The sequence below is a fragment of the Agelaius phoeniceus genome, unplaced genomic scaffold (assembly GCF_051311805.1).
Source record: "Agelaius phoeniceus isolate bAgePho1 unplaced genomic scaffold, bAgePho1.hap1 Scaffold_398, whole genome shotgun sequence".
Lineage (NCBI taxonomy): Eukaryota > Metazoa > Chordata > Aves > Passeriformes > Icteridae > Agelaius > Agelaius phoeniceus.
In genome coordinates, this window is record NW_027509986.1 from 1 (window position 1) to 62,500 (window position 62,500).

Sequence of the window (62,500 nt, forward strand, 5' to 3'; positions counted from 1 at the left end):
AGAAAGAAGAAAGACAGAGAGAAAGACAGAAGAAAGAGAGAGAGAGAAAGAGAGAAAGAGAGACAGAGATAGAGACAGAGAGAGAGAGAGAAAGACAGAAAGAAAGAGAGAGAGAGAGAAAGAGAGAAAGAGAGACAGAGATAGAGACAGAGAGAGAGAGAGAGAGAGAGAAAGAAAGAAAGAGAGACAGAGAGAGAGACAGAGAGACAGACAGAAAGAAAGAAAGAGAGAGAGAGAAAGAAAGAGAGACAGAGAGAGAGACAGAGAGACAGACAGAAAGAAAGAAAGAGAGAGAGAGAAAGAAAGAGAGACAGAGAGAGAGACAGAGAGACAGACAGAAAGAAAGAAAGAGAGAGAGACAGAGAGACAGACAGAAAGAAAGAGAGCGAGAGAAAGAAAGAAATAGAGAAAGACAGACAGAAAGAAAGAAAGAGCGAAAGAAAGAAAGGGAAAAAGGAAAGGAAGAAAAAAAAAAAGGAGGAAGAGAAAGGAGGAAAAAAAATGAAAAAGGAAAAGGGTGAGAGTGAAAAAGAAAGAGCGAAAGTGGAAAAGGGGGTGAAAAACAGAGTGAAAAAAAGAAAAAAGAGTTGGAGTGGAAAAGAAAGGACATTCGGGAGGGGCGGTGCTGCCTAAGGTGCTTCCGCGCCCAGGAGCGAAGGAGCCGTTTGATCCCCTGGCGGGAGCGCAGCTCCCGGTGGCGGAGAACGGAGCGGTGGCTGTCAGTCCGAGACTCCAACTCCCGGCAGGCCCTGCGGCCGTAAAGCGCGGCGTCTGACGCAACGGCCGACGCGCCATATGAATGGCTGGCGGCCCGAGGCGGCCGCTCGCCGGGGGAGCGGGCTGGGCGCGGGGAGCTCCCGGCGCCTGTCCCGCGCGGGACGGAGCCGCGGCAGCGACGCTGGAGGGGCGAAGCCTCCGTCCGGCCGCCCGCACGGAGCCGAGCGGCGCGGAAGGGGCGTCCGCCCGGTGCCTCGGCCTCGCTCAGCGGTCCCGGTGGCGGGGGCTGAGCTCGGGCGGGGCGCGCTGCCGCCCGCCGATGGCGGAGCGCCAGGCGGTGCTTTGCTGCCGCGGGCCGGGAGCTGCAGGAGCCGCCCCGGGCGAGCGGCGCCGGGCGCTGCCGCGGTCACTGTGCGGCGGCTGCCCTCGGGCTGGCGGAGGCGCGGGAGCCGCCGAGCTGCAGCCGTCTCCCTCGGGCCGCTGCCGCTGCTGCGGGCGGGGGCGGACGAGCGGCTGCCGAGGCGGCTCCGCGGCGTGCTCAGCCTTGCAAGCAGAGAGCGCTCGACGTCGCTGGCATGACACGGCTGCTGAGTGCCTCAGTGCTCGTGGCTCTTCCTTCCACGCAAACAGATGGAGCGGCATCGCTGAGCAGTAAAACACAGCGATGGCCCGGAGAATGGCGAGCGCAAGGAGCGCCGGGCAGGATCCTTCTGATGGCACAGGTGCGATCGGCAAACTCAGCCCCTTGTGCCCCTGCCCTCCCGACCCCCAGGGGAAATGCTCTCCAGCCTCGAGCTGCTGAGAGACAAAACGTGTGATTTGACACTAGGGTCCGGAAAAGGTTTCCGTTTAGATTCGCAAATGCCTCCATTGTTCTCGGTTACATCCTAGGATCGGTTTTAGGCAGTGACTTTCTACCGCTTGTCGGATTTTCTTGTGCAATGGTAAGAAAATAGGCAGGTCTGATACTGGTTTCGCTTTTTTTCTACTTCATGTTCCATGAGCTGCTTTTATCCAAGCAATTGTTTTAAAGTTCTACTGTAGGCGTTTCTGGTTCACTTTTTTTTTTTTTTTTCCTCTAAATCGGCAGTAAATATAGCTGAGTAAAATTACCTTGGTTTTCTTCCTTCTTAAATGTTTTTATTGATAATCCTATTTGAATATGCAGAACACGTGGGTATGTCCTGTAATATATCCTAGCTTTTCTTGTTTACAGGGTACTCAGGAAATATTTTTCCCTTCGAGTCCCACTGAAACATTCTCCGTGCAATCTCCGTTAAGGTCTGTGTTTACAAATAAGCCACCATCAGCTGAGATATTTGCCTGTGTACCTTTTCCTGTCATTCAGAGCTTGCGTTCTGTGGTTTTTATGATAAACCTATCAAACTTGCGAAACTGTTTTGCAAGTCTTAACCGTTGAAGGCAGCAAGAAGTGGTTTTAAAGCCTGTTCTTGAGCAGACAAAGGGGAAAAGTGTGAATTTGCTGCTGAACTTGTCCTTTTTCATTTGACTTGCCTTGAATTATTTAGGAAGAGAGAGAACTAGAAAAAAGAGAGAAATAGAATTGGTTCTTGAGCCCTCCTAAAATGCTCCCTGTGATTCCGTGTGGAGCCAAAGTGAAGGGTGATGGAACAGAGCCCCTGTGCTTTAGAAGGAAATCAATTTCAACCTGATCTCCACCCTGAGTCTCCCTAATTTCTGTTTTTAAAATGCAAACTAAGTTTAGGAAGTGTTGGGAGTTAGTATTTTGCGGGAGAAATGGCAGTTGCACAAACCGTTCCATTTCCCAGAGGCTCTGGGAACGATTCATTTTGTAAGCGCTGTAACTGCCATCGGTTGGTGGTTCGGGGTTGGAATGTGCACTTGCCCTCCGATAAAGCACTCGTTCATTTGCATTTCAGTGCCAGGAGTCTGGAGAAACTGGAGAAGAGCCCAAGAGACATTTTTCATCCTGAGATACAAAAGGTAGGAAGTGACTTTTTTTGGTTTGGTTCTTTTTCTTTATGATTTCCTGGAAATAGAAGGAATTAAGTATAGATCCTACTGGTTTGTTTCTTCCAGTAGCTAATAAGAATAAGAATAATAATCTAATACTACTTAAACTGTCTCTTTATCCATTGAACTGGCCATTTCAAATCCAAACTTCTAAACACCAATAAAACCATCATCCTTGTAGAATCTTTAATAGGAGGGGGCTAAAGATGCTGTTTTTGTTGACAGGATTTATTGGTTCTTGAAGGGCAAGAGGTGAGTACAAGCCTAACTACTTCTTGCTCACAGACCCGTCCGGTGAATACGGCTTTGTATTTGGATGGGCTTTTGATGACTTCTAAATCAATTGCTCGTTACAGTAAAAAGAAGTCATGTTTTTTTGAACCTGACAGCAAAAATAACTTGAAGCACCAACTTAATAATAATTGATCACCCGTCTAAGTTAATGATTTTATGCTATACTATCAAAGTTTAAAGGTAAATTATTGTGTAGTAGGAGATGGTATAAAATGTATGTTCTAACGTGTAGGATGTAGGCAAAGATTAGAGGAAACAAATTTTTATGTCTTCTGTTTGACTGTTCACCAAATAATATTTGGTTTTATTTTCCTGGGATCGGTGAATTTTAAATTTGGAGTCCTCTATGCTAAGGATGGTCAGCTTACAGGTGATGAAATGTTCAGTCATGGTGAGGTTTTCACCTTCTCCTTAATTGTTTTGCTCATCTGAAAAAAAAAAAAAAAAGGCAAGTTAAAAAAAAAAAAGGTATGTTTATTATTTGTTACCCCGTTCTGTCCGTTTCCTCAGTATTTGCTGGAGCTCTGCTTACCCAAGCGTTGGGTAAAACAAGCTTTGGGTTCCTTCTGTCCCACTGGGTGTTGCCCAGTTTGGTTGCATCTGGTGAAATTCAGCCTGAGCCCTTACAGAACCAGCTCAAACCAGGTGAGAGCCATTCGCAGCTCTCTCAGGACACCCGGAGGAGGATGGGTGACGTTTCTGAGCATCTGGCAAGTGTACTTCTATCAAAACTCGGCCTGTGCAATTTCTGGGGAAAATCCTTCTGTATCCTGAAGGGTTCCTCAAAGTCTGTTGAGGATCCAGTTAGCAGTTGCTCACCTGGATGGTTCCAGCTCCACAAGCTAACACTTGTACTCTTGCCCTGTAGTTTAGATCTATTGTAGTTTTGTTATTTTGCAAGATTTTACGTCTTTGGACAGTAACGTGCATTTCACTCTTTGGAACCTCTCGGATCGTGCTTTGGTGCAGCACCACCTGATGGGACACTTGGCTGCTGTGCTGAAGGGCTTGGTTACGAGAATTGTAAATCCCGGAGAGTTTGTAAGTCTTCTGTCCCCAGGGAGGTGTCACGCTTTGTTCACCGTTGCTCTGTTTGTCGGGTGCTGCTTCTCGTCGGAGGTATTAACTTCAAACTGCCCTGTTCTTTTGTGAACTTTTTTTCCTGGTTCTCTCCGTAGGGCAGGGAAGGACTCTCGTATCCCGGTCGTCAGACTCAGCGCTGCCCGAGAAGATACAGAGACTGTAAAAATCATAAGAAGCAACTAGGACTGCAGAGGAAACAAACTGGAGAGAACAAAAGGTGATATTGTTCTCCTTAGCCTGGATTAGAAACATCCACTGCGCTTTGATGCCGGTGGCTGCCAGGGGCTCGTTAGGTCTCTTGAGGCAGGTGTAGGTGTTCACTTGTAGGTTCTATTTTTTGGCAAAGGACCACGAGAGAAGTTTATTTATAGATCCAAATAAACATTCATCTTATCTGAACATAACCTGTCATCCCCTTTCTGACATTAAGGACTCCTGTATAAATACTTGGGGGGGTTTTCTTTGTCGTTTCTGAATGGTTCCATTTTGCCGGCTACTTGAACAAATCTGAGGGGGTTTAATTGCATACTGCTTCCTTGAAATTCTGTTGGTCTCTGCTTGGAACCCTTCTTGTACTGCTTAATGAAAGACTTCGGATGGTGTTTTCTTGCCTGTTTGTGGTTAAGGTCGTGCTCTGATGCATTTACAGAAGCCATGGCAGGAGAGAGTCAGCTGCTGGAGAAGAGGAGACAGTACTATCCCTGTGCAGCACAGAACTGTGCTACTGCTGTGTCATCAGCTGTGTCTGCACTGAAAGTAGCCACCTTCACTTGTAGGTAGCTCCTTGGTGCTTTAGGACATGCTGAGGGATTTATTCCTTTTGGGATCCACGATGAGAATTCCCAAGAGAGGTAGTAGTAATAAGGTCTGAGATTGGAAAAAAGCCTGTGTCCTTGGAATGTTGTTGTTGTCGTCAAAAGTTAATTTTTCCTTCTTTCTTAGCCAGTAGTCAGCTTTTTGCTTTATTTTTTGTGGTATCAGTATTTGATTGTTTAAAAAATTGCTTCAAAAGAACTGCAGTGGCTGGCCACCAGGACCTTGTTCAGATTTGCCTATTTGCTTGTAGCTAAAACCTTTCCATATTGTTTATCATTCTATTGAAGAAACTGCTGCCCAGTCAACTAAGAACTGAACATCTATCTGTCTAGGACATGGGGAGAGGATTTAGGTCATGTCTTTGTTTCCAGAAAAAAGTTCCAGTGTAGTTTCTAACTAGAGGAAAAGGGGGGGGGGGGGGGGGTGAAGACTCGGGGCTCTGATGCCGTTGGGGGCACCCCGAGGTGCCCAGGAGAGGGAGCCCCACTGCGGTGCAGGAGCAGGTATGTTATCACGTACTAGAGAGCAAATTATAAATAGAAATATGAAAATTATAAGTATAAAAATATTTTTTAGATCGTTAAAGAAAGCGTTTTTTTTAACTTGTCAATAGGCAGGGTTTTGATGATAAAAATGATAAATACAAAGAATATGAAGGTAGAAATCTAAGTCTAGAAAGATATCATAAATACATACAGATAAAGTTTAAAACTAGAAGAAAAAATCAGTTGCAGCAGTAGATACGATACATAATATAAATAATACTTTAAATACATGTCTAGAATTTTATAGATATTATAGATAATTATTAATAGATTGCATCAAAAGAAACGATAAATATAAATGTGAGTATAATTACACAAAGTATAAAAATATTTCGATACCGTTTAAAAGAAGGTGTTTTCTTGTATTTATTTGGTTAGAGATGGGGTTTTTGTTTGGATTAATAGACGTATTCTAGAAATATAAATCTAACTGTAGAGAGATCCAATCGATAGAGGAGGCTATTTCTAAAACCACAACCGAACGCCGCCGCCTTCGGGGGAATCGCACGAGCTCGGCCGAAGCAAGGCGAGAGCGGCCGACCCTGACGGCCTCGAGCGAACCGAGGCGAGGCTTCCGAGGCTGCCTGAAGCGAAGCGAGCCGAGCTCAGGCGAAGCGAGCCTGCTGCTCTCGTGCGCGCTGCTTAGCGCCAGTGCGCTCCCAGCCTAATGAGCTCCTGCCCGAGCCCGCGCTCCCGGTCGTGTCCGCGCCGTGGCCGGGCCGCCCGCGGGACGCGGCAGCGGGAGAGCCCCGAGCCGGGCGAGCTGAACGGGAGGCGGCGGCGCTTGCCCGCCCGCCGTCGGGGAGCCGAGGCGAGGCGAGCGGAGCCGAGGCGCGCCGAAGGCACAGAGCGGCTGGGAGTTGGGCCGAAGCGAGGCGAGCTCGGCCGAAGAGGCGAATGCAGGCGCCAAGAGCCGAGTTGAGGCGCCAAGAGCCGACTGGAGCCGAGCGTCTCCGGAGCGAGCCGAGCTCCGCCGAGCGCCGCAGCATCCCGGGCAGGGCGAGGCGCCGGGCCGGGCTCGGGGTGCAGCCGGGGCTCTGGGAGGCTTCCCCGCCTGTCCCTCTCTCTAGCCCTCCTTCCTTCTCCCCGTCTTCGCCTTCTCTCGCTCCCTTTCCCCCATTCCCTCTCCCCCCGCAAAGCCGGCTCCTTCCTGTCCTGTCCCTAGCCCGCTACTCCCTTCTGTTCCCCCTCTCTCCTTCCTCTGCCCAGCCTCCGTGTACCCTCGTCCCGGGCTTTCCCTTCCCGTGCCGCTTTCCTGCGCAGCCCGAGCTCCCCCGCCGCCCTTTCTCGTGCCCTGCTCTCGCTCCTCTCTTCCCGTGCCCCCTTTCCTTCTTTGCCCCGCAGCCGCGGGGCTCGGGCTGCCGGAGAATAAAGCCCCGAGGGCCGGAGCCCGGCGCCCCTGGGCCCTTGCGGGAGTCCCCGCGCGGGGCCGGAGGCTCTCGGCGGATCCCCCCGTGCCGCTCAAGCAGCGCGGCCGACAGCGCCGGAGCTGCGGCTTTGCCGGCATCGCGCTGAGAGCGGCCCCCGCTCCGTGCCGGGCCGTCCCCGCCGTCTGTGCCGCTCCCTCTCTCGCTGCCCCTGGCCCGTGACAGCGAGGCTGGGCAGGAACCTCAAGCCTTCTGGGGGCTGCCCCCCCTTTCTTGTTGCAGCAGAATCCCTTGCTGGGGCCATGCACGTGTGGGAAGGGCTTGGGGGAAGCGCTGCGCTGCTGTCCGGGGCAGTCGGATTCGTTCGGAGCCTTCTTTGGGGGTCAGGGAAAGGCGGGGTGAAGACTCGGGGCTCTGATGCCGTTGGGGGCAGCCCAAGGTGCCCGGGAGAGGGAGCCCCACGGCGGTGCAGGAGCAGGTGGGGGGCGGGCGAGGGGCGGGGGTCACGCTGGGTGCCGTCCCCCAGAGGGACCCAAAGCTGCCACCAAATGCACAGGGAGGGGAGAGTGGGTGTAGGATGCTAAAACCTGGCAAGGCATTCGGTTTTCTAGGTATTGCTAAAGAATAGGAATTGGTCTCTAAACTCAGCTGGGGAGAAACCCTCTCTATGCACTCATTTGTTTACAGGAATGTAGAAGGTTCCGACTGGAGATGCGTAGTAGTTCTGAAGATATTGCCGTGAGGTTTTGATCTAGGAACGGACCGAGCTGTGCCCTGGAACCCTCAGAACAGCTGCAGGGGCTGAAGGCGATAGAAAGGGCTCTCTGGCACCTTTTGCCTCCGTTCTCTGCCAGCGCCCAAAGCGTGTCGCAGTCCCGGAAGAGGCGCTTGTCATCCCGAGAGCCAAAAGGAAGACGTGTCAAATCCCAGCTCTGCCTTGTGTTTCGTGTGGGTTTTTTACTTCGTATTGATGTCATTCCAGAGAGCAAGGAAAGAAGAAATGGGACCGGCTCCCACTATTACTGTGTGAAGGCTTTCTTGAAAGGCTGCTGTATTTCTATTGTCTTTTTCCACTCCAAGCTTGACTTTTGCCCTCGTTTTTCGAGCTCTGCTGCATTGGGGGTGTCCCAAGGAGGGCGGGGTTCCTCAGCAGGGCTCTTAGGAGGCGGCGCTGATTCTGCTTTTTCTGAAGGCGTCTCAAAGCGCGCTACCAGAATGACAGTTTTGTGCACTGGAAAGCTTTCCCTCAGTGCCATCAGCGCACGTCCGTGTCTGAATTGTGGAAGCAGACGGACTAAGAACAGCCAGCACCCGGAGCAGATTTCTGTTGGCTCTGTGTCTGTGAGAAGCGGGCTGTGTGCTGGACGGGGAGAGGCGCTGTTGGAGAGTGGCATCAGCGCCAGGTGTGAGCTGTGAGGATGATGAGGGGCCGGCTCCTGCCGGGGGGGGGGGGTGCGAGGCTGTTTTAGGGGGAGGCTTCGCCTCAGCTGCCTTTTGCATGGAGCTGCTGAGTAGAGGGGTTCATGGGGGGGCTCCCGGGGCTGTCTCATGGAAGGACTGCGAGAGCTTCTGGCAGCGTCTGGGCGAACACCTGGATACGCGCTTGGATCCGCGGAGCATCGCTTCAAGGAGGTGCCGAGGGACGAATCTTTGTGCCGGGAAGCAGCAGCCGAACGGGTGAGCGCGTGTGGATTTGGAGCGGGGACTTTGGTCCTTTCCCTTTTCAATTGGATCTTGGCAGTCCCCCCTCCCCGGTTCCCCAGGAACAAAAAGGGAGCTTGTGAAGACAAAAGAAATGAAGGAGAGGCAAGCAGCTACTCTCCTAATATTGTCTGTGTTGGAACTGGGGGGGATCCGCTTTCGCTTGCGGTTCCAAGGATGTCGGTTGAAGGAAAAGCTGCCTTTTCCCGGCTGTTAGGGGTATCCCAGGGGTGACAGGGAATCCCTGCGTTCCATTTGAACGGGAATGGGCAAAGTATTGTTGTCATCGGATGGCTTTGATTTGAAGGTAGCCAGCCCATTTTCATCATCCTAAGGTTTAAATGGAGGGGACAGCGCTGGTGTCCCTCCTTTGCAAGGGTTTGAATGGAGGTCAAAATCCCCCTTTGCACATGGCTTGAAGGATTTCATTGGAGGAAAGCCCCTTCTTTTCTGCGCTCCTAGGGGATGAATTTGAAGGGGAGAAGCCATTTCTTTGCCCTTGTTGAAGCGAGGTGAGCGCCGCCCGCGGCGTCAGTTTCGGGGTTGAGTTGCGGGAAGCCGCAGCTCTGGCGGCGTTTGCAGGGCTGCAGTCGGGCTGTGCCGCTGCATTTGAGGGCGCTTCTTGTGGCCGCGGCCCGGGCCGGAGCGTTGCCGCTCGGGAGCGCGGCCGGCCCGGGCCGGGCGGGTGCCGAGGCGCACGGGGAATTTGGCGCGGCAGCGGCGGAGCCGCTTTGCCGGTGCGAGCCGCCGTGCGGAGCCGAGGGCAGCTGGCGCCGGGCCGGCCAAGGGCGGCAGAGGCGGCGCGGGCGCTGCTGCGCCGGCCCGGCCGGTGCCGGCCGCTCTGTCCGCTCCGGGCGCGGGGCTCGGGCGCCGCCGGGGCCCCCCGGGCAGGGGGAGCGGGCGGGGGTGGGGGGGGGGTCTCCGGGGCGGCGCCGCCCCTGCGCGCCGGAGCAGCCGCCGGAGGAGCCGCTTTGCCGCCGGGAGCCGCGCTCCGTCCGGGGCCGGCAGCGCGGGGTTGGGCTGCCGCAAGTTCTTGGGTGTCGTGGTTCGGAGGTGGCTTTGTAGGGATCGATCGCACGGGTTTGTTCTGGTCGCAGTGGGTGTGCGCTAAGGGCTATGGCGTTCTTCCTGACCGGTACGGTTCTCGGTTCGGGTGGTGACGATCAAGGTTTGGTTTGAATCGAGTTCTGTAGTCGGATATTTTTTTTTGCCGGGCTATTCTGCTTTTAAAGGCGTGCAATGGTTTCTACGGGTCGTTGCGTGAAGCGGCGGCTCGGATTTTAACTCTGTCGCCGTGGCTTTTATTAGCGTGGGCGTGTAGCGTTTGTTTCGGTGGGTTCGAGGTGGCGTCGTGTCGTTAATAGCAGCGGGGTTTTTAAAATCTCTCTAATTGCGTTTGTGTTTCTCGTCTTCCAGGGCTTTTATTTCTTTGGTTTGCTTGATTGTAGTGTACGTTTTATTGTGACGGATCCTTTGGGAGATCTTGTCAATGGTTACGTTTCTCTTTCGGCTTTGTGTTTATTTCTGGGTGGTATTTTTATTTTGATCGAATGAGGCTCTATGCGTTTATTCTTCAGTTGGGAATAATTTTTTTGATGTAAATTAAAGTTGCTTTGGTTTGGGGGACTTTTGTTTTACAAATGTATTTTCTTTTGGTTTTTTTTTTTTTCTTTTTTTCTTTTTTTTCTCTTCGTTTCTTGTTGTCCTTTGACGTATTTGGTGGTTATTGATCAGTTTTATTTTTGGGAACGTGGGTATTTATATGGTGGGTCTTTTTAAGTAGGGTTTTTTTGTTTTTTTTTTTTTGGGTAGTTATTTTCTTATTTTTTAGTGGTTGAGATTTTTTGGTTTTTTTCTATTTCGTTCATTAGTTCGCTTTCTAAAGTTCTTTTGACAGAGTATTGCTTATTCTTTGAGTTAGTGTAGATGTAGAACTTCGGTTAGTTTTTAAAATAACGTTCAGGGTCAGTGGCACTGATTGGAGTTGAGCGAGTTGGTTTGGGTTTTTTTAGAGGTTTTTGTGATTTGCTGCGTGTGTTTCTCCAGGGTTTTCTTTTCGTTTGGTTCCATTTTTCTGATGTGATGAGAACTGTTAGTGAAAAGAGTGTTGTGTGTTTTTTTCGCTGGCAGTTGTTTGGCTGGTGGAGGTATCTTGATGGTTTTGGAAGACATTGGTGGGAATTCGATGCTGTTTGTTTTGTCATTGCATTTAGGAATTGGATTTTAAATGTAAAATTCTAAGGATAGCTATCTTTAAACAAAACGAGTAGATGTGTAGAAATGGGAATAAACTTTTTTTTTTATCTATTCGATCTCTATTTAAAATTTAACAGGTAACTTAAGTCATGATCTATTCCAATAAGATATTGTATTTTTCAAAGAGCATTGTGTATGTTGATAGATATATCAATAGAGATGCTAAATATAAACACAGCTCAAAGGAAATTTTAAATCTAGAAATGTGTTGCGAATCTATGCAGATATATAGATCAAATTATTAAAGGATTGTAAATGTAAGGTGACATAAATCCATACAACACGTAATACAAGCGATACCGTATAGATCTTATGATGGTATATTATAGGAAACAGCTATCAATCTAGTACATCGCTATGATATAATATGTAAAACATTATAGATATGGTAACTGTAAATACAACAACATTATTAAAAGTAGTTTAAAAGAAAGGATGGTTTTGTTTTTTACTTGGCAAAAGCAGGGGTTTTATTATAAAAACTACAAATACAAATGATAGAAAGGTAGAAATCTACTTGTAAAAAGATCTCATGAATACATCAAGATGGATATAAAAATTGAAACTATTAGAAAAAAGAAGTTGTAGCAGTAGATTTGGTACATGATAAAAATAATGATTTATCTCTATGATGTGAATAATAGATATGTGCTATGTAATGATGAATGGAATGCATCAGTATAAACAGTGACTATAAAAGTGAATATAATTATGCAAGCTCTAAATATAAAACTATTTCAATAGAGTTGAAAAGAAGGGTTTTTTGGTATTTGTTTGGTTAGAGATGGGATTTTTTTTGGAAGAATAAAAGTATGATAGAAATCTAAATGGAAGTCGAGAAATATACAATCAATATATAATGATATTGCTACAACCACAAAGTATGAATAAATACAGATAATAGGAATAGGCATAATAGATGGTATAAAGGACGTAACACATCACTGTCCGGTCTAAATATGGGTGTGAATAGAACTAGGAAAACTAGAACTATCAAATTTATTTCAAGACGGCATGAAAGAAAGGGGGCTTATTTGGTTCTTGTTTGGTAAGAGGCAGGTTTTTGGCATTTATTTTTAGAGGAGTTTTTGGGGGGGATGGCCCCTGTTCTTTTTTGCCGCCTTGGCCGCCCGCAGGCCCAAGGCGCGCGGCGCCCCCGGCTAGGGTGGGCGGCAGTGCTGCCGCCTTGTGGGCAGAGCGCGGTACTGCAGCCCGCCGCTGCCAGGCAGCCCTCTTGGGCGTGGCGCGTGGCGGAGTTTGTTTGACCTTCTGAAAATGGCGGCCAAAAGGGCGGGAAAGCGGAGGACCCCAGTGTGTCTATCCGGACTGCCTGCACGGAACACCGACGCCGGCGCGGCCCCAGTGGGATTTTCTCTTGCGTTTCAGGTGTACCCGACACGGGCTGTGGGGTCAGTGGCGCCGCGGGCGGGCGTATTTTGGCGTGTTTCTGACCGGCATGTGAGTAACCACCTCTCTCGGCCGAGGGGTCCTCTCTGGGCCGCCATGTTGGGAGTGGCGCGTCGCCAATGTCGTGGGATTTTTTTTTTTGACCTTCTCAAAATGGCGGCCAAAAGGGCGGGGATATCGCGGACCCGGGAGTCTGCCACCCTGTGGCCAGAGTGCAGTACTGCAGCCCCCCGAGCCAGCGCCCTGCCCCTCGCCGCTGGCTGCCGGGGGCGGGGCAAGCATGCGGCTGCCGAGCGAGGCAAGGGCGAGGGGCGGGAGCGAGCGGCGGGCAGGGCGGGAGCCAGCGGCGGGCGGGGCGGGCTCGGTAAATGGCCGGGAGGGGTGAAAGACGTTCAGGAGTGCAAAAGGGACACGATGGCTGAGAAGAATGGCCGGGGGGGGGGGGCGCGGCCCGGCGGGGCCGCTTTCGGCGGGCGGCGGAGGCGCGGTCGCAGCGCTCCGCGGGCCGGGGGCAGCGAGCGGGGGCGGGCGAACGCCGTCGGAACGGGGCTGCACCCCGCCCGCGCACGCGCCTCTCCAGGCGGCGGAAGCGACGGCGGGCCGGAAAATCCCGGCGGGGCGGCGGCGCTGCCCGCCCTTTCTGCCGCCAGCTTTGCAAGGTAAGACCGCCCGCCCCGTCCCGCCCCGCCCCGTCCCGCCGCCCTCCGGTGTCTGTAAACAGACGGACTCCCTCTGGCTTCCCACTTCTCCGTGCTGGAGAGTGGGAGAAAGGTCCGTGCTGCTTGCCGTGTCCTCGGTGGGCAGAGAGCTCTGACCTTGCCTTGCATGGGCTGCTGAGGATTGGATCCTTGGGGATGTGCTTGGATGCATTTAGTGACCTTTACAGATTTCTTTCCCCGCTTTTTTCAGTTCACAGAATCATGGAAGAATTCAGGTTGCAAGGGGCTCTAAAGATCACCTCATTCCAAGGCTGCTGCCGCCGTGGGCAGGGACGTGCTTCCATCGAGCAGCTTGCTCAGAGCTTCATCGCAGAGCACCGACGGGCCTTGAGCACTTGCAGCGATGGGGCAGCCCCAGGACCTCTGAGCAACCTGTGCCCTGTGCCAGCCAGGTGCCAGAGGAGGAAGGAAGCCCTTCCCACCTGGAGCAGAGGCTGCGTAGCCTTGTGTCACCGAGCGTGTGAGACAGAAAGGCCCTTCCTTTCTGGAGGGGTAACAACACTCAAAGCTCTTTCTCGGGACAAGCCGAGCAATGGAAGGCCAAAGTAGCCTTCAGTTCTTCCAGCAGCTTTGGGAACAACTTGAAGGAGGAGCAGAGCTGGCCTGGTGCCTGCCGGCTCTGCAGGCAGTGGGCATGGCAAAGCTGCAGCTGCATCTGTCTTCTTGGCTGAGGCTTTATAAATGAGGCGCTTTTCTGTTGTTCCGTTTCAGGCATGACATGCAAGTTGCCCCTAGAAGTCCAAAGGCAGCTGATTTCTTAGCAGAAGGAAGTCAGGAGGAGGCAAAGCCAGCAGCTAAGTCTGGATAAAAAACTTGGCTAACCTCTTTTCCCCCCCTCCTCCAAACAGGCAATTGTGAAGCACTCAGCAGAGATCTGCCCGGGAGGAAAAGCAGAGCCAATCTCTGAGAAGAAGGGACGTGCGAGCTCTGGCGAGGACGGCTGCTCCCCCGGCCTTGGTGTGGGACCTCCTGAGCTGCCATTCCTGTGGTGGGAGTGTTTCTCCTCTCCTCCAGCCAAGCCAGAGACCGCCTAGGGAAGGAGCAGGTAAGGTTGAAGTACCGAGGTCTCCCAGGTAAGAAGTGACACGGCCAAAGGAAATGGCCTCAACTTGCAGCAGGGAAGGCTTAGATTGGATTGGAGGGAAAATTTCTTCACTGAAAGGGTGCTGAGGCGTAGGAGCAGGCTGCCCAGGGAAGTCCCCATGCCTGGAGACATGTCAAGGATGTCAAGATGTGGTGTTTAGGGACCTGATTTGGGGGGGCAGCAGCTGGGCTCGATGTCCTTAGAAGGCTTTTCCAACCGCAAGGATGCTACGGATCCTATGGTTCTGGAAAGCCTTGACCCCTCTGGCTCTAGCACAGCACCTGGATGCTGACAAAATGAGGCTGGTCCTAGAGCCTGGAGGTGCCTGTGCCACAGGGAGAGGACAAGCCGGTGTCACCTGCAGGGAGGGTCTCATCCCCAGAAAGCAGTCAGTGACTCCGTCCCTGCCTGGGGCTCTGGGTGCGCCCTCGGGGGGCGGGGGACGACACCTGCCCTCAGGTGTCCCTCTGGGCACCTGGGAAGGGAACCAGGTCCATCCGTGCGGCAGCTGCAGGGCTTGCAGGCTTTGGGGCTTTGCAGCTGTGTGCCTTGTCACAAGGTGGCAGGGACGTGACACTGCCTGGCAACGCTGCTGGCCTCGGATCCTTGCTGCTCTCATCCTTATCCCATATGGATTTAGCAGCAATCTTCTGTCTTTGCTTTCAAACTGTCCTTGGGAGAGTTCCAAGAGAGGGTCATTAGTTATTTCAAAGCCTACATCTTTTACCTCTTGGCACTGAAGAGAAAAGACACAAACCTGCTTTGCATCCTTCTGCCTGGAAGTCATTGTGACACGGGGAAGGGAGGAAGGGGCTGGCCGGGGTCAGCCTCTGCTGAGCCTCAGCTCTAGCTGCTCCTGCTCACAGGGTAAAGCCAAAAGCTGTCGTGATCAAAAACGCAGGCCGCCCTTCTGACCTGAGTCACAGGGGCCGTTTCTTCTGAATGAATCAAGGTGGGAAATCATTCTTGGAGCTTCAGAAGAAAAAAAACCCCAGAACCGTAGGTACGTTTGTAAGAGTGTGTATGTACGTCCATTTCCTTCGATGAAGAAGAAAATCTTAGAAATATCATGTCACGTCTGGCTTCCTAGAGAAGATCCTGAACTCTGGGCTTCTGAAAGCAAATGGCTGTGCATTTATAGGAGCGTTTCCCTTCTTTTTATGTGCCTCCCCCAGTCATCTTCTACCCTTGCCCACGGCAAGGAGAGTGCGGTGATTTGGCTGCTCTGCTCTGCCGAGGTTGTTGCAAGCTGTGTAGCAGGGAGTGAGGCCTTTTGTGGCTGCTCATCAGACATTTTCCTACAGCCTTCTCCCTGCAATGGTAAAATGAGACTTGTGTTAGCGAGCAGTCAAGTAGAGCAGGTAACATTAGAAAAGAATTGTTTCTGAGCTGCTGTTCACTAGCACGTGTTTCCCCTTTCCAGCAGAGTGCAGCCGCCCAAGAAAGGATTTTTTGTGGCTCAGCCAGATGTGCTCCCGCCTCCCACCGAGACGCTGAGACGGAGCTGAGTTTGCATTCCAATGTCTTGGAACAGAGGTTCATGGGAAGTTTTCTCAGCTATCTAAGGCATGGAGCCCTGGAGCCAAGTCAGCCTGAGCTGCTGCGTGCTTGTTGTGAGCCTTGAGGTGAGCGCACATCGTTGCGGGCTTGGGATCGATTGAAATGCGCTAAGGAAACCAGCTCTGGGGAGGGAGGGAGGGAGGAAGGGAAATGCTCTCCTAACATGTCCCAATTCTTCTGTCAAACTCATCAGGGCAGGACAGCGTTCAGACTGAAAGTGTAAGAAGATGTGGAGGGAGACAGAGAATCTGACAGGAGCACCGGACTCACAAGTGCATGAATTTTGCTTTTTGCTTGGATTCAAACTCGGAAGTTGTAAGGAATTTGGGAAGGAGAAGGGACATTTCAGAAGGAGAAGAAGAAAAAGAAGTTGTTGTTGCTGTTGTTACAGCCCTGGCAAAATCTTTGGTTCTAGCTAATAAAGGAAGCTAGTTGAAATAAAAAAAAAGAAAAAAATGGGTTTTTTTTCCTTCGCTGTTGTATTCGTTGGTGGGTCGTTATAGGGTGTGTTGTTTTATTTCTTGGTCTTATTAACTCTGTGTAAATAGTTTTTTGAGTGAAGCTCACTTTCTGTACGTGTTGGTTTGTATTTGAGGTAGGATTAATTTCAAGAGGTTTCTTTCCTAGACTTCTGATAGGTATTCCTGGGATTTTGGTTTTGTTTACTGTGTGTATCAACAGAGAGATTTGGTAGGGCCAGCTGGGCTGCTGGAGTTTTGGGTGTTAATTTATTAGATGGCTTTTGTTAAACACAGAATAATTATGTAAGTTAACAGCAAATTACCCAATTTATCTAGGTAAGCTACCTAAACACAATGCTTTATGTCTTACCATTTTTCTGTTCTTCTGCTCCAAGTAGTTGTGTCAAAAAAGAAAGCGCTGTTATTTTTCTGAAGAGCTTTCTTCTATAACAAGGCCTTTACTCCCTTTGAATTTGAGTCAGAGGAGCCAAACAGCTGCAGCTGCTCTGTGGGCTTTTATATTTGGTGGGATTAGCCCCATCCCTTTTCCCAGGCATCATGGGAATGGGAGGCGGGCACCATCAGGGGTATATTAACCCCAGCTTTTGCTGAGGGGCTTCATTCCCTCTCTGGGGTGTGCTGGGGTGAGAGCTCTCCTGTTATTTCGGTGAAGGGCCTCTTTTAGCTTAGCTTGCTTTCAGCAGGTGTTTCTGGGCATCTAAAGCAATAGAGGCTTGGAAGATACTGTGAAGAAAATGGCATGGAATACAGGGAGTATTTAAGGTGACGATTTTGGATTTTGTGTTTAGGGGTGATAAAGCGTATCTGCAATTTCTGGTTTTGTTCTTGTTTTGTGTTTTTATAGTTTTTAGGAGGTGCACAGCTTCCAGAGATCCCAGGTTGTGTCAAGCACAGCACTTCTTTCAGCAGATTCATCATGTCACAGGAGGCATCTGCCCAGTGTTAAAAATGATGTTTGAGATTGAGGCTTCAGGTGAGTTGAGGATTGTGACTAGGAGAGGGAGGGTGAGCAGGTATCCAGTTAGGAGTTATTGGGGGGCAGGGGGGTTTGCAGGCAGCAGGGTGAGAAAGGGTGTTTATTTGAGGGCCCCCCCACACAAGGCTTTTCAGAGGCATAGCAGAGGCATTCACATGTTTTCCTCACACAAGGTCATCCACTGCACTCACAGGAATGCCATTTCACTTTGCTTTTCTCTAACCCAGGTGCCACTAATAATAAAGGCCACACCCTTGGAATCAGGATGAAGGTGGAGCCTGAAAGAGCCAGGCACACTCAGGAGAGGGCAAGTAGCTGACTTGCTGGGATTTGGCCTACATAACTCTAAACTCATACGTTGGTTTTGGTTTTCTTTATTGTAGCTGACCGAGAGGCTAACAGGCGATCACAGGGCCCTACGAGGCAGACTCATTTCAGGTGCAACGTGGATTCACATCGCCGATCATCCAAAAGATAAGTCGGGGGCCATGGCCTGGAGAAGGGAGGGTAGCAAGTTGGGAGTTGTTGGGACAGATTTAAAAATTAGCAGAGGGAAAAGCAATCTTCTCCAAGGGGCCTCTTAGGAGAGCTAAAGGGAGAGACTCCACATTTGATGGCAGCGTGCAGGCGGGCAGGGCAGAGCAGTTCCGGTCCACGTCGTGTTGTCGGGTGTACCGTGTTACCTACTGTGTCTTTGGGGTCCCTTTTGCCTTTTCCCCTCGAGACCCTTACCACAAGCATAATGTGTCGTGTTTAACGTCCCCCTGTTTGTCACGTTCTGTGTCACGGGTGTCTGCACATGTTTGTGCCGGAGCTGCTCTGCCCTGCCGCAGAGGCTGCTGCAATAGGACAAGGCTCAGGGACACGCAGTTTGTGGGGTGTCGCCGGACTCTAGATGATATTCCTAGATAGACAGAAGATGTTTGGAGCTGTGAAGATATCTTGCAGCCCTTTGACGTTTGTCCTCGCTTTCTTTCAGATGCAGAAGGATAAAATCCAGGGCAAAATCCATCCACCCATCCCGAGTGAGGAGGTTCCCCCGAGCAGGTCAGTCACCGTTTGTCTCTGCAGGGAGAGTGTAAAGTGTGACTCTGTTACAGCTCTGTTCTTTTTCTTTTTAGGAAGCAAAGCTGGACATCAGCAGTCAAGGTGAGCTGGGCAAGGTGAGCATTGAGTAGCGTACAGAAGCAGTTGTTATTGCTCCAGTCTCACTTTCCGATGCAACTCTAAGCATCTGTTCCTGTTTCTGCGCTTTAGGCAATCCACTCGGAGTACGCCAGGCCCCAGTCACCAACCGGCTGACGCGCCGGGTTTGCCGCTCTCCCGAGCCCTGCGGAAGAATCACGGGACTCGGCAATGAAGCCTCTGCCCTTTCTGTTTAAAGGTGTCACCAGGGCAGCCTTCAGCAGTGGCTGAGGAGTTGCGGTGAGTCAGGGAAGTAGGGAGGAGGAGCGAGGCTCCGCTCAGGTTTCAGCAGCGCCACATCACCTCGTCTCCTCCTAGCCCAGGCGTGCCCCACGACGATGGCATCAGCCTCCGAGTGCGGCTGAAGCGTGCGGCCCCAGGAGCCGGGCATTCTTGGGAAAAGAGTGAGTGGCAGAATTGTTGGGTTTTGGCCAATGTGCTGCTGAGGTTATGCATTGATATTTTGTTTACTTTATTGGAGCAGACGAAGAAACAACAGGAAGTTGTTTAACAACAGTGCCAGCAGGACCTTCCCAGATGTCGAGGCAGCCTTCCTTTGCACCTGACACAGACCGGCATCCCCAGATGTCTGAGAGATAAGTAGAGGGCTTCGACCCACAGAGGGGATGAAACCAGGGCGCAGGGCAGGGACCCACCGGGAGGGGTTTTTGAGTCCGCTTTGGAGACGGGGGTGTCCAGGAAGCGGCCCCTTAGGCCTGAGGGGGAAATAAAAGCAAAGTCTCACTTTTGATCACAGTGCTGAGGTGTACAGGGCAGAGCAGTCCTGGTGTGTATTGTGTCCCTTGTCTTTTGTGTATTATGTGTGGTTGGATGTGTCATGTCCTTTACCTTAGGCCTTGGAGGAGCCTAGCAGAAACCGTGGCATCATTGTTAGCATCTGTAATCTCTACATTCCTTGGCCTGGTACCCAGGCCATTGAACCTTTGACTCGGGAGCTCCGACAGGCATCAGAATTGCATCTCTCTTTGGAAGCATCCAGTCAGGTGGCTTTTCAGGTCTTGTTCTGAGCTGCACGGACAGCCGTGCTCCGCAATGCTCCATTTCAACAGATTAGGCTTTGTAAGAATGCAAGGTTAGGGAGAGGATTCTGACCGTAGGATTCCTGGGTATCCATCTTTGCAGTTCTTGGAATAAATCCTTCAGCCAGCATCTTCCTCCAGGGTTCTCTGAGCCTCATCAGTTTGCTATCTGTCTCATCTCGGTCATCTCCTTTTGCATTCTCTGAGTCCTTGCAGCCACTTTCCTTGCCAGGAGCTTTCTGTTCCTGTTGTGTCCCCCCTGTCTGTCACGTCCTGTCCCGTGTCACGGGTGTCAGCACACACATTTGTGCCGGAGCTGCTCTGCCCTGCCGCATAGCCTGGTGCAGTAGGAGTAGTCCCTGGGAGTTTGTAATGTGGGGTGTAGTGGGACTCTAGATGGGATTTGTAGATAGACACAAGACGTCTGGAGCTCCTAAGTTATCCTGCAACAGTTTGACTCTTGTCCTAACTTTTTTTTCAGATTCAGATGGATTAAATGTGTGCCAGAGGGCCCCATCCCGGATGAGGGGTTTCCCCTGAGCAGGTGAGGCACCGTTTTCTCTGCAGCAGAAGTGTAAATGGTGACTCTGTTACAGCACTGTTCTTTGTCTTTCTTTTTAGGAAGCAAATGTGGATACCAGCTGTCAAGGTGAGCAGTGGAGAGCAGTAGTTGTTATTGCTCAGGTCTCAATTTCTGGTGCAGCTCTAAGCTTCCGTTCTCGTTTGTGCACTTTAGGCAATCCACTCGGAGTATGGCAAGCCCCTGTCACCAGCTGGCCGATGCTCCGGGTTTCCTGCAAATGTGAGCCCTGTGGATGCATTACAGGACTTGGTGATGAAGCCCTGAACTTTTCTATTTAAAGGTGCCATCCAGGTGGCCTCTGGCAGCTACCCAGGAGTTGTGGTGAGTCAGGGAAGTAGGGGGGAGGAGCGAGGGTCCACTCAGGTTTCAGCCGTGCCAAATCACCTCATCTCCTCTTAACCCAGGCGTCCCCTGTGATGACGGCCTCGGTCTCTGAGTGTGCTGAAGCGTGCGGCCCGAGCAGCTGAGCGTTCTTAGGAGCACGGTGAGTAGCAGACTTGCGGGGTTTTGGCCGATGTGGTGCCACGATCAGGCATTGATGTTTGGTTTTCTTTAATACAGCTGTCGAAGAGACACCAGCCCGGTGCCAGCAGGACCTTCCCAGCTGACGAGGTGGCCTTTCTTTGCACCTGAGACCGGCATCCCCAGATGTCTGAGAGAGAAGTAGAGGGCTACGACCCCCAGGGGGGATGAAAGCAGGGTGCTGGTTTGGGAATTACTGGGAGGGGGGAATTTGAGTCCGCTTTGGAGGTGAGGAGTGTCCATGAAGTGGCCCCTTAGGCCCCATAAAAGCAAAATCTCACTTTTGATCCCAGTGCTGAGGTGCGCAGGGCAGAGCAGTCCCGGTGTGTATGATGTCCCTTGTCTATTGTGCCTTGTGTGTTGTTTGGGTATCTCATGTCTCTTACCTTAGCCTTTTCAGGGGCCTGTCAGAAACCTTGGCATTGTTCTTATCGTCTGTGATCTCTGCATTTCTTGGCCTGGCACCCATGCCATACAACCTTTGCCTGGGGAGCTCAGACATGTATCAGATTCGCATCTCTCTTTGGAAGCATCCGGTCAGATGTCTTTTCAGGTCCTGTTCTGAGCTGTACAGACAGCTATGCCCTGCCAGGATCCATTATGGCAGCTTAGGGCTTGAAAGAATGTGAGGACAGGTAGAGGCTTCTGACCGTAGGATTCTTGGGCATCCATCTTTGCAGTTCTTGGAATAAATAATTCAGTTAGCATCTTCTTCCTTCAATGTTTTCTGAGCCACATCAGCTTGCCATCAGTCTCACCTCGGTCATCTCATTTGGCATGCTCTCGTTGCTCACAGTAATCCTTTTTGCCAAGAGATTCCTGTCTGTGTTGTGTGCCCATTGTTTGTCGTGTCCTGTCTGTCCTGTGTCACGGGTGTCTGCACATATTTGTTGCCAGAGCTGCTCTGCCCTGCTGCATAGCCTTGTGTAATAGGACAAGCCCTGGGGGGTTGAAATTTTTCATGTGGGGTGTACTTGGACTCTAGATGCTGTTCCTAGATTGATATAAGGTGTTTGCAGCTTTTGAGTCATCCTGCAGGTGTTTGACATATGTTCTAACTCTCTTTCAGGTGCAGATGCATTGCATCCATGGCAGAGCACCCCATCCCGGGTGAGGGGGTTCCCCATAGCAGGTCAGTCACCATTTGTCTCTGCAGGGGATGTGTCAAGTGTGACCCTGTTACAGCGCTGTTCTTTGTCTTTATTTTTAGGAAGTATAGCTGGATCTCAGCAGTCAAGTTCAAAAGGGTAAGGTGAGCAGTAGCCTTTCTTGTTGCTGAGGTCTCAATTCCTGGGGCAAGTCTAAGTCTCCATTCTCGTTTTTGTGCCTTAGGCCATCTGCTCGGAGCATGCCAAGCTCCCATCCCCAGCTGGCTGACGGACCGGGTTTGCTGCTCTCGCGAGCCCCGCGTTCCGGGCAGCTGTCAGGAACCGCCGAGGAGTTGCGGTGAGTCAGGGAAGTAGGGAGGAGGAGCGAGTGTCCGCTCAGGTTTCAGCAATGCCACGTCACCTCCTGTCCTCTTAACCCAGGCGTACCCCACGACGATGGCATCGGCCTCCGAGCGCGGCCGGAGCGTGCGACCTGAAGAGCCGGGCCTTCTTAGGAGAACGGTGAGTAGCAGACTTGTGGGGTTTTGGCCAATGTGGTGCCACGATCAGGCATTGATGTTTGGTTTCCTTTGATATAGCTGTCTAAGAGACAACGGCCCGGTGCCAGCAGGACCTTCCCAGCTGGCGAGGCGGCCTTCCTTCGCACCTGACATGGACCCGCATCTCCATATGTCCAAGAGATAAGTCGAGGGCTACGACCCCCAGGGGGGATGAAAGCAGGGTGCTGGGTCGGGGCTCCTGGGGGGGAGGGGGTTGAGTTGTCTCTGGAGATGAGGGTAGCCAAGTTTTGGCCTCTTAGGCCACGTAAAAGGAAAGTCTCACTTTTGATCCCAGTGCTGAGGTGCGCAGGGCAGAGCAGTCCCAGTGTGTATCGTGTCCCTTGTCTTTTGTGTATTATGTGTGGTTGGGTATCTCATGTCTCTTATCATAGCCCTGTGAAGCGCCTGTCAGAAACCTTGGCGCCATTCTTAGAATCTGTGATCTCAGTGTTCCTCAGCCTGGTGCCCAGGCCATTGAACCTTTGACTCCGGAGCTCCGACAGGCATCAGAATTGCATCTCTCTTTGGAAGCATCCAGTCAGGTGGCTTTTCAGGTCTTGTTCTGAGCTGCACGGACAGCCGTGCTCCGCAATGCTCCATTTCAACGGATTAGGCTTTGTAAGAATGCGAGGTTAGGGAGAGGATTCTGACCGTAGGATTCCTGGGTATCCATCTTTGCAGTTCTTGGAATAAATCCTTCAGCCAGCATCTTCCTCCAGGGTTCTCTGAGCCTCATCAGTTTGCTATCTGTCTCATCTCGGTCATCTCCTTTTGCATTCTCTGAGTCCTTGCAGCCACTTTCCTTGCCAGGAGCTTTCTGTTCCTGTTGTGTCCCCCCTGTCTGTCACGTCCCGTCCCGTGTCACGGGTGTCAGCACACACATTTGTGCCGGAGCTGCTCTGCCCTGCCGCATAGCCTGGTGCAGTAGGAGTAGTCCCTGGGAGTTTGTAATGTGGGGTGTAGTGGGACTCTAGATGGGATTTGTAGATAGACACAAGACGTCTGGAGCTCCTAAGTTATCCTGCAACAGTTTGACTCTTGTCCTAACTTTTTTTTCAGATTCAGATGGATTAAATGTGTGCCAGAGGGCCCCATCCCGGATGAGGGGTTTCCCCTGAGCAGGTGAGGCACCGTTTTCTCTGCAGCAGAAGTGTAAATGGTGACTCTGTTACAGCACTGTTCTTTGTCTTTCTTTTTAGGAAGCAAATGTGGATACCAGCTGTCAAGGTGAGCAGTGGAGAGCAGTAGTTGTTATTGCTCAGGTCTCAATTTCTGGTGCAGCTCTAAGCTTCCGTTCTCGTTTGTGCACTTTAGGCAATCCACTCGGAGTATGGCAAGCCCCTGTCACCAGCTGGCCGATGCTCCGGGTTTCCTGCAAATGTGAGCCCTGTGGATGCATTACAGGACTTGGTGATGAAGCCCTGAACTTTTCTATTTAAAGGTGCCATCCAGGTGGCCTCTGGCAGCTACCCAGGAGTTGTGGTGAGTCAGGGAAGTAGGGGGGAGGAGCGAGGGTCCACTCAGGTTTCAGCCGTGCCAAATCACCTCATCTCCTCTTAACCCAGGCGTCCCCTGTGATGACGGCCTCGGTCTCTGAGTGTGCCGAAGCGTGCGGCCCGAGCAGCTGAGCGTTCTTAGGAGCACGGTGAGTAGCAGACTTGCGGGGTTTTGGCCGATGTGGTGCCACGATCAGGCATTGATGTTTGGTTTTCTTTAATACAGCTGTCGAAGAGACACCAGCCCGGTGCCAGCAGGACCTTCCCAGCTGACGAGGTGGCCTTTCTTTGCACCTGAGACCGGCATCCCCAGATGTCTGAGAGAGAAGTAGAGGGCTACGACCCCCAGGGGGGATGAAAGCAGGGTGCTGGTTTGGGAATTACTGGGAGGGGGGAATTTGAGTCCGCTTTGGAGGTGAGGAGTGTCCATGAAGTGGCCCCTTAGGCCCCATAAAAGCAAAATCTCACTTTTGATCCCAGTGCTGAGGTGCGCAGGGCAGAGCAGTCCCGGTGTGTATGATGTCCCTTGTCTATTGTGCCTTGTGTGTTGTTTGGGTATCTCATGTCTCTTACCTTAGCCTTTTCAGGGGCCTGTCAGAAACCTTGGCATTGTTCTTATCGTCTGTGATCTCTGCATTTCTTGGCCTGGCACCCATGCCATACAACCTTTGCCTGGGGAGCTCAGACATGTATCAGATTCGCATCTCTCTTTGGAAGCATCCGGTCAGATGTCTTTTCAGGTCCTGTTCTGAGCTGTACAGACAGCTATGCCCTGCCAGGATCCATTATGGCAGCTTAGGGCTTGAAAGAATGTGAGGACAGGTAGAGGCTTCTGACCGTAGGATTCTTGGGCATCCATCTTTGCAGTTCTTGGAATAAATAATTCAGTTAGCATCTTCTTCCTTCAATGTTTTCTGAGCCACATCAGCTTGCCATCAGTCTCACCTCGGTCATCTCATTTGGCATGCTCTCGTTGCTCACAGTAATCCTTTTTGCCAAGAGATTCCTGTCTGTGTTGTGTGCCCATTGTTTGTCGTGTCCTGTCTGTCCTGTGTCACGGGTGTCTGCACATATTTGTTGCCAGAGCTGCTCTGCCCTGCTGCATAGCCTTGTGTAATAGGACAAGCTCTGGGGGGTTGAAATTTTTCATGTGGGGTGTACTTGGACTCTAGATGCTGTTCCTAGATTGATATAAGGTGTTTGCAGCTTTTGAGTCATCCTGCAGGTGTTTGACATATGTTCTAACTCTCTTTCAGGTGCAGATGCATTGCATCCATGGCAGAGCACCCCATCCCGGGTGAGGGGGTTCCCCATAGCAGGTCAGTCACCATTTGTCTCTGCAGGGGATGTGTCAAGTGTGACCCTGTTACAGCGCTGTTCTTTGTCTTTATTTTTAGGAAGTATAGCTGGATCTCAGCAGTCAAGTTCAAAAGGGTAAGGTGAGCAGTAGCCTTTCTTGTTGCTGAGGTCTCAATTCCTGGGGCAAGTCTAAGTCTCCATTCTCGTTTTTGTGCCTTAGGCCATCTGCTCGGAGCATGCCAAGCTCCCATCCCCAGCTGGCCGACGGACCGGGTTTGCTGCTCTCGCGAGCCCCGCGTTCCGGGCAGCTGTCAGGAACCGCCGAGGAGTTGCGGTGAGTCAGGGAAGTAGGGAGGAGGAGCGAGTGTCCGCTCAGGTTTCAGCAATGCCACGTCACCTCCTGTCCTCTTAACCCAGGCGTACCCCACGACGATGGCATCGGCCTCCGAGCGCGGCCGGAGCGTGCGACCTGAAGAGCCGGGCCTTCTTAGGAGAACGGTGAGTAGCAGACTTGTGGGGTTTTGGCCAATGTGGTGCCACGATCAGGCATTGATGTTTGGTTTCCTTTGATATAGCTGTCTAAGAGACAACGGCCCGGTGCCAGCAGGACCTTCCCAGCTGGCGAGGCGGCCTTCCTTCGCACCTGACATGGACCCGCATCTCCATATGTCCAAGAGATAAGTCGAGGGCTACGACCCCCAGGGGGGATGAAAGCAGGGTGCTGGGTCGGGGCTCCTGGGGGGGAGGGGGTTGAGTTGTCTCTGGAGATGAGGGTAGCCAAGTTTTGGCCTCTTAGGCCACGTAAAAGGAAAGTCTCACTTTTGATCCCAGTGCTGAGGTGCGCAGGGCAGAGCAGTCCCAGTGTGTATCGTGTCCCTTGTCTTTTGTGTATTATGTGTGGTTGGGTATCTCATGTCTCTTATCATAGCCCTGTGAAGCGCCTGTCAGAAACCTTGGCGCCATTCTTAGAATCTGTGATCTCAGTGTTCCTCAGCCTGGTGCCCAGGCCATTGAACCTTTGACTCCGGAGCTCCGACAGGCATCAGAATTGCATCTCTCTTTGGAAGCATCCAGTCAGGTGGCTTTTCAGGTCTTGTTCTGAGCTGCACGGACAGCCGTGCTCCGCAATGCTCCATTTCAACGGATTAGGCTTTGTAAGAATGCGAGGTTAGGGAGAGGATTCTGACCGTAGGATTCCTGGGTATCCATCTTTGCAGTTCTTGGAATAAATCCTTCAGCCAGCATCTTCCTCCAGGGTTCTCTGAGCCTCATCAGTTTGCTATCTGTCTCATCTCGGTCATCTCCTTTTGCATTCTCTGAGTCCTTGCAGCCACTTTCCTTGCCAGGAGCTTTCTGTTCCTGTTGTGTCCCCCCTGTCTGTCACGTCCCGTCCCGTGTCACGGGTGTCAGCACACACATTTGTGCCGGAGCTGCTCTGCCCTGCCGCATAGCCTGGTGCAGTAGGAGTAGTCCCTGGGAGTTTGTAATGTGGGGTGTAGTGGGACTCTAGATGGGATTTGTAGATAGACACAAGACGTCTGGAGCTCCTAAGTTATCCTGCAACAGTTTGACTCTTGTCCTAACTTTTTTTTCAGATTCAGATGGATTAAATGTGTGCCAGAGGGCCCCATCCCGGATGAGGGGTTTCCCCTGAGCAGGTGAGGCACCGTTTTCTCTGCAGCAGAAGTGTAAATGGTGACTCTGTTACAGCACTGTTCTTTGTCTTTCTTTTTAGGAAGCAAATGTGGATACCAGCTGTCAAGGTGAGCAGTGGAGAGCAGTAGTTGTTATTGCTCAGGTCTCAATTTCTGGTGCAGCTCTAAGCTTCCGTTCTCGTTTGTGCACTTTAGGCAATCCACTCAGAGTATGGCAAGCCCCTGTCACCAGCTGGCCGATGCTCCGGGTTTCCTGCAAATGTGAGCCCTGTGGATGCATTACAGGACTTGGTGATGAAGCCCTGAACTTTTCTATTTAAAGGTGCCATCCAGGTGGCCTCTGGCAGCTACCCAGGAGTTGTGGTGAGTCAGGGAAGTAGGGGGGAGGAGCGAGGGTCCACTCAGGTTTCAGCCGTGCCAAATCACCTCATCTCCTCTTAACCCAGGCGTCCCCTGTGATGACGGCCTCGGTCTCCGAGCGTGCCTGAAGCGTGCGGCCCGAGCAGCTGAGCGTTCTTAGGAGCACGGTGAGTAGCAGACTTGCGGGGTTTTGGCCGATGTGGTGCCACGATCAGGCATTGATGTTTGGTTTTCTTTAATACAGCTGTCGAAGAGATACCAGCCCGGTGCCAGCAGGACCTTCCCAGCTGACGAGGTGGCCTTTCTTTGCACCTGAGACCGGCATCCCCAGATGTCTGAGAGAGAAGTAGAGGGCTACGACCCCCAGGGGGGATGAAAGCAGGGTGCTGGTTTGGGAATTACTGGGAGGGGGGAATTTGAGTCCGCTTTGGAGGTGAGGAGTGTCCATGAAGTGGCCCCTTAGGCCCCATAAAAGCAAAATCTCACTTTTGATCCCAGTGCTGAGGTGAGCGGGGCAGAGCAGTCCCAGTGTGTATTGTGTCACTTGTCTTTTGTGTATTATGTGTTGTTGGATATCTCATGTCTTTTATCATAGCCCTTTGAGGGGCCTGTCAGAAACCTTGGCATCAGTCTTAGTATCTGTACTCTCAGCGTTCCTTGCCCTGGCGCCGATGCCATGGAACTTTTAACTCGGCAGCTCAGACAGGTATCAGAATGGCAACTCTTTTTCGAAGCATCCGGTCAGATGTCTTTTCAGGTCTTGTTCTGAGCTGTATGGACAGCTGCACCCTGCAAGGTTCTGTTATGATGGATTAGGACTTGTAAGAATGTGGGGACAGGTAGAGGCTTCTGACCGTAGGATTCTCGGGCATCCATCTTTGCAGTTCTTGGAATAAATAATTCAGTTAGCATCTTCTTCCTCCAGGGTTCTCTGAACTTCATCAGCACGCCATCAGTTTCACCTCAGTCTTCTAATTTTGCGTCCTCTCGGTGCTTGCTGTCATTTTCCTTACCCAGAGATTTCTGTTCCTGTTGTGTCCCCGTTGTTTGTCCTGTCCTGTGTCACGGGTGTCTGCACACATTTGTGCCGGAGCTGCTCTGCCTTGCTGCATAGCCTGGTGCAATAGGAGAAGTCCCGGGGACTTGATGTTTGTAATGTGGGGTGTCGTTGGACTCTAGGTGGGATTTGTAGATGGGCACAAGATGTCTGGAGCTCTTAAGTTATCCTGCAGCTCTTTGATTTTTGTCCTTTCTTTCAGGTGCAGAAGGATGAAATCCAGGGCAGAGCCCCTCATCCCGGGTGAGGGGATTCCCCCGAGCAGGTCAGTCACTGTTTGTCTCTGTAGAGAGAGCATAAATGATGGCTGTTAGAGCAGTCTTCTTTGTCTCTCTTTTTAGGAAGTCAAGGCTGAGAGCAGCAGTCAAGGCCGAGTGGGCGAGGTGAGCATTGAGTAGTGTACAGAAGCAGTTGTTATTGCTGAGGTCTCAGTTTCTGGTGCAGCTCTAAGCATCTCCACTTTTTATTTTAGGTGGTCCACTTGCCATCTATCCTGGCCGGGCATGCCCATTCCAGGTGTGTGCAGCTTAAGGTATCAGTGTGGCATCCTTGTCAGATTTGGGAGGTTGTGTTTTCACAGTGTCTCAGCATGCTTTTCTGCTTTGTTTCTTTGCAGGTGCTGTCGCTGCCCTAGGCACGCCAAGGAACAGAGGAGGGCAGGTGAGTCGGTGTTTAGGCAGGCTGACTCATAGGTGAGTGTTACACAGCAGCATGCTAAGTGTGTACCTATTCTTTTTGCAGGTATCTTCTGGGCACCCTCTGGAGTCAAATCAAGATTTGAGGTGAGCCGGGGCAGGGGTGCGGAGGAGCCCTGGGGATTACTGTTTTTTGACGGCAATAGTCACCTTTTCTGTTTTGTCTTAGGTACCCTTAGGAGCCTCGTAGCCCAAGGTTGGTAACGACAGCACCGAGGCACACACAGAGCACGTTTCAACATCCACGTCCGACCGAGGATGGATTTTGTCTGCTCCTTTTCCAAAAGCTAAGTGTCGGGGCCAGTGGTTTGGAGAAGGGGAAAAACCTTTACTATCACAGAGGGCAATTTGATGTCAGTTTAGCAGAGAGGTCTGTAGTGGGACCGGCTCTCTGGAAGAAAAGGGAGAGGGTTTCTCCTCAGCCTGACCAGAGCCTTTGCCGGGCAGGGCAGTTCCGACCCATCTCAGGATTCTTGTGAACTTTGCATCGTCCGCCTTCCTCGGCCCGACGTCGTCACGGATCTTTCCCCCGAGGAGCTCGCCTTCACGTCCGGAGCTATAGCCACGGCCACCTGGCCGTCGGCTTCCTTCTCTAGGCTTGCTGAGCCTCTCGAGCATCCTCTTAACTGCTTTGGCACTAACTTCTTTTAACGAGTTACATTTCATCATCACGTGCTATCGTCATAGGGCTTCCTCTCCTTTGGCATCATCAGCCTCTGGCACATCTTGCGCTAGGCATCTCGGGTGCCTAAGGGGACAGTGCCAGGCAGTTGCCACTTGTCTCTGTGTTATGTTGTCCGTGTCTATGTTGTCCGTGTCTGTGTTGTCCGTGTCTGTGTCCGTTGTCTTCCACGTCATAGGCCTTTGTTACGTCGCGATGCTTTATCAGCACTATTCTGTGCCATATAGGCTGTATTCTACTCACGTTCCTTTCTGGATATCCCTTATTCTGGCATCTTTACATTTTTACTCTTTGAGACAGGAATGTCTCAAACGGACAAGATGTTCTCATCCATCTTCCTTCTCACTACCAGCTTTGGTAGTGCCTTTTTTTCCATGCCATTCTCTTGGACTGCTAGAGGGAGTGTCTTGCACCCTCCTCATGTGACTGCAGTACTTCTATAGGTTCCATCTTCTGAAGGGTATAGGACTCAAGAATTCATCTTCCAGCAAGTTATCTCAAGTCCTGGCTTATATTGTGTGTACCTGTGCTGGCTTATACTGTATGTACCTACCCTCTATGTACACTTGCACTGTATGCATCGACTTACATTGTTGTGTGTACTTATATTGTACCACTTATGGTTGGAGCTGCCCTGCCTGGGCACGTAGTCACAGTTAGGCAGAAGAGTTATAAAAACTTTACTGTTCATCTGTCTTTTATGGGATTTTGGGTAGAAAACTTATTGGTTCAGAGTGGAGACAAGTCCTAGCTGTCAGATAGCCACTCGTTGACCGCTTCCTGTCGTCTCACAGGTCCCCGAGGCTACCGATTTCCCCAGAACCTACCAACTGACGTCAAGGAGCGCAGCCAGATGATGTGTCGCAGCACGTTCTTCAGCGTCTCGAGTAAGGGCTGCAGCGAGTGTGTAAGTGGGAAGAGCGTGTGAGCATGTGTGAGAGCACGTGTCTGTGTCTGTCTGCGTCTGCTCATCTCTGCATGTGTCAGCGCATGCCGACTGGATTACTGGATTTAACCTTGTGTGTGTGACTTTTGCTTTTCAAGTTTTTCAACTCATTTTTAAATTTAGAATAAAAAATCCCCAGCTGGGTTTCCCCCCCCCGGCTGTTTTTTTTTTCCTCGGTCCCGGTCGGTCTGTGAGGTGACGTTCATCACCAGAGTTTGGGCGCGGACTGTCCAGGGACCGGGGTTTTCGTCAAGCAGGAGGATTTTTTTGAGGCTCCCGGGAACCACGTTCCCGAGGACCAATGATTGCTGGGGTGTAATTTAGCAGTTGTGATGAGAGGGATGGTGACTTCGTGTGTCATCTGAAGGGGGTGTTAATGGTAGATGAGTGGTGTTTTTTGTGTGCTTTTGTTGATTTGGGTTTCCTATAACAATAAATCCACATGTAATGAAAATAGAAAAAGGTTATCATTTTGTGTTAATATGTGTGTTGTGTTGTATTGCTCTGTATTGCAGGGTGAGCACAGGGTGAACTCTCTCCTCCTTGCTGTGACACCTGGGCTGGCAGGGATGACACAGTGACCTCGGCCGGCCGATGCTGCCTGTGCCATCACCTGGCACTGACGTGTTTGATGAAAATGCTTTTGCTGGGATTTTTCTCCTGAGAAGCCTCAGAACAGAAATGGAACCAATAATGATCTGCTGGCTGTGGAGTGTGGGCTGGAGATGGTTTAGCAACAGGGGCATCTTGGATTAGTCTCCTGTGCAGTGTCTACTTGATGACCAATCATGGTCCAGCTGCGTCGGGGCTGTGAGCAGTCCCAGGTTTTTATTATTCATTCCTTTCCAGTCTTCTGATGTCTCCTTGCTCTTTTAGTATAGTTCTACTATCTCATTTTCTTTTAATATAATAGAGATCATAAAATAATATTTCAGCCTTCTGAGAGGTGGAGTCAATATTCTCGTCTCTTCCCTCGTCCTGGGGACCCTCAAACACCGCCACAATCAGCAGCCGAGCGGGTTTGTGCGAGCCTCCCAGTAACCCTCGGCCGGTCCCGAGTCGGCAGACACCGGGGGGCAGCCCTGACACGGCCGAGAGCGGGGAGACACTCTCTGTGCCCCGAGGGTGCTGAGGGCACCTGGGCTGGGGGGAGATACTCTCTGTGTGTGCCCCGAGGGTGCTGAGGGCACCTGGGCTGGGCCCCTGTGCAGCACAAGAGACACCAGAGACATCGGTAGATGATAAAGGGCCGACTCTTAGCAGGGGTTAATCCAAGGTTTTATTAGGAGTCCCAAAGGAGCTCCTGCACCTCAGGGGCCTCCTGCCAAGCCCCAGGGAGATGTGCCAAGGTTACATTTAAAGGGAGGTGGAAACCGAAAGTAGATAACATTTTACCAACCAATAAGTGACCCTAAGGGATGGATGCTGGGGCATAGACATACAGGACAGCGTATGGGGCAAGGCTCTGGGGGCTGACCCCTGGCCTCTGGCTAATCACTGGATGACTTGTACGAAACTTCTGCATGGAGGGGATGGGAGGCTGAGTCATTGACAGAGAGCCAGGGTGGGGGTTTGGGGATGATCTCATCCCGGGAGAGGGATAACACAGGTAGAAGGAGGGGGGGTACAGTTTGGGATAAACCATTTGGGAAAAATATGGGGATACAAAACAAAATGACTTCAAAGTATTATAAAGTATAAAAATGCACTACAGCAGGTTTGGGCAGCACCAAATAAAATGTAATAAAATGCTTTAAAAATAGAAAAATTAAAAATAAAAATTAAATAAAAGTAAAAAAACCAAATTAATTTAAAATAAATGAAAAACAAAATAAAAACTGTAAAGTGCTGTAAAGTGCTGTAAGAGTTCCATAAAGGTAGTGCCGTAATGCAAGACCCTCAAACACCACCACAATCACCAGCTTGAGTTGGTCTGGGCAGCACTAAATAAAAAAAAATAAAAACCTTTAAAAATAGAAAAATTAAAAATAAAAAATAAAATTAGAAAAATTAAATAAAAGCTTTAAAAATAGAAAAATTAAAAATAAAAAAATAAAAAAAAAATAAAATTAGAAAAATAAAATAAAAGCTTTAAAAATAGAAAAATAAAAAAATTAAAAAATTAAATAAAAACTTTAAAAATAGAAAAATTAAAAATTAAAAATAAAAAATAAAATAAGAAAAATAAAATAAAAGCTTTAAAAATAGAAAAATAAAAAATAAAATAAAAAAATAAAATAAATGCTTTAAAAATAGAAAAGTTAAAAATAAGAAATAAATAAAAAATAAAATTAGAAAAATAAAAGCTTTAAAAATAGAAAAATAAAAAATAAAATTAAAAAATAAAATTAAAGCTCTAAAAATAAAAAAAAATTAAAAATAAAAATTAAATAAAAAGTAAAAATAAAAAATAAATGCTTTAAAAATAGAAAAATTTAAACTTAAAAAAAAAATAAAATAAAAGTCTTTAGAAGTATAAAAATTAAAAATAGTAAGTAAATAAAAAAAATAAAATAAAAACGTTAAATATAGAAAAATTAAAAATAATAAGTAAATAAAAAATAAAATTAAGAAAATAAAATAAAAATGCTTTAAAAATAGAAAAATTAAAAATAAAAATTAAATAAAAGTAAAAAAACCAAGTTAATTTAAAATAAATGAAAAACAAAATAAAAACTGTAAAGTGCTGTAAGAATTCCATAAAAGGTAGTGTCGTAATGTAAGACCCTCACACACCACCACAATCACCAGCTTGAGTTGGTCTGGGCAGCACTAAATAAAAAAAAAATAAAAACTTTAAAAATAGAAAAATAAAAATTTAATTAAAAAAAATGCTTTATAAATAGAAAAATTAAAAATAAAAATTTAATCAAAAATATAACTAGAAAAATAAATGTTTTAAAAATTGAAAAATAAAAATAAAATTAAAAAATAAAATTAAAGCTCTAAAAGTAGAAACATTTTTAAAAAATTAAATAAAAATAAAAAAATAAAAGCTTTAAAAATAGAAAAATTAAAAATTAAATAAAAATAAAATTTAAAAAATAAAATAAAAAGCTTTAGAAATAGAAAAATTAAAAATAATAAGTAAAAAATAGAATTAGAAAAATTAAATAAAAGCTTGAAAAATTAAAAATAAACATTAAGGAAAAAATAAAATTAAAAAAAAAATTAAAATAGATGAAAAACAAAATAAAAACCGTAAAGTGCTGTAAAGTACCATAAAAGTTCCATAAAGGGTAATGCCATAAAGCGCGACTGTCGCAAAAGTTGCTGTAAAGCGCGGCTGTCGCAAAAGGTGTCGTAAAGCGCGAATGTCGTAAAACTGGTGTAAAGCGCGGTTGTCGCGCTTTACGGCACTACCTTTTATGGAACTTTAACGGTACTTTACAGCACTTTACGGATTTTATTTGGTTTTTCATTATTTTTTAATTAATTTTATTTTTTAATTTTATTTTTATTTAATATTTATTTTTAATTTTTCTACTTTTACAGCTTTTTTATTTTTTTAATTTTATTTTATTTAATTTTTAGTTTTGATTTTTTTGCTTTTAAAGCTTTTATTTTATTTTTTTCATTTAATTTTTATTTTTGATTTCTGTATTTTTAAAGCTTTTTATTTTTTAAATTTTATTTTTATCTTTAATTTTTAGTTTTAATTTTTCTATTTTTAAAGCATTTAATTTTTTTTTTGTTTTAGTTTTGATCTTTTTATTTTTAAAGCTTTTATTTTATTTTTTATTTTTTATTTAATTTTTATTTTTGATTTTTCTATTTTTAAAGCTTTTTATTTTTTAATTTTATTTTTTATTTAATTTTTACTTTTAATTTTTCTATTTTTAAAGCATTTATTTTATTTTTTGATTTTAATTTTTTTTTAATTTTTATTTTTGATTTTTCTATTTTTAAAGCTTTTTATTTTTTTAATTTTATTTTTTATTTAATTTTTAGTTTTGATTTTTCCATTTTTAAAGCATTTTTTTATTATTTAATTTTTAGTTTTTGTTTTTCTATTTTTAAAGCTTTTTATTTTTTAAAATTTTTTATTTCATTTTTATTTTTAATTTTTCTATGTATAAAGCTTTTTATTTTATTTTATTTGGTGCTGTCCAGACCAACTCAAGCTGGTGATTGTGGTGGTGTTTGAGGGCCTTGCAGTTACCCCGATTAATAGGTAAGAGATGATGTTTGGAGGCCACAGTGTTACAGGTAGGGGTTAAACAGTTTTTTACGGTCTTTCAGGTGATTTTTCAGGGATTTTTAAGGATACTTTAAGGTGTTTTTTTCAGGAGTTTTTAGGAATTCTCTGGAAATGTTTAGGATACCTTTAGGGCTTTTAAAATAATTTTTAGGGTGTTTTAATGACTGTCTTACCGGGGCGCCCCAGCCACCCAAGCCACCCCGTGCCGGCGCTGCGGCGCTCCAGCCCAGCCTCCTGTCAGCGCCGCCCGTGGTCGCTTCCCCTCTCCTGCCGCCGCCGCTGCATGGCGGGCCGAGCTGCGCCTTCCCCACCGCACCCTCCCGCTACAGAGCTGCTGGATGGTGTGGCTCCGCCGCCTCCTACAACCACGGACGTCCCGGCATTGCCTTCCACGGCTGCAGCCGCAGCCCCGTTCCCGTTCCCGCAGCTCCGCCGCCTCCCACACCCCCCGGCCCGCCCGCCGCCATGATGACTGCCTGCGCTGCAGTAGTGACAGAACCCATGCATGCGCAGTTGCTACAACCCCAGCACCAATGATATCACTCTGCGCCGACTCATCGAACCACAGCGCTGCTTCAGGGATCAGCCGCACGCATGCGCAGTTCTATCTCCACGGCCCCGCTGCCACCCCCCACTGCTTTCGCCGCAGCTTTGGCACAGCCCGGTCCTGGTTCCGAGCCGGTGCGTGCCGCTGTCCGGCCACAGCCGGCATCCCTGTGCCCTGTCACGCCACTTTTGCCGCCACTGTGTCTATACACGGCACCACAGCAGGCGAAAACTGCAGCGCCTTGCATGTATCCTTCTGCGTCTCTCCTTCTGCCGGGCACCGAGAGATCCCTCCGCAGTGCCGCGCGTAACTGTGCACAACCGATACCTGATGTGCCTCCATGCTTTCGCCTTCCACACTCCTAGCACCCAGTGGGACTACTTTGTGTCACGATTCGTCTGCACAGCCACATCCATGCACACAAACCGTGCGACGAGGAGGAGGAGGAGGAGGCTGGAATATGACAGCTGCTTTAATAAATACAGGACAGACAGAGAATTATTTTGCCCCTGCAAATGCCAACCCTTTGATCCCAACACAAAAGAATTTTGAAAAAGAACTGTTCCCAAATAGCACCAGAGTCCCCTCAGTGTTTGGGACAGATTTCTTGACCCAAAATTAGACAGTAAACCCTGAAAATTCGCCAGCATTAATGCCAAAATTAGAAAACTCACAAAAATCTTTTGATAATTTTCAACTAACAGATTGGTGTGAAAAATGCCAATCACTTGCTTTTAAAATTTTGAAAGTTTAATAGTAATAAAATGGTTATAAAAACAGTAATACAATTAGAGTAATAATAATTTGGACAATTTGAATTAGGACAATATGAGACAACAAAAACAAAGAGTTACGGGCGTCCGGGTACCTTTTTCTGGGCAGCATGAGCCCGAAAAAGGACCCCCGTTAACAAAGGATTAACCTTTAAAAGCCATAGCCTGTTGCATATTCATACACTTCATACATGGTGCATAAATTCCATTCAAATACAGGATTCTGTCTGGTCATCATCCACTTCTTCCTTCTAATCCTAACAGCGCCTTGGAGGCAGGAAGAAGTTCGTTTCTTCTGATAAGAGGGCAATAAATTCTTTTTCTCTGAAAGATTTAGGTGTCCTGTGGCTGCTATCTTGCTGCAAGTCCTTTCTTTAAAAAAAGTATCTTACATAGCATCGTTTCTATTTTAACAGTTTTTGTAACCTAAAACTATATTTAACACACTACTTAAGAGAGTTAATACAGCATTACTTTCTAACACAACACATATAATATTAATTTTAATATTTCCAAAAAGCCAATCATAAAATACACGCATTTTTCACAATCCCCACTCTTATTCTTTGTAAATCCTTTGGCTTGAGCAGTATTTCTTATCTACTTGCATCTTCTGGACTATGCGGGCAAAATAAAACAGGGGATTACACAAGGAAGAAATATAAAAATAGTTGCAACACATAAAATGAAAGACCTTAATTTCTTCTAATACATTACCCTGCCAGCTAGGTTTTAACATTGTTATCTAATTTTTGGACCGGTACCTGGATTATTATATGCATATATATTTTTTTCTTCTTTGATTTCTTTTGCTTTTTCTAGAATGACTTTTCTGTGGTCATCAATTTTCAACAATTTGATATATTAAACTTTCCACAAACACCCCCTTCTTTGGCCAATAAATAGTCTAAAGCCAACCTATTCTGATACCCTACAGTTTTTGTTTGGCTTAGCTGACTTGATATTAACTCCAATGCCTGGGCAGCTCCATTTGCTATCATTTCTATAACTGCTTGGAGTCTTGTAATATGACTCAATAGATAATTTGGGGTCAATACAGAGTTAAGTTGCTGTGCTGGTTTTACCTTTTTGTTTATTATTTGTTTTTTTACCAAATCTCGAACCCTATCTTCAAGATTAAATGTAAAACAAATCCGTCTCTCTCCTTTTGGATATTCAATTCCAAATCTATTACCACTTTTTCCTAAGTTTCTTGTAATCCAATAATTTACTCCATTTTGCCTACAGGTTCTTAATTTGGATGGGTTATAACAGTGGCTGTTGACATAGGTGTGTGTAATTAAAGAGGAACTTTGGTATCTTTCCACGTGATGCTTTCTGCAGCATTTGTGACACAATCTTGCTGGTATCCCGAAAGGGAAAAGAGAACAAATGAGTGCCAGAAGCAGGAATAACAGAGGTCCAGTATGCCTTATACTCCCATCTCCCAGGCCTGTGAGGTTGCAACCCACAGCAGGTGTATTTGATCTTCTCGGTGGTGAAATACAGAGGCCAATCTGGTCTTGCCCTCTATTTCCTTGTCACTTTCTCTTAACTAATTTCCAGGCAAATTGGTTTGGACACCCTTTAACTGTGGTCTCTTACCATTCTTCAGGTATCTCTCATTCAACAGGCAGTAATAATTCCCATCCACAAAGCTAAGTTATTACTTTAACACTTTTTGCAATAAGAGCATAAATGTTGTGAACTACAATACTAATTATTCTCACAATTCAAGCATTTACTTATAACCCAGCTAGCATGTCCAGTATTGGAATGAATCAAATAAAGTTTACTGATGGAAATGGTAATTCCCCTTCTCCCCTGTACAATTCTCAGGCTAAGGTCGGAACACAAAAACAGTCTTGATCCTTCTATCTGGAGTATTCCTCCCCTAAGGAGATGTTTTATTCAGGCCGTGCTTGAAACCAGTGGTATAAGCATTGTCTTACTTCTGAATTCAGTGTTATTCTTTGTACATTTCTTGGATCATTTTGCTTTTTCCAAACTATTACCGCTCAGTCCCCATTGGAAAGTCAGTTTGGTATCACCCGGTTTAAATGTGATAGTCCATTGATTCTGCTGGCATGAATTCACCCTTTTTCCGTGATTCTGATTGTTGCTTCGGTAGTACCTGGATAGGACTTCTTAATAGCATAGTAATAAAAGTAAGATAATACTGCATTAACTTTTACCATTCACTTTTCTTCCAAACTTTCTGGGTTTAGCTAAAAGCTTTTTCCACAGCAGCCTCTTCTTCTTCTATCCAGCTGTGCTAATAGCTGCAGAGGCAAATTCTTCTTTTTGTGAGTTACAGTTAGTTAAATAAGAAAAGCTAGACCAATTTTAACACTAGATGTATCACATCTATTGCTTTTTACTTTTTGGGCAGCATTTAATTGTTTTAGCCTTACAAACCCATTCTTCAGGAAAAAAAACCAAAAACCAAAAAACTTCTTTTTAACAGCAAACAAAACATACAAAAGAAAAGACCAAAAATCTTCTTACTTAAGAAAAACAAACCACTTTGTGAGGTTTGGAGAGTCAGCAATCTCTGCTTTGATTTTATCTTTTAGTGCTAGCCCCGCCCCCCTCTTTTCACGGCCTTGCTGTCAATGCCATGCTGCCACTTCGCTGCAGGGCCGGAGCAGGGGAGAACAGCCACGGGCATGGGGACCCTGGGGGCAGCCTTGGGTCCCTTTTGCCCTCTCTCTTTCTCCTTCTCTCTCTTTCTCTTTCCTTCTCTCTCTCGGCCCACTTACCGGGGCCGACGCTGCCATCCTCAACTCGGGACCCCGGCAGTCTGGGAGCCCCCCTGGCAGTTCCGCCACGGAGCCAGCCCGCTCCTGCCCGGCAAACCCGTGTGTCCCCTGCTGCCAGCACCGCCGCCGGGTCACTTCCATGGATCGGTGCCTGCCGCAGCCCCCGAGACCCCGCCGCTCGCAGGGAACGGGCAGACACCTCCCAACCTTGACAACCCCAAACTTGGCGTCCCCAGGTGCTCCTGACATTCTTTTCCTTTCTCTAGTCAACTTATCCTCTTTTCCCTTCAAGGAGGGCCTGTTCTGCTAAACCCTTTCTGGACCTCAGTTCAGCATTGAATAACCTCCTAACAATTGTGTGTTAAGACACTTCCCTGCCTTTCATGCAAAAACCCCACATTCACACTTCTGCTCTCTTCTAGCACCAAAATGTCATCACTTCACATTCTAACATCTCAGAGTTTGCTAACCACCTCCCTACTTCAACTTCTCTTTCTTCTCTTCTTACCTGTTTTTTTTTTTTTTTTTTTTTTTAATTCAACTGACCTCAGATGGTACGAGGTGAACCTAACTAAATTACTTCCAAAAGTAGGCTTACAACTTTCTTTTACTAGGATTGCAGTAGCTGTTAAATACCTACTGGCTAGCTGTGGCTTACGGAGTCTAACATCTTTGATATATAAGCTACTAGATACTTTTTTACTCTTCCTTACTCTTGAATTAAAATTTTATGAGCTACTCCATTTTCTGTATTTATGTATAAATGATAAAGGATTTTTCTAACAAAGGTAAGCTTAAAGCTGGTACTTAGGCTAGTTTTAACTTAACTCTTTTAATTTAACAATATCTTCTTTGGTCTGTTTTACATCATCTCCTTCGGTCAATTTTTTTCATACATGAATTTTGCTACTTGTGCGTACCCCTCAATCTATAATCTATAATATTTCAATAATCTAGGTAATTTTCTGATCTCTCTCTTTGAAGAGGGAGGGAGAATGAATAAAATTCTTGCAATTTTCTCATGGTTGGTTTTCTAGCTACTTTTATTTATTAAGTGTCTAAGATATTTTACCACTGGGTAGTGAGTCTGAGTTCTTTTATTAACCTCCCTTTAATCTTATACTAGTCTATAACTGCCATCAGACTTTACTGGGGGAAAAGGGATATTATGAGGAAACATACAAGGTTCTAATGCCCCATCCTTTATTAGTCCTTCTATGACTGGCTTCAAATCTTCCCGTCCTTCTAAAGATACAGGATACTGACGTACATGTATGGGACAATCTCGTCTCTCAATTGTAACCCTTATGGGGTCAATATTTAATCCTCCCCTATTTCCTTCTCCAGCTCAAACTTCTTTGTTGATTTTTTTTTTTCTTCATCCTCTTGGCCTAATTTTAAAACTCTAGCTGTCATTTTCCCATTTTCTGATATAAATCCTATTCTTAATTGCACTTGTAAGACTCTTCCCAATAAATTGCTACCTGCCCCTGGGTCCAATAAGACATCTCCCATCCAAATTCTAGTTTCTTCCCTCAATTACTACATCTTTAATGACCAGAAATGTAAAACTTTCTCTTTTTGCCCCTGTTACTTTCACTATATGTTTGCTCACACTATAACTTTTTGGAATATTTAACAGGCAGGTTCTCTCTGCCCCTGTGTCTATTACAAATTCCAGTTCTTCTTCTTGGGGACCCACTTTTAAAGTTATCACAGGCTCCAGATGGTATTTGTCCCCCCCAAAAAATTAGAGCTTATGACCTCCCTATTCCTCCTCTGTGCCCATCTCTTTAAAGATTTTCAGATCTTCTGCTTACTTAGGACCATTTTCCTATTTCTCTTAAGTTTGTTTATCTATTTAGCTGAAGTTTCTTCTTTCCCCTCTAAAAGCTGTCCCTTAAAAACTTTTTTTTTTCCTGCATTTCGCCTTTGATATGCTGTCTCATTTATTCCTTTGATTATGTAATTACCATAATTATTCACGTGTTTACTCCCCTCCTTATTATTTTTACCCCACTCAGGAGGTACAGTTGGCATTTTTTCTTCTCTGGGGGTCCCCACAGATTATCTTTTTTCCTAAGCTTTTATTTCAGCTGCTCTGATTGCCTTTCTTCCTGAGAAAAATATTATTTTCATTACAGACCTCATCTCTTCTCAAATATAAATGTTTGGACCTAAAAATTGGTCTAATTGTTCAGCTATGCCTATGGGATCCTCCAAATATCCCTTTTATTTATTTCTTAAAATTTCAGACCTCAGACGAAGTCAAAGGAGCATTCACAAACCCTGGTCCGCCCCCTCCTATGGGAACCTCTTTTAATGGAAATAGACCAATCCCTTTATCCCATTCTTTTTGGATTTTTATCTTCTATAGCTTTTCTCCCGTATTTTTAGGATGAATCAGGAGAGGGCTTTCTTTTACCAGAACTTTTAGTGTTTCGATAAGGTGATTCCTTTAGAGAGTTCCGCTGAGCAGCCGGAGCTGTGGTTACCAAGGGAACGGAGCTCAGGGCAGGACGGGGGAACTCGGCACAGCTCACGGTCTCGATGCTCCAAAGGCGGGGTCTGCAGCCGGGATCGCCCGAGGGGCTCGGCACAGCTCAGGGTCTCGGTCCTCCAAAGGCGGGGTCTGCAGCCGGGATCGTCCCAGGGGCTGTTCCGGTGCAGACCGAGCTGCAGCGTGGATCGGCCCCACATGGCTCACGGCGGCTGATCCGGCAGAGACAAAACCGGCGACGGACCCCGGCTGCAGCGGCGGGAGCCGAGCAGAGTCAGGGCAGCCGGGGATGGGACAGACGGGACCCCCCCTCGGTGCGATCAGCGCGGTACCCACGGTGCACACGGCAGGACGGACCCCCCGCCCCTTGCGCCGGCACGGCCAGCGGAGCGGCCGCGGGCCAGGCGGCCGGGACCGGGACAGACAGACCGGGACAGACGGACCGTGCCGGAGCCGACACAGAGGCTGGGGCAGCCGCGAACGAGTGGGGGAACAAACGGGAATGGATGAGGTAATATTTCTATAAGCAAGATTGAAATGAAAGCGAGCTTTGAGATCCCTCAGTTACTGAACAACAGGAAAACAACGGTGTGGCCAGCTGAAGGTAATCCCCTTTGATGAAACAACACCTTCTGCCTGCAGACAGCTCCAAGGGGCCGAGCAGACCCTACTAGCTTGGCAGAAGGGGTCCAAAGAGGAGCTTTTAGGGTTTAAAATGTAACACAGTATGGTAATGTAGTGATTCTTATAGGCCGTATGGAAATGCTATAGCATTTGTGTATTGTACTAGATTGGTTAGTGAGAAGTAGAATATTCAACACAGAAGATGATTTATTATATTGTAATGGGAACTTCACTCTCTTGACCTTTTACTCACTTACCCCTTTTTACTCTTATGCTTTTGCTCTCTTACCTTTTTACGCTCTTACCCTCTCATCGTCTCAACCCCTCTCTTCTCTCAGGCCTGCTCTGAGCTGTGGCTGGCAGCTCCCAGCAGGCCCCTGCACCCAGGCCCTTTGCAATAAACCCCAAGTTCCAAAAGGCCCCTGCCCCCGGGCCCTTTGCAATAAACCCCAAGTTCCACGACCCGGCTTCAGAGATCACTCGTCCCGACCGTGCTACCCCCCGATGCTCCTACAGGTAGAAACTCACTCACTAGCAAGGAAAAATCCTTCCAAAGCATTTTTTTCTATTTTTATCCTCCGAGTATTCCAACTTCTTTTGCTAAATTTCTACAGATTGGAGTTCAAATTACCATTTCTGACCAGTGCAGAGACAAATGATGAAACATTCCTGAGTTATTCTTACTCTTCAACTTATGGAAGTAGCCAGCACTCAATTTGCATGATCTAACCAAAGTAGCCATTTCACAGAAAAGCACTTTCTATAGCAATATTGAAAAACTATAGATTGAGGTAAAACCATCAAGTTTCTGCCCTCACTGCTGCAAAGTCACATGTTTGAAGACCATCCCACTGAATTTTCTAAAGATGTGTGAATGTGTCATCTGGACCACAGGAGATAAAGCAGGGTTAAAACGCTGGCTGAGCAAAACTGAAGTTAACAAACACAAGGTTCATCAACCTTGTAATAGAAGCTTGCAGAAACCTATCAACGCTTATCCAATAAAGCCCTGTGGCACTTTGTTCTTCCCACTCCTCCCAAATCTCCATCTGTCTGAGCCAGCATCAGCAGGAAATTTTGCACGGAAGCTTGCCAGATAAAATAGCTATATCATCTGCAATTAGTTTTAGAGAGTTATTCAAAAATAGATTAAAAATTATATATTATTTTTTAGCTGTGTCCTAAGTTAGGGATGGGCCAAGTCTTGTGTCTTTGTCTCACAGAAAGGTGGTTCATGTGTCCTTTAATATCATATGTGCAAATATTTCCAATCTGCATTCTGCCTTATCAGAAGGCTAATTAATTACTTTATTATAGTATATTACATTACATCTAAACTGAATCTGCCAAGTACTCAACCCTGCACACACCACACACTACTCGTTACTGTCACCCAACAGACCCGACACACACACACACTTGGCCCCGACAGGCCAAGGAAACAAAACACCATCACTTTGGGTGAACAATCTCTACGTTGCATTCTACTTCAGCACAAACAGAGGCACAGCAAATGAGATAAGAATTGTTTTTCCTTCCTCTGAGGTTCAGAGAATGTGAATCCCAGAAATATTCTTGGGAAGAATTGTACCTTGCTTTTCTCTGTGAAGAGAAATGCGGTGACAGGTGCACCCTGGCCTCCAGGGCAAAGAATCACGGAATGGTTTGGGTGGGAAGGGACCTTGAGGTTTATCTTTGCTTTATCCAACACTTCAACAGGCAAGAGGGGGCTCATCTGCTTCAGAGCTGCTTGCTTTTCTCACACCTTTCACAAGCAAAGCCTGAAGCAAACCCTCCCAAGTTGCCCTATCGACCAGGGGACCCCTTAGCACTCGGTGACACTGCCAGCAAAACCTCAAACTTTTACTCACACAGGGACGAGGCCGTGCACTCGGTCGTAACCCAGATTCACTTTTTCCAACAGTAGCCTCGAACTTCCTTTGTTCTCTCTGCAGGCCTTTTTGCAAGCACACCGATTAACAGACTACACAAGTTTCACCAGCAGACTTCAGCTAAATCCAAAATTGGTTTCTACCCCGAGTAAAATTTCCAACCCCCTGTTCCAACCTGCAATGTTTGGAATTTTAGGAGGTGGCAGCCCACTCGAGATCAAAGGTCCCGGGCAGGGTGCAGGCCCACGGACACAGATGCCATCCCTTTTCCAAGGGAAACTAAACTCATCACCCCAGTTTCCTTACATCAGTTTGCCGAAGACGTTCACCGCTCCCAGGTCACTCAGAGTTCTCGTTGGCTGCAGACTCGGTCTTGGAGTTACGGAGTTACGCTTCCTCCTAACACTCACCTCCTCACCTCAGCCCCCTGCTGCTGCGTCCCTTTCTCCACCCCTAACCCTACTCTATTTTCCAGCCCGCCCTTGCTCCATCCCTCACTCCGCTCTTAACCCGTCCCACCACACTTCCCGCTCCATCCGTTACTTCACCCACCGCCCACCCGTGAGTCCCCTGCAGCAGCACGCAGGAGCCCGAACCCTCGGAGGACGGCGCAGCTCTCGCAGCAGGACAACACCCAAGCGAGACAGGCAGGGACAACGTCTGTGGGCTGCAGGGTGTCACAAGGGGCTGCGGGCTGAGGGGAGGGGGCTGGAGCGTGACACAGAGGATGGGGGGAGCTGAGAGGCAGAAGGGGGCTTTAGGAGCAACTGGGGGGCTCCAGGGTGGCACAGAGATGCTGAGAGGCTGGGAGTGGGGAACTTGAGGGTGACAAGAAGAGAGTGAGGGGAAGCAGATGCCTTGAGGGGCAAAGTGGGGGCTGCTTGAGGGTGACAGGTGAACCACCCCTCACACCACCCCTAACCAGGTGGAGAGTGCACGGTGGAGGCCAGGGGGCCAAGGGACAATGTCAGAGGTCTCGGGGTGGCACGCAGACATTGCGGGCTGAGGGGCAAGGAGGGGGAGGCTTGACAGATGGAGAGCTCACACTGAGGGTTAGGGGTACAAAAGACACAGGGTACCAGGTAGGGTTAGGGTACAGGTGCAGCAGCCCTCAACCCAACCCCAAGGTCACCCTAAAGAGCACCCCTAGGACCCCAGTTTTCCCCAACAGCAGCACAAGGCAGTAACCCCAATGCTGGGACATCCCCAGAACTCTCCCAGCAGCTGCAGGCAGCAACCCTAATAAAAAGGTAGCAATGATGTTTGTGGTCTAGAGAGTGACAGGTAGGGGTTGGGTGCTGAGCAGTTTTTTAGGGTTTTTTTTTAGGGTTTTTCTCATGGCTTTAAAAGGATAGTTTAGGGCTTTTTTGGAGGAGTTTTCCAGGAATTTTCTGGTAACGTTTAGGATACTTTTAGGGCTTTTTCAGGGCTTTTAAAAGATTTTGTTAGGGTATTTTAAGGACTTTCTTAGTACTTTTAAGAATTGTTTGGGGGGGGATTTGGGTATTCTTGGGGTTTTTTTAGGACTATTGAGGGTATGTGGAGGACTTTTTAGGGTTAGGGTATTTTTAGGGTTTTTGAGGAAATTTTTAGGTTATTTAGGATCTTATCAGGGTATTTTAAAGATTTTGGGGTATTTTTTGAGCTCTTTTTGGACTATTTAGGGTATATTTAGGGATTTCTAAAGGTTCTTTGGGGATTTTTAGGGGTTTTTTAAAAGTAGGGTATTTCCAGTGTATTCTAACAGCATTCTGAGGCTGTTTTTAGGTTTTCATGGGGTTTTTAGCGCATTTTGAAGATTAGGAGGTTTTCTGGGAATTTTTAGGTTTTTTTAGGGTCTTTTCATGGCACAACACATGGAGGCTGAGGGGCAGCTCGAGGGGCACTGTGGGGGCCTGAGGGTGACAGAGGCTGGGAGCTGAGGGAGGAACAGGGAGAGGAGACAGCGGGTGACACACAGAGATGCTGAGGGTGGCAGGGGCAGCTGTAGGGTGACACAGAGAAGCTAGGGGCTGAGGGGCAAAGGAGAGGGGTCAAGGGTGACACACAGGAGCTGAGGGCTGGGGGGCAGAGGGACCGGATGAGGGGTAAAGGGAGAGGGCTTGAGGGCTGGACAGTCCAGTGGAGATCAGGGGTGCACGGTACATCTGTACCACCCCTCACCCCAGCCCTAACCTCAGCCTAAGCAGCCCCCCTAAAAACAGCCTTTTCCCCCAACAGCAGCACAACACAGCAACCCTAACAGCGAGACCAGACAGCAACCCTCACACAGCAGGACAATGACAGAACCCTCAGAGGACAACAGACCCACTGCAAAAAGGTAGGGATGACATCTGTGGGCTAGACAGCAAGAGGTAGAGTTTGGAGACTGAGCATGTCTTTTTGAGTTTTTTTTTCCAGGACTTTTAAAGGGATTTAGGGGATTTTGGAAGGGACTTTTCTGGGACTACTTAGGGTATTGTTGGGGCTTTTTCAAAGCCATTTTATGAGTCTTTAGCATATTTGGAAGATTACAGTCAGGGTCAGAGAAAACACCCTCCGAAAAGGCAGAGTTTTAGGACTGCAGTGGAATGCTTTAGAAAGGGGCCAGCAATGGCACAGCGGGTTGGGTCCCACGCTGCCAGTCCAAAGGTTGTAAGTTTTAGACCCAGCTAAGTTGTTGTGGTTAGGGTTAGATGCTCTCAGCTTTGGTCTGGGAGAACTTCTGCACAGAAAAACTCACCCCCCACATCTCCCGACGCCAGTTTGCAGGAGGTGCTCGGCACTGCCAGGGCAGCCCGAGTTCTCGGCAGGGGCAGCTTCGCTCCCGGAGAAATCCTGCGCCGGCCCTCTTCCCCGTAAAGCCAAACTCAGCCCCGCTGCGCGTCGACGTCCGTTCGCAGGAGGCACGTGGCCCTCCAAGGGCAGCAAGAGTTCTCGGCGTCGGCAGCCGCGGTCCGTGAGAAATCGTTCTCTGCAGTTTTGGAGGCCGAATCGCAGTTTCGGCCACGGGCACACAGAGAGGAAAGACGGTTAATTTCCTTAGAAAGGAAAGTCTGGCAGCCCATGGTTTAAGGGGCAGACGAAGGGCTGTGCAGAGGAAGGAACTCATCACAGGACCTTTCTTCACCTCAAGCCCCACTCCAAGGTCTAGCAGCCCCCCTGTGACCAGCTGCTTTCAGAGGGTTACCCAGTCACACCCGCACAGGGAGCTGCTAGTCCAGAGGGGCTAACAGGGGCATCCCAAGGGTCCCTCCAGGAACTACGGTCGGAGCATCCAGCACGGACTAGGGAGCAGCCAGACCCACCTCGGCACGGAGCATCACTTCGAGAAAATGCCAAGCGAAGAGCCCTTTTGCCAAGGGGCAGCATCTGAGCAGGCCAGGCAGCATGTGGGGTTCCAGGAGAGGGCTTTCAACGTTCCCCTTTTACTGTGTCAGTCCCTCCCCAGGGCCCCCAGACCCTCCACAGCACTCCCAGAAAGGAGAGAGGTTATTAGGAGAAAAAGGGTTTAGAGAAAAGGGAAAAAGCTTCCTTTTCCTTTATTTTTTGTGTTCAAACTGGGAGGGACTCTGCTTCCCCTGCCATTTTAATGGTCTCAGTTGAAAGAATCCCTGCCTTTTCTATGCTGTTAGGGGTGTTAATTGACAGGGAGTCCTCATTTTCTATTATTTTCCAGTTTAGAAAATAATAAACTGGAAAATAATAGAAAATAAGTTTAAGTAGAAGGGGAAAATATTGAAAATGTTTCTTATGGGTTTGAATTAAGGGTAGCCAGCCCCTTTTTGTTGTCCTGAGGCCTAAATTGAGGGAGAAGCCCAGCTATCTCTCCATAAGAGTTTGAACTGAGCAAAAAATCCCTCTTTTTTCATCACTGGAGAGATTTAAAGTGATGAAAACCCCTCTTTTGCCAGTACTTAAGGAGAATAAATTAAAGGGCAGAAGCTATTTATTTGCCATTGTATTAGTTTCAGTAGAGGTAACTGCCCCATTTCCTCTGTTTAAGGGGTGCACTGGAAGGAAGCTCTGCCTTTTTCAGCATTTCAAGGGTTTAAAATACATTTCAGGGCCCTTCTTTCTGTGCCGTAGGACCAAGTACCTCAGAGCAGGGTGAGCCTGGCATGCACTTAACCCTTACACTGCCTGGGAAGCTTTTATTTTTCTTATTTTTATTTATAATGTAGATAGGCCTAATTAGAGGTCCCAAGGAGACTTAGACTATTCATATCATAAGCATTCTTCTCCACCCAGCTCAGTCACACGTGAAGTACTACCTAGTAGCCACTAAGGAATAATTATAAGTAAATTAACAGCAAATTACCCAATTTATCTAGTTATGCTGCCTAAACAGAAAGTTTTATTTCTCACCAGTTTTCTGCCCTTTTACTCTAAGTAGTTGTGGCAAAAAAGAAAGTGCTGTTATTTTTCTGAAGAGTTTTCTTCTATAACAAGCCCTTTGCTCCCCTTGAATTTGAGTCAGAGGAGCCAAACAGCTGTAGCTTCTCTGAGGGCTTTTATGCCCGGTGGGATCAGCCCCCTCCCTTTTCCTGGGTGCCATGGGAATGAGAGGCGGGCACCATCAGGGGTATATTAACCCCAGCTTTTGCTGAGGGGCTTCATTCCCTCACTGGGCTGTGCTGAGATAAGAGCTCTTCTCTCATTTCAGAGAAGAGGCTCTTTCAGCTTATCTCAGCTTGTTTTCAGTAGGTGTTTCTGGGCACCTAAAGCAACAGAGCCTTTGAAGATACTGTGAAGAAAACAGCATAGAATACAGGGACTATTTAAGTTCACAATTTTGGGTTTTGTGTTTAGGGGTGGTAAAGTGCATTTGTAATTTCAGGTTTTGTTCATATTTTGTTATGTATTTTTTTTTTAGGAAGAGTGCAGCTTCCAGAGGCTCCAGGTTGTGTCAACTACAACACTTTTCAGCAGATTCATCATGTCACAAGAGGGATCTGCCCGGTGTCCAAGATGATGTTTGAGATTGAGGCTTCAGGTGAGTTGAGGATTGTGACTAGGAGAGGGAGGCTGAGCAGGTATCCAGTTAGGAGTTATTGTTGGGGGGGTGGTTTTGAAGGCAGCAGGGTGAGAAAGGGTGTTTATTTGAGCCCCCACCCCAAGGCTTTTCAGAAGCCTAGCAGAGGCATTCACATGTCTTACAGCACACAAGGTCACCCACTGCACTCACAGGAATGCCATTTCACTTTGCCTTTCTCTAACCCAGGTGCCAATCATAATAATGGCCACAGCCTTGGAATCAGGATGAAGCTGGAGCCTGAAGGAGCCAGGCACACTCAGGAGAGGGCAAGTAGCTGACTTGCTGGGATTTGGCCCACATAACTCTTTACTTATACTTTGGTTTTTTTTTCTTTATTGTAGCTGACCGAGAGGCTAACAGGCGATCACGGGGCCCTCCGAGGCAGACTCATTTCAGGCGCAACGTGGATCCACATCACCGATCATCCAAAAGATAAGTCAGGGCCACGGCCTGGAGATGGGATGATGGGAGAGTAGTGGGTTGGGAGTTCCTGGGACAGATTTAAAAATTAGCAGAGGGAAAAGCAATCTTCTCCAAGGGGCCTCTTAGGACAGCTAAAGGGAGAGGCTCTCCTTTTGATGGCAGCTTTCAGGCGGGCAGCGCAGAACAGTTCCGGTCCATGTCATGTTGTCCAGTGTACCGTGTTACCTAGTGTGTCTTTGGGGTCCCTTTTGCCTTTTCCCCTCGAGACCCTCACCACAAGCATAATGCGTTGTGTTTGTTGTCCCCCCGTTTGTCACGTTCCGTGTCACGGGTGTCCACACACATTTGTGCCGGAGCTGCCCTGCCCTGCCGCATAGCCTGCTGCAATCGGACAAGTCCCAGGGACTTGCAGTTTGTGGGGTGTTGCCAGACTCTAGATGATATTCCTAGATAGACAGAAGATGTTTGGAGCTGTGAAGTTATCCTGCAGCCCTTTGACTTTTGTCCTCACTTTCTTTCAGACGCAGAAGGATAAAATCCAGGGCAAAATCCATCCACCCATCCCAAGTGAGGAGGTTCCCCCGAGCAGGTCAGTCACCGTTTGTCTCTGCAGGGAGAGTGTAAAGTGTGACTCTGTTACAGCACTTCTCTTTTTCTTTTTAGGAGGTAAAGCTGGACATCAGCAGTCAAGGTGAGGTGGGCAAGGTGAGCATTGAGTAGCGTACAGAAGCAGTTGTTATTGCTCCAGTCTCATTTTCTAAGCATCCGTTCCTGTTTCTGCGCTTTAGGCAATCCACTCGGAGTACGCCGAGCCCCAGTCACCAACCGGCCGACGCGCCGGGTGTGCCGCTCTCCCGAGCCCTGCGGAAGAATCACGGGACTCGTCGATGAAGCCTCTGCCTTTTCTGTTTAAAGGTGTCACCAGGGTAGCCTTGGGCACCGGCCGAGGAGTCACGGTGAATCGGGGAAGTAGGGAGGCGGAGCTCGGGTCCACTCAGGTTTCAGCAATGCCACATCACCTCGTCTCCTTTTAACCCAGGCTTACCCCGTGACAATGGCATCAGCCTCAGAGCGTGGCCGAAGGGTGCGGCCCCAGGAGCCGGGCATTCTTAGGAGAACGGTGAGTAGCAGAATTGTTGGGTTTTGGCCAGTGTGCTGCAGAGATCATGCATTGATATTTGGATTTCTTTCATATAGCTGACTAAGAAACAACAACAACAACAACCGTTGAACAACGGTGCCAGCAGGAACTTCCCAGATGTTGAGGCTGCCTTCTTTTGCACCTGACACGGACCTGCATCCCCAGATGTCTGAGAGATAAGTAGAGGGCTACAACCCACAGAGGGGATGAAAGCGGGGCGCAGGGTAGGGACCCACCGGGAGGGGTTTTTGAGTCTCCTTTGGAGATGGGGGTGTCCATGAAGCAGACACTCTTAGGCCCCATAAAAGCAAAGCCTGACTTTTGATCACAGCGCTGAGGTGTGCAGGGCAGAGCAGTCCCGGTGTGTATCGTGTCACTTGTCTTTTGTGTATTATGTGTGTTTGGATATGTCATGTCTTTTACCTTAGGCCTTGGTGGGGCCTGTCAGAAACCCTGGCATCATTGTTAGCATCTGTGATCTCTGCATTCGTTGGCCTGGCACCAGTGCCATAGAACTTTTGACTCAGAAGCTCAGGCAGGCATCAGACTCTCTTCTCTCTTTAGAAGCATCCGGTCAGCTGTCTTTTCAGGTCTTGTTCTGAGCTGTATGGACAGCTATGTCCTGCCAGGATCCATTAAGGCGGACTAGGACTCGAAAGAATGTGAGGGCAGGTAGAGGCTTCTGGCTGTATGATTCTCGGGCATCCATTTTTTCAGTTCTTGGAATAAATCATTCGGTTAGCATCTTCTTCCTCCAGGTTTCTCTGAGCCTCATCAGCTCACCATCGGTCTCACCTCGGTCATCTCCTTTTGCATTCTCTCAGTCCTCGCAGCCATTTTCCTTGCCAGGAGATTTCTGTCCGTGTCGCGTCCCCGTTGTTTGTCACGTCCCGTCCCGGGTGTGCGCACACATTTGTGCCGGAGCTGCTCTGCCCTGCCGCATAGCCCGGTGCAATAGGAGAAGTCCCGGGGACTTGAAGTTTGTAATGTGGGGTGTAGTTGGACTCTAGATGGACACAAGATATCTGGAGCTCTTAAGTTATCCTGCAACAGTTTGACTCTTGTCCTAACTTTTTTTTCAGATTCAGATGGATTAAATGTGTGCCAGAGGGCCCCATCCCGGGTGAGGGGTTTCCCCCGAGCAGGTGAGGCACCATTTGTCTCTGCAGCAGAAGTGTATGTGGTGACTCTGTTACAGCTCTGTTCTTTGTCTTTCTTTTTAGGAACTAAGTCTGGATACCAGCAGTCAAGGTGAGCAGTTGAGCGGAGTAGCTGTTATTGCTCCAGTCTCATTTTCTGGTGCTGCTCTAAGCTTCCATTCTCTTTTTTGTGCTTTAGGCAATCCACCTGGAGTATGCCAAGCCCCTGTCACCAGCCGGCCTATGCATCGGGTTCCCTGCACGTGTGAGCCCTGTGGATGCATTACAGGGCCTGGTGATGAAACCCTGAAATTTTCTATTTAAAGGTGCCATCCAGGTGGCCTTCAGCAGCCGCCAAGGAGTTGCGGTGAGTAGGGGAAGTAGGGGGGAGGAGCGAGGGTCCACTCACGTTTCAGCCGTGCCAAATCACCTCATCTCCTCTTAACCCAGGCACCCCCTGTGACGACGGCCTCGGTCTCCGAGCGTGCCCAAAGCGTGCGGCCCGAGCAGCTGAGCGTTCTTAGGAGCACGGTGAGTAGCAGACTTTTGGGGTTTTGGCCGATGGGCTGTCAAGATCGGGCACTGATGTTTCGTTTTCTTTAATACAGCTGCCTCAGAGACACCAGCCCGGTGCCAGCAGGACCTTCCCGGCTGATGAGGTGGCCTTTCTTCGCACCTAAGACCGGCATCCCCAGATGTCTGAGAGATAAGTAGAGGGCCACGACCCAGAGAGGGGATGAAAGCAGGGTGCTGGTTTGGGAATTACTGGGAGGGGTTTTTGAGTCCGCTTTCGAGGTGGGGGGTGTCCATGAAGCGGCCCCTTAGGCCCCATAAAAGGAAAGCCTGATTTTTCATCACAGTGCTGAGGTGCGCAGGGCAGAGCAGTCCCGGTGTGTATCGTGTCAGTTGTCTTTTGTGTATTGTGTTGTTTGCATATGTCATGTCTTTTACCTTAGGCCTTGGTGGGGCTTGTCAGAAACCTTGGCATTGTTCTTATCGTCTGTGATCTCTGCATTTGTTGGCCTGGCACCAATGCCATAGAACTTTTGACTCAGGAGCTCAGACAGGCATCAGACCCTCTTCTCTCTTTAGAAGCATCCGGTCAGCTGTCTTTTCAGGTCTTGTTCTGAGCTGTATGGACAGCTATGTCCTGCCAGGATCCATTAAGGCGGACTAGGACTCGAAAGAATGTGAGGGCAGGTAGAGGCTTCTGGCTGTATGATTCTCGGGCATCCATTTTTTCAGGTCTTGGCATAAATCATTTGGTTAGCATCTTCTTCCTTCAGTGTTTTCTGAGCCTGGTCAGCTTGCCATCGGTCTCAACTCAGTCATCTCATTTGGCATCTTCTCGGTCCTTGCAGACATCCTTCTTGCCCAGAGATTTCTGTCTGTGTTGCGTGCCCATTGTTTGTCACGTTCCGTCTGTCCCGTGTCACGGGTGTCCGCGCACATTTGTGCCGGAGCTGCTCTGCCCTGCCGCATAGCCTGGTGTAATAGGAGAAGCCCCGGGGAGTTGAAAGTTGTAATGTGGGCTGTACTTGGACTCTAGATGCTATTCCTAGGTTGACATAAGGTGTTTGCAGCTTTTGAGTTATCGTGCATGTGTTTGACATGTGTTCTAACTTTATTTCAGGTGCAGATGCATTGCATCCATGGCAGAGCCCCCCATCCTGGGTGAGGGGGTTCCCACAAGCAGGTCAGTCACCATTTGTCTGTGCAGGGGGAGTGTCAAGTGTGACCCTGTTACAGCGCTGTTCTTTGTCTTTATTTTTAGGAAGTATAGCTGGATCTCAGCAGTCAAGTTCAAGAGAGCAAGGTGAGCAGTGAGCAGTAGCCTTTCTTGTTGCTGCGGTCTGAATTCTAAGAGGGCAAGTCTAAGTCTCCATTCTCGTTTTTGTGCCTTAGGCAATCCACTCGGAGCATGCCAAGCTCCCATCCCTAACTGGCCGACGGACCGAATTTTCCACCCTGATGAGCCCCAACTTCCGGGTAGCAGTCAGGAGCCAACGAGGAGTTGCGGCGAGTCAGGGAAGTAGGGAGGAGTACTGAGCGTCCAGTCAGTTTTCAGCAACGCCACATCACCTCCTGTCCTCTTAACCCAGGTGTACCCAACGACGACGGCATCGGCCTCCGAGCGTGCCCGAAGCGTGCGACCCGAGGAGCCGGGCCTTCTTAGGAGAAGGGTGAGTAGCAGACTTGTGGGGTTTTGGCCGACGGGCTGCCAAGATCACGCACTGATGTTTGGTTTTCTTTAATATAGCTGTCTAAGAGACAATGGCCCGGTGACAGCAGGACCTTCCCAGCCGGTGAGGCGGCCTTTCTTCGCACCTGACATGGACCGGCATCCCCAGATGTCTGAGAGATAAGTAGAGGGCCACGACCCACAGAGGGCATGAAAGCGAGGTGCTGGGTCAGGACTCCTGGGGTCGGGGAGGGGAGGTCTTGAGTTGGCTCTGGAGATGAGTAGCCAAGAAGTGGCCCCTTAGGCCCCCTAAAAGCAAAGTCTCCCTTTGGATCACAGTACTGAGGTGCACAGGGCAGACCAGTCCCGGTGTGTATTGTGTCACTTGTCTGTCGTGCATTATGTCTTGTTTGCGTGTCTCATGTCTTTTATCTTAGCCCTTTGAAGGGCCTATCAGAAACCTCGGCAGTATTCTTAGCAGCCGCGATCTCCACGTTTCTTTGGCCCGGCACTCAGGCCATAAAACTTTTGACTCGGGAGCTCAGACCGGCATCAGAATTGCAACTCTTTGTAAGCATCCAGTCAGATGTCTTTTCAGGTCTTGTTCTGAGCTGTATGGACAGCTGCACCCTGCAAGGTTCTATTATGGTGGGTTAGGACTTGTAAGAATGTGAGGGCAAGTAGAGGCTTCTGACCGTAGGGCTCCTGTGCATTCATCTTTGCAGTTCTTGGACTAAAACATTGAGTTAGCATCTTCCTTCTCCAGGGCACTCTGAGCCTTATCAGCTCACCATCGGTCTGTCTTACCTCGGTCATCTCATTTGACATCTTCTCAGTCCTCGCAGTCATCCTTCTTGCCTAGAGATTTCTGTCCGTGTTGTGTGCCCATTGTTTGTCATGTCCCGTCTGTCCCGTGTCACGGGTGTCGGCACACACATTTGTGCCGGAGCTGCTCTGCCCTGCCGCATAGCCTGGTGTAATAGGAGAAGCCCCGGGGAGTTGAAAGTTGTAATGTGGGCTGTACTTGGACTCTAGATGCTATTCCTAGGTTGACATAAGGTGTTTGCAGCTTTTGAGTTATCGTGCATGTGTTTGACATATGTTCTAACTTTCTTTCAGGTGCAGATGCATTATATCTCTGGCAGAGGGTTACAGTTAGGAGGTGCCAGGCCTTCTTAGGAGAAGGGTGAGTAGCAGACTTGTGTGGTTTTGGCCAAAGAGGTGCCAAGGTCAGGTGTTGACGTTTGGTTTTCTTTAATATAGCTGTCTAAGAGACAACAGCCCGGTGACAGCAGGAACTTCCCACCAACGTTTTCCCGCCCAGAAAGGTGGCCTTTCTTCGCACCTGACACGGACCGGCATCCCCAGATGTCTGAGAGATAAGTAGAGTGCCACGACCCACAGAGGGGATGAAAGTGAGGTGCTGGGTTGGCACTCCTGGGGTGGTGGGGGGGAGGGGGGAGGTTTTGAATTGGCTCTGGAGATGAGGGTAGCCAAGAAGTGACCCCTTAGGCCCCCTAAAAGCAAAGTCTCACTTTTGATCACAGTGCTGAGGTGAGCAGGGCAGAGCAGTCCCGGTGTGTATTGTGTCACTTGTCTGTTGTGCATTATGTCTTTTTTAACTGTCTCATGTCTTTTATCTTAGCCCTTTGAGGGGCCTACCAGAAACCTTGGCACCAGTCTTAGCATCTGTGCTCTCAGTGTTCCTTGGCCTGGCACCAATGCCATAGAACTTTCGACTTGGGAGCTCAGACAGGCATCAGACCCTCATCTCTTTTTATAAGCATCCAATCAGCTGTCTTTTCAGGTCTTATTCTGAGCTGTATGGACAGCTATACCCCGCCAGGATCCATTATGGCGGACTAGGACTCGAAGGAACGTGAGGGCAGGTAGAGGCTTCTGGCTGTATGGTTCTTGAGCATCCATCTTTGCAGTTCTTGGAATAAATCATTCAGTTAGCATCTTTTTTGTCCAGGTTTCTCTGAGCCTCATCAGCTCACCATCGGTCTCCCCTCGGTCATCTCCTTTTGCATTCTCTCAGTCCTCGCAGCCATTTTCCTTGCCAGGAGATTTCTGTCCATGTCGTGTCCCCGTCGTTTGTCACGTCCCGTCCCGTGTCACGGGTGTGCGCACACATTTGTGCCGGAGCTGCTCTGCCCTGCCGCATAGCCCGGTGCCATAGGAGAAGTCCCGGGGACTTGAAGTTTGTAATGTGGGGTGTAGTGGGACTCTAGATGGGATTTGTAGATAGACACAAGACGTCTGGAGCTCCTAAGTTATCCTGCAACAGTTTGAGTCTTGTCCTAACTTTTTTTTCAGATTCAGATGGATTAAACGTGTGCCAGAGGGCCCCATCCTGGGTGAGGGGATTCCCCCGAGCAGGTGAGACAGTATTTGTTTCTGTAGAGGAAGCATAAATGGTGGCTGTTACAGCATTGTTCTTTGTCTTTCTTTTCAGGAAGTCAAGGCCGAGAGCAGCAGTCAAGGCCAAGTGGGTGAGGTAAGCATTGACTAGCGTACAGAAGCAATTGTTATTGCTGAGGTCTCAGTTTCTGGTGCAGCTTTAAGCATCTCTTTTTTTTTTATTTTATTTTAGGTGGTCTGCTTGCAATCTATCCTAGCCGAGCATATCTGTGCCAGGTGGGTGCGAGCCTAAGGTATCGGTGTGGCATCCTTGTCAGATTTGGGAGGTTGTGTTTTCACAGTATCTCAGCATGCTTTTCTGCTTTGTTTCTTTGCAGGTGCTGTCGCTGCCCTAGGCACGCTAAGGAACGGAGGAGGGCAGGTGAGTCGGGGTTTAGGCAGGCTGACCCATAGGTGAGCGTTACACAGCAGCATGCTAAGCGTGTACCTTTTCTCTTTGCAGGTATCTTCTGGGCAGCCTCCGGAGTCAAATCAAGATTTGAGGTGAGCCGGGGCAGTGGTGCGGAGGAGTCCCGGGGATTACTGTAGTTGAGGGCAATAGTCACCTTTTCTGTTTTGTCTTAGGTACCCCGAGGAGGCTCTTAGCCAAAGCTTAGAAACGGCAACACCGAAGCACACGTGGAGAACATCTCAACGTCCACGTGCGACCGAGGATGGATTTTGTCCGCTCCTCTTCCAAAAGCTAAGTGTCGGGGCCAGCGGTCGGGAGAAGGGGAAAAACCTTTACTGTCACAGGGGGCAATTTGATGTCAGCTTAGCAGAGAGGTCTGTAGCGGGACAGGCTCTCTGGAAGTAAAGGGAGAGGATTTCTCCTCAGCCTGACCAGAGCCTTTGCCGGGCAGGGCAGTTCCAACCCATCTCCGCGTTCTCGGGAACTTTGCGTCGTCCGCCTTCCTCGACTCGACGTTGTCACGGATCTTTCCCCCGAGGAGCTCGCCTTCAGGTCCGGAGCTACAGCCACGGTCACCTGGCAGTCTGCTTCCTTCTCTAGGCTTGCTGAGCCTCTCGAGCATCCTCTTAACTGCTTTGGCACTAACTTCTTTTAACGAGGTACATTTCATCATCACGTGCCATTGTCATAGGGCTTTCTTTCTTTTGGCATCATTGGCCTCTGGCTCATCTTGCGCTACGAATCTTGGGTCCATAAGTTGAAAGCGCTAGGCAGTTTACTCTTGTCTCTGTGTTATGCCATCCGTGTCTATGTTGTGTCGTCCGTGTTATGTAGTCTGTGTCTATTCTGTGTCATAGGCCTTTGTTACATCTTGACGCTTTACAGGCACTATTTTGTGCCATATAGGCAGTATTTTACTCACATTCCTTCCCAGATATAGCGTTTTCTGGCATCTTTACATTTTTACCCTTTGAGACAGGAAGGATTACAAGATTTTCTCATCCATCTTCCTTCTCACTACCAGCTTTGGTAGTGCTTTTTTTTCCATGCCATTATCTTGGACTTCTAGAGGGAGCGTCTTACACCCTCCTGAAGTGACTGCAGTTGTTCTGTAGGTTCCATCTTCTCAAAGGGTATGGGGCCCAACAATTAATCTTCCACAGAGTTATCTCAAGTCTTGGCTTATATTGCGTGTACCTATGTCGGCTTATATTGTGTGTACCTATATTGCATGTACCTTTGTTGGCTTTTATTGTATGTGCCTATATTGCGTGTACCTGTGTTGGCTTATATTGTATAGGCTTATATTGTATATGCTTATATTGTGTGTACCTGTGTTGGCTTATATTCTATAGGCTTATATTGTATATTCTTATCTTGTATATGCTTATATTGTGTGTACCTGTGTTGGCTTATATTCTATAGGCTTATATTGTATATTCTTATCTTGTATATGCTTATATTGTGTGTACCTGTGTTGGCTTATATTCTATAGGCTTATATTGTATATCCTTATCTTGTATATGCTTATATTGTGTGTACCTGTGTTGGCTTATATTCTATAGGCTTATATTGTATATCCTTATCTTGTATATGCTTATATTGTGTGTACCTGTGTTGGCTTATATTCTATAGGCTTATATTGCGTGTACCTATGTTGGCTTATATTGTATATGCTTGCACTGTATGTGCCCTTGCACTGTATGTGTTTGCTTATATTGTATGTACTTATATTATACCACTTATGATTGGAGCTGCCCTGCCCTGGCATGTAGTCATAGTTAGGTAGAACAGTTGTAAAAACTTTACTGTTCATCTGTCTTTTATGGGATTTTGGGTAGAAAATTTATTGGTCCAGAGCGGGGAAAATTCCTAGCTGTTGGCCACTCGTTGACCACTTCCTGTTGTCTCACAGGTCCTCGAGGCTACCGATTTCCCCAGAATCTACCATTCGACCTCAAGGAGTGGCAGCCAGAAGACGCATCGAAGCACGTTCTTCAGCATCTTGAGTAAGGGCCATAGCGAGCCCGTAAGCAGGAAGAGCGTGTGAGTGTGTGTGAGAGCACATGACTGTGTGTGTCTGTGTCTACTTGTCTCTGTGTGTGTGAGTACATGCTGACTAGTTTTAACCTTGTGTATGTGACTTTTGCTTTTCAGGTTTTGTAATTCATTTTTAAATTTAGAATAAAAAATCCCCAGCTGGGGGGGTTTTTTTTTTTTCCCCCCCGGCTGGCTTTTTTTTTCCCGGGTCCCGGTCGGTCTGCGAGGCGACGTTCATCGCCAAAGTTTGGGCGCAGACCGTCCAGGGACCGGGGTTTTCGTCAGGCAGGAGGATTTTTTTGGAGGCTCCCGGGAACCGCGTTCCCGAGGAGCGGCGTGAATGCGTGCCGGGGGTTAGCAGAGCAGTTGAGGTGTGAGTCAGCGTGGGTTTGTGTGTAAGCTGACGGAAGTGTGTGTGTGTTGAAGGGTTCTAGGGTTGTAACCTTGTCTGACTTTTGCTTTTCAGGTTTTTCAACCAATTTTTAAATTTAGAATAAAAAATCCCCAGCCGGGGGGTTTTTTTTTTTTTCCCCCCGGCTGGGTTTTTTTTTCCCGGGTCCCGGTCGGTCTGCGAGGCAACGTTCATCGCCAAAGTTTGGGCGCAGACCGTCCAGGGACCGGGGTTTTTGTCAGGCAGGAGGATTTTTTTGGAGGCTCCCGGGAACCGCGTTCCCGAGGAGCGGCGTGAATGCGTGCCAGGGGTTAGCAGAGCAGTTGAGGTGTGAGTCAGCGTGGGTTTGTGTGTAAGCTGACGGAAGTGTGTGTGTGTTGAAGGGTTCTAGGGTTGTAACCTTGTCTGACTTTTGCTTTTCAGGTTTTTCAACCAATTTTTAAATTTAGAATAAAAAATCCCCAGCCGGGGGGTTTTTTTTTTTTTCCCCCCGGCTGGGTTTTTTTTTCCCGGGTCCCGGTCGGTCTGCGAGGCGATGTTCATCGCCAAAGTTTGGGCGCAGACCGTCCAGGGACCGGGGTTTTTGTCAGGCAGGAGGATTTTTTGGAGGCTTCCGGGAACCATGTTCCTGAGGACCAATGATTGCTGGGGAGTAATTTAGCAGTTGTGATTGCAGTGATGGTGAGTTTGTGTGTAAGCTGAAGGGGGTGTTAATGGGAGATGAGTGTTGTTTTTTGTGTGCTTTTGTTGTTTTGGGTTTCCTGTAACAATAAATCAACATCTAATGAAAATAGAAAAAGGTTATTGCTTTGTGTTAATATGGGTATTGCTCCGTATTGCATTTGCATTACCTGCTGCATTTTGCTGTACTGCTCTGTATTGCTGCTCTGTATTGCTGCTCTGTATTGCTGCTCTGTATTGCTGCTCTGTATTGCATTTGCATTAACTGCTGCATTTTGCTGTGCTGCTCTGTATTGCTGCTCTGTATTGCTGCTCTGTGTTGCTGCTCTGTGTTGCATTTGCATTAACTGCTGCATTTTGCTGTGCTGCGCTGTATTGCTGCTCTGTATTGCATTTGCATTAACTGCTGCATTTTGCTGTATTGCTCTATATGTAAATTAGATTTTTACCAGTGTGTCTGTGCATTCTATCTGTGCTTGCATTTGTATACACTGTTTCCATGTATTTTGCTGATGTATACATAAAAGCATTCTTTTAATAAAGTTGAGTCACCCTTAATAAAGATACCCCCTGCCCTTCCTTCCCCCACCGTGGCTCCTGTCTTTTTTTGGTGTAGTTCTGTCATTTCTTTCCACTGTATTTCTTCCTTTTGCTCCTCACTTTACTGTTCTATTTCTAACTTAACTTCCCTCTATCTCTAACCCCTTGTTTCTGTTTTCTTTATCACTGTCAATCTCAGTCTTCTTGCTTCTTTTTCTCTCTGTGTTCTCCTTTTCCTTGGTTTGTGTTTTTTTTTGCTCTTAGTCTTTTCCTTTTTCACCCTACTCCTAAGTTTTCACTTTCACTCTAATCCTAACCACTTTCCTTTTCCTCAACTCCTGTCCTTCTTCAGTTCTCCCACCCTCCTTCTCCTGTCTCACTCTGTCTTCCTGTTTTATTTTCTTCTCTTTTTCTCTGTCTCCTCTCCTTCTGTCTTGTCTGTCTTCTCCCTATGTCTCTGTTCTCGCCTCCTCTCTTCTTTCTCTTTGTCCCTGTTCTCTCCTCTTCTCTCTCTGTCTTTTCTCCTCTCCCTCTATTTCTTCAACTCTTTGCTTCTCTCTCTCTTCTCTTTGCTTCTGTCTTTTCTCTCTCTCTCTCCTCTTTGCTTCTCTCTGTCTTTTCTCTCTCCTTCTCTCTCTTCTCTTTGCTTCTCTCTCCTTCTCTTCCCCCCCTCATTTCTCTCTCTCTCTCTCCCCCTCATTTCTGTCTCTCTCTCTCTTCTGTCTCTCTCTCTCTCTCTTCTCTCTCTCTCTCCTCTGTCTCTGTCTGTAACTTTCTTTTTCTTTCTAGGTTTAGATTAAAAAAGCAGCATTAAAAACTTTCAGGCTCCCTGGGAGTAAAAAAAAAAAAAAAGAAAAAAATTAAAAAACAAACCATTTACTCCCCGGGAGCCTGAAATTTCCTACTGCTGCACCAGACATATAGTTTTTCTTCTTTTTACTATATACAGTATATAGGGCCCCACCTGCCAGCAATCAATAGTAATCAGTAGTCCCCACCCACATACACACCCCTCCCATGCTGCCCCCACCCCCGTGGCCGCCCCCCTCACCAGACCCACCCCCGGCAAGCCAGCACCCGACCCCATGCCATTTACATATAAATCATGCAGTCACAGCGCCACCTGCCGTTTACTCGCGAGTCCTGCACTCACAGCGCCACCTGCCGTCTGCAACCGGGTACTACATGCACAGCGCCACCTGGTGCTTGCCGGCCGGCACTACATGAACAGCACCACCTGCTGCTTGCCGGCCGGTACTGCATGCACAGCGCCCCCTGCTGCGCACACCCCAGTACTGCATGCACAGCGCCACCTGCTGCTTGCCAGCCGGTACTGCAGTCACAGCGCCCCCTGCCGCCTATCCCGCAGTACTGCACCCGCGGCGCGCCCCCGATGACGTCACCAGCGCGACACGCCCCAGAAAGGACCCCGGTGCGCAGGCGACCCCGGCAATCGCCCGATCGAAACGGCGCCCCCCACCCCACGCCCCCCAGACCCCCGCACGCACCGCCACCACCCCCACGTGAACCGGAACGCCATTCCGACCCCAGCCAACCCACAAAAACCTCGCAAAACCCGCCGGAAACCCCGAAAAAAATCCCGGTCCCGGCGGCCGCCATTTTGCCGCAAATGACGTCACCCGCCCCGCCGCCATCTTGCCCCCCCGCACCACGTGACCCCCCCCCCCCCCCCCCCCCCCGCGGCCGCCATCTTGCCTGCCGTACCACGTGACCCCCCGCGGCCGCCATTTTGTTGCCGTAAATGACGTCACAGAGCACTCGCCGCCATCTTGGCTGTCGAGTCACGTGACTCCCGCCGGCCGCCATGTTGGTCCCCGGTCACGTGACCGCCGCCATGTTGGTCCCCGGTCACGTGACCACCGCCATGTTGGTCCCCGGTCACGTGACCGCCGCCATCTTGGTTCCCGGTCACGTGACCGCATGGGCGCCGCCATATTGATCCCCAACCACGTGACCATATGGGCGCCGCCATCTTGGATGACATCACAGGGTCCGCCATCTTGGTTCCCGATCACGTGACCACCGCCATCTTGGTCCCCGGTCACATGACCCTCTGGGCGCCGCCATGTTGTACGACACCACGTGACCCCATGGGCGCCGCCATCTTGATGAGTCATCACGACGTCACTACGGCCGCCATCTTGGTCCCCGATCACGTGACCGCCTGCCCGCCGCCATCTTGCTGCCGTAAATGACGTCACCCCCTACAGCCACCCTGTTGCCGTAAATGACGTCAGCGGCCGCCATCTTGTCGTAAATGACGTCACAGAGCACTCGCCGTCATCCCAGCTGTCGAGTCACGTGACTCCCGGTCGCCGCCATCTTGGTCACCGGTCACATGACCCCATGGGGGCCGCCATCTTGGTTCCATACCACGTGACCATATGGGCGCCGCCATCTTGATGACCCATCATGACGTCACAGCGGGTTAGGGTTAGGGTTAGGGTTAGGGTTAGGGTTAGGGTTAGGGTTAGGGTTAGGGTTAGGGTTAGGGTTAGGGTTAGGGTTAGGGTTAGGGTTAGGGTTAGGGTTAGGGTTAGGGTTAGGGTTAGGGTTAGGGTTAGGGTTAGGGTTAGGGTTAGGGTTAGGGTTAGGGTTAGGGTTAGGGTTAGGGTTAGGGTTAGGGTTAGGGTTAGGGTTA

At 48.6% G+C, this 62,500-nt stretch overlaps 7 long non-coding RNA genes across 9 annotated transcripts; all 7 read left to right on the forward strand.

Annotated features, from left to right (window-relative positions):
• The first annotated feature begins 738 nt into the window (after nt 1–738).
• On the forward strand, nt 739–5,801 carry LOC143693205 (uncharacterized). Of its 2 annotated transcripts, XR_013180718.1 has the most exons (4): nt 739–1,439; nt 1,934–1,998; nt 2,619–3,454; nt 4,185–5,801. It is a non-coding gene; the product is annotated as an uncharacterized LOC143693205 (long non-coding RNA). The 2 variants fall into 2 exon arrangements; XR_013180717.1 differs by lacking the exon at nt 739–1,439 and having other exon boundaries at nt 1,808–1,998.
• A 7,475-nt stretch (nt 5,802–13,276) lies between these two features.
• LOC143693203 (uncharacterized) lies at nt 13,277–16,026 on the forward strand. Its single transcript, XR_013180715.1, has 3 exons — nt 13,277–13,945; nt 15,411–15,609; nt 15,738–16,026. It is a non-coding gene; the product is annotated as an uncharacterized LOC143693203 (long non-coding RNA).
• A 5,323-nt stretch (nt 16,027–21,349) lies between these two features.
• Nucleotides 21,350–21,702, forward strand: LOC143693206 (uncharacterized). The gene is made up of 3 exons (XR_013180719.1): nt 21,350–21,464; nt 21,543–21,579; nt 21,665–21,702. It is a non-coding gene; the product is annotated as an uncharacterized LOC143693206 (long non-coding RNA).
• A 1,626-nt stretch (nt 21,703–23,328) lies between these two features.
• On the forward strand, nt 23,329–24,317 carry LOC143693208 (uncharacterized). Its single transcript, XR_013180721.1, has 3 exons — nt 23,329–23,462; nt 23,546–23,625; nt 23,703–24,317. It is a non-coding gene; the product is annotated as an uncharacterized LOC143693208 (long non-coding RNA).
• Nucleotides 24,318–24,680: 363 nt separating this feature from the next.
• Nucleotides 24,681–25,043, forward strand: LOC143693204 (uncharacterized). The gene is made up of 3 exons (XR_013180716.1): nt 24,681–24,795; nt 24,874–24,910; nt 24,996–25,043. It is a non-coding gene; the product is annotated as an uncharacterized LOC143693204 (long non-coding RNA).
• Nucleotides 25,044–52,137: 27,094 nt separating this feature from the next.
• LOC143693207 (uncharacterized) lies at nt 52,138–53,252 on the forward strand. The gene is made up of 3 exons (XR_013180720.1): nt 52,138–52,885; nt 52,964–53,005; nt 53,095–53,252. It is a non-coding gene; the product is annotated as an uncharacterized LOC143693207 (long non-coding RNA).
• Nucleotides 53,253–55,286: 2,034 nt separating this feature from the next.
• On the forward strand, nt 55,287–58,689 carry LOC143693202 (uncharacterized). 2 transcript variants are annotated; one of them, XR_013180714.1, is made up of 7 exons: nt 55,287–55,753; nt 55,830–55,871; nt 55,968–56,011; nt 56,113–56,156; nt 56,238–56,278; nt 56,360–56,845; nt 58,102–58,689. It is a non-coding gene; the product is annotated as an uncharacterized LOC143693202 (long non-coding RNA). The 2 variants fall into 2 exon arrangements; XR_013180713.1 differs by having other exon boundaries at nt 55,287–55,871.
• The last annotated feature ends 3,811 nt before the right edge of the window (nt 58,690–62,500 follow it).